The sequence below is a fragment of the Nelumbo lutea genome, chromosome 4, assembly GCF_056320005.1.
Source record: "Nelumbo lutea isolate HS-2025 chromosome 4, American lotus-T2T, whole genome shotgun sequence".
Classification (NCBI taxonomy): Eukaryota; Viridiplantae; Streptophyta; class Magnoliopsida; order Proteales; family Nelumbonaceae; genus Nelumbo; species Nelumbo lutea.
The window spans coordinates 99426865-99498953 of NC_142687.1; the positions used below are offsets into that span (position 1 = coordinate 99426865).

Consider the following 72089-nt stretch of genomic DNA (forward strand, 5'->3'; position numbering starts at 1 on the left):
TGACCTAGCCCTGGCACGAGCTGGCAGCCTAGTACAAGTGCGACTTGGCGGCTTGGCATAGGCACCGACCTGACGACCTACGAGACGTGCTCACCGATAAATCTGGCATGCATATCCTAACACTCTCACGATCCTTGGAAGTTGGCCCATGTGCCGAATGATTCGGAGGGTGGTCAACGTGCATGGTGGTTGCCTCCGGGAATCTCAGACCACTTTGGTGACTTCTCAAAAATCTTGGATATGGTGTGTGAAGCCCATGCCAAACAATGCCTATATAAAGGCACCAACCCCAATGACATGAGGGGGGAAGTAAGCATATTTTAGCTCTTATACTTTGTGATTTTTAGCTCGCAGTCTACTATGAGAGTACTGACTTAAGCATCAGAGCGACCTCGCCAAGTTAGCCACCTCGGGTCCTCTGACATTGATTCCTTGCAGGTCTCTAGAGAACGACGAAGCTCAACAGTCAATCCAGCTCACCACTAGGGAGCTCGACACTCTGGTCTATTCGTCACCTAACCTGCCTAGCTCGGCCTAGTCAGCTCGTAACCTAACCTGCCCAGCTCGGCCCAGTTAACTCGGCACCTAATCTACCCCCAGCTTGACATCCAGGTCCTCATCCAGCAAAAGTTCACTTCTGCCTCTGAGTCATCTGCCACTTGGAAGTAGACCAAATGACGAGGTACTTAGTACAAAAAATTGATACATGACCAAAAATTGATTCATCAGAATCCATTGAAAACACTATTAATGGCCCATTATGTGTTTTAGGGGACTTTAACACCATTAGAAATGGTGATGAGAAAAATGAGGGTCAAAAGGTTTCCCTCTTCTAAACAAAGACTTTTAATAATTTAATTAATAGTTGTAATTTGATCAAAACTAACAGCAAAGGAGTAGATTTACCTAGAGATAAAAAAATTATTCAAGAAAAAATAGATTGAGTTCTATTGAACAATGATTAGTGTATGAGATATCCAAACACCTAGATCGAGATTCTCAACTTGGAAAATTATCAAAATTTTGGGTCCTAGCCATTTTGATTTGAGGCAATGTGGAGTGATAGAGAGGATCTAAAAGATGTAATCATGAGGGCATAGGGCATCTCTATCAAGGAATCGAAAGGGATTCAGTTCATTAAAAAAAGAATTGTTACAACCAATGAAATTAAAAAATGGAATAAAACAATTTTGAAAATATTGGAAATATCCATGATAAGAAGAAAAGGTAGATTAGGTTATTATCTGAAGTTCAACAAGAACTCTTGGATAATCTAAGAAGAATGGACTTAAGAATAAAGGAGTAATTCAAAAACAATTAAATAAGATTCTCTTAAAGAGAAAGCACAGTGGGCACAAAAATCCAGAATAACTTGGATTCATCTTAGGAATAGAAATAATAAATTCTTTCACACTAATGATTAGAAGAAACCATAATAGAATTCCCAAAATCAAAGATGATAGAGGGAGTTGGATTCAAGATGTAGAAGGAATGAGGGAGTATTTTTAGTATGAATGGTACTAAGGCCATGGATGAGGTAGTCAACTTCATCATCTCATGCATTACAGAGGACCAAAATAATGAGATCGGTAAGGATGTTATTGGTGTTGAGATTTGGGAGGCCTTGAATTCGATGCAAGAACTAAAATCCCCTAGCCCGAATAGTTTAAATGTTTTATTTTAAAAAATACTAGGATATCATTGGAAACTCAATTGAAGAGACTATTAAGGCATTTTTTTTTTCACTCTAAAATAACGATTAAGGAAATCAATAGGACTTTTGTTGCTCTTATCTCAAAATCTAATAGTGTAGTTTAGGTGGAGAAATTTAGGCATATTAGTATGTGCAATATCTTATACAAAATATTAGTAAATAGAGTCAAACCATGCCTTGGTAAGATAATTTTTTCTCTCCAAAGTTCTTGTGTTCCTAGAAGACAAATTATAGACAACATTCTTATAGTTCACAAATTATTTAACACAATGAAAAAGAAGAAGGTAAAGGTGGTACTCTTTCTTGTAAAATAGATATGGAAAAAGCATATGATAGATTGGTATGAGATTTTTTAGAGAAAGTGTTAGAAGATATGGGTTCAACAATAAACAAATTAACTGAGTAATACAATGTGTATCCACTGTTTCTTTTCCAAGTTCTTGTAAATGGATCCCCAACCAGAGAGTTTAAACCTACTAGCTAGGGGCATCAAACAGGGGAATCCCCAATCTTCATACTTTTTGTCTTATGTGGTGAAGCCCTAACTTGAATGATTTGCTCATAAAAGAAGGATGCTAACCTAGGATTTGTTGCATCAAGGAAAGGACCAAGGGTTCCCATTCTATATTTGCCTATGACTGCATTTTCTTTATTAGGACAGCTGTCAATAATGTTTTTAGAATTAAAATTTTTTTTTGAAAAAGTCTGCTAAGGCTTCGGGCCAATTCCCAAACTTGTTAGGATGGAATTTGCTATGTAAATCAAAATCCAATGGTGGGTGGGGCATCAAAAAGATTGAATGGATGTATGCTACTTGCTAAGCTAAGCTAGGATGGAAAATCTTAACGGATCCTTCAAACTTATGGGTACAAATCATGAGGGAAAAAAAATACTTGAGGAATATTGATTTTGGGAAACCAAGGAAGACAAGGGAGTTCATGGGTTTGGAAAGGAATTTTAAGCCATCATAACATCCTTAAGAAAGGAATTCATTGGATTGTATAGGAAATGATAAGGGAATTAACATTTGGAGAGATAACTATATTGAGGGACATCTTATCATGAATGCAGTTGGTGGAAATACAATCTCAATGAGGAATGTTAGCGATCTAATGGATGGTTCTAGGGAAAAGTGGGATGAATCTAAGATATGTGGCCTTTTAGGGACATGGTATTGGAATAATAAGAGACATTATTATCCCTTTCTGGAGAGAAAGATGATTTGGTGGTGTGGTATCCTAATCCCAATGGAAATTTTAGGATAAAATTGGCCTACAATATGTTAGCAAATAATGACTCAAATACTAACACTAATGGGAACAATGGTTTGAAAGTTTGGACTCTAAATTGCCCTTCAAAACTAAAATTCTTCATGTTCTTGCTTCTTGCTAACAAACTTCCCTCTAAAAGTGTCTTAAGGAGAAGAGGGGTAGATTTAGAAGAGGAGTGCAGCCCTTATTGGAAACTGGAGGACTACAACCACATTTTATATTGTGATTATGCTAGGCAGGTTTGGAGCCTTCTGCAATGGGTGGATTTGAGACCCATGCGGGGGAGATAATGCAAAATCTTGGTGGGAAGAAGGATGCAAAATGCCTAATTACAAGAATACAAGTATGATGGAGTTTCTACTTTTTCTGTGGAGATTATGGAAAAACAAAAATGGGAAGGTGTTTAAGAATAGTACCATCCCTCTGGCTATCCTCTTTAGTAGAGCTAGGGGTGATTGGGAAGAGTTCACTAAGCTCTTTAATCCTGACAAAAAAGTGAAAGAATCCTAGAACATAAGGGTGAGATGGACAATTCCGAATGAATCTTTTATAAAAGTAAATTTTGAAGCATCATGGAAAAAAGATGAATCGGTAGTGATTAGGTGTGTTGTGAGGAATGAGAAAGGAGAGATATTGGTTAGTAGAAATAAACATGTGGGCTAGTGTTCCATAATATACTGTGGAGGCGTGGGCTGCTTTCGAAGCCCATGACATTGCTAAATATTTCAAGAGGAATAATATCATCATGGGGTTGGTAAGGGATTCAAATTTGGTGATAAATTGTCTCAGGGATCGGAACACTACATCATGGAGCATAAAAGCCATCATTGAGGAATGCTTTTCTGTTTGTGAGACAGAGGTTAAACGTCCAATACTCACGTATCTTTAGGGAAGTGAACCAAGTTGTTGACTTCCTGCGAACGAAATAGAGAAATAGTATCCCATGTGTTGCGAGCTTCAGCGTTTTGTCTTCTATTTGTGTAGTTGATGTTTAGGGGAGGGATCAACCCACGGGTTGTATAGTCTGAGTCATGTGTTAGTTTGTCTTTATTTTTCTTTCTTTTGCTTTGTATTATTTCCTCATTATCCAAAAAAAAATAAGAAAATCAACATGGGCTGATTGGCTGACCCCAAGTCCATATATCAAATTTCAGGTTGGGCCTTATCCCATGCTTGGGCTAGGATTGACCATACACAAGGCCCAACCCACCCAACTTACGCCCGTTTGAAGAAATTGAAGACTTCACTACTTCAAGCTTGAAGCTTATTTCTAATTAGACCTTTTATGGGCTGGGCCAGGGCGGGTTCAGGCCGGGCTTTGTCTCTGTATTAACAAAATATACCCAGGCCCGATCTGAGCCCGGCCCAATCAGTGGGCCTAGGTCTTGAGCCCGAACCTAGCCCTTTATATAAAACTTGAAGCCTAGGCCCAAGTCCCAATCCAACTAGAAAATTGGAAAAGATATTTTTTGTTAAGTAAAAAATTGTTTTATTTATATTAAAACATTATCAAGTCGTGTCAGGAGCCCGGCCAAAAAAATCAGACCCAATGTTTTACACCTGAGCCCATGCCTGCTGTCCAAACTTGACTTAAATCGGATCGACCCGTCGGGCTACTCGGCCCATGAACGGTATATTTCCGGTTAATGGACGGTCAACCTGCAAAGGCCGGTTCCTTCCGAAGTAATAAAACTATAAATAACGAAGAAGCCGGTTTAGAAATTGAACCCTAGGTTTCGTTGCTAGATCCAGTTCTATCATCAATTTATCATTGAAGGGGAATCGGACTCTCCTCCACAGGGTCTGAAGCTCAGCAACAAGTCGCAACTCGTTTTTGTTTCATAGGGTTAGGGTTTTTACTCGGCCCGCCAACCTCTCGCCACAGGTACGAGACCCGCCATGGTTTTGCCGTTTCTTCTCTTCAAGCTTTTCTTTTTCTTAGCATTATAGGGTTAGGGTTTCTCTTGGGCTTTGGTTTAAGTGAGTATGTATTTCTTCTTAGGGCATTTCGTCATCCTCGTTTTTCTTATTCAGGAATCTGTAGCAGTTGTTTGCTACTTCATCTTCTCGGGACTGTTCTTTTAATGTTTCTGAACGTGTCTTCCTTTTCTTTTACCGTTTCTTCTTTATATTTCCTTCATCTTGATTGATTCTGTTGGGAGAAAACTGGTATTGGGAACTTATAAAAAAATCTGTTCTTGGGAGTTTTTGTCTCCTGTTTCAATTTATTCTGAAATTCTTTTAGATTTTGGTCGATGCATTTTAAGGTGAAAATCTGTCATTTGCTGTTTGAATTCAGTTTTAGGTTGTTTTGTGAAGGATTCTTCGCCGTTATGGTTCCTTTTTTCCCACTTAATGCTGTTACTATTCTTTTTAATCTTTTTTTATATGCTTTGTTTTTATTATCTGTTGCATAAAGCCGTTTGGAATTTCTAAGGTGATTGAAGGTTGGGTTCATTCAGTATTGGTGTAAGGTTTTTCTCACTGAAAAGATGGTGTTTTGAACTGATTAATTCATGTTGATGAATTAGTGGGTCCGTGTAGCTCCTGGCTTTTTAGGGTTTTAGCAGTTTGATATAGTATCTCTCTGTTTAGTACGCTCTTATGTTTGCGATAATCTTTTTTCTATTTTACGTTTTTGGGGTTGAGTTTTTAGTATACTGAAGTCTCAAGTCCCTATCCTCTGAGAATGTTTGCGGGTGTTCCAATATTTTGTTCACATATTCTTTTGTAGGACTTCAATTAAATGTGTATTTAATTGCATTTTGTCTTACAGGAAGCAATTCTACCATCAAAGATATAGTTGCTTTGGTCCGATATGGGTGAGAGTGGAAAGCGATCCCGCTCACAGAAGGATCATGATGTGGATGGCAAGAACCAGAAAAGGCGGTCTAGCAACAAAGAAGACGCAGGGGATGATGAGTTGGTTGTTTATCGCATACTTTGCCCAGATAATGTTATTGGTAGTGTAATTGGTAAGAGCGGGAAAGTGATAAATTCATTAAGGCAGGAGACACGTGCAAAGATTAAGGTTGTGGATCCCTTTCCTGGTGCCAAGGAGAGGGTTATGACAATATATTGCTATGTTAAGGAGAAGAAAGATGTGGAGGTTGATGATGACAATGATGATATGGAGCCTCTCTGTGCTGCCCAGGATGCACTTCTCAAAGTACATGCAGCCATTGCCAATGCAGTGGCTACTGCTGGGGATTCTGACAAGAAACGGAAGGACAAGGAGGAGGCTCATATTCTTGCCCCTACTAGCCAGTCAGCTAATGTTATTGGTAAAGCTGGTGCCACAATCAAGAAATTAAGAAGTAAAACAAAGGCAAACATCAAAGTTTTCCCCAAGGACACAAATGACCCCACCCATTCATGTGCTATGGATTTTGACAACTTTATTCTGGTAAATGGATTCTCTTTGCCTACTAGCTTATTTTTAAGACTAGCTAGTGGACTCTTGCAATGCATGAGTAATGTTGGAAAAAAGATTTTATGATTTTATGTGCGTATCAATTAATAAAAAGTGTTTGAGGATATGGAAGATTTTAAGAAAAAAGCTGTAATTTAACATTCAATAATCGTTTTATACTGTTCAAGTAATTATTGAAATATAAGAAGCTGATAAATGATGATATATGACAAATTTATTATGATCCTTTATATATTTTTAATTTAGAAAGTGAGTAAACCACATCTGTGAGAAAAGAGAGGGCTCCTGGCCTCTCTCTTTCCTCTATATAATATAATATAGATATAGATTTCAGCAACAGAACAAGCCTCTCAAAGGAGAGGGCTTGTGGGCTTGTAGGCTTGTAGCTTGGTGAAACGGTGAAATCTTGGGCTGACAACCGCCAAGCATGTGGCCACTTCATGCAAGAAAATGCTGAAGGTTAGGTCTGCATCTAGTCTACCCCTTCCAAGACCCTGGATATCTGGGACCAACTTTAGGTAATGGCCCTATCAAGCCTTTGTTTATGTTTGGTTCATTCATTGTATGAGAGGATCCCATATAAATTGGATATGCTATAAAAATGGTAACTCGGGTGTGCCTAGGCTAAAAGGTCAGCCGTCACTATAACTGATGGGAAAAATTGTGAGGCATCATTATGTGCACTGAATTTCATCTGAACCCAAGCGTGCCTCATTGGGCTTCTTGTTGTTTAAATGAATTATCATTGAATTTGATGTTTGAATATGTAAATTACCATTTGTAGTTTGTAGCAATGATGTTTAGAGTTTTGGCTGTTTGACCTATATTGTAGTTACAGTTAATAAGATACAACTTTATGTTTTAACTTTTAATGTTTAACTTACCACATGGTACTTTGACCTCTAACTAATTGAACCAGTAGGCTTTTTGGAATATTTTATTTCCCCTACAATTTAGATTTGCATTTCTTAAAATTCTTGAAAAGTGGACTCTTGACTTTATTTATTAGTATGAGATTTAGCTTAGGTTTAACCAAAAATAAGCTGGATAGAATTTAAGAGAGCTTACATAATCCATAAAACTCACTGGAATCAGGCCACAGAACTCCTAGTTTATTAGTATGAGATTTAGCTTGGGTTTATCCAACAAAATAGGCTGGATAGAACCAATCAAAATTTTGCAATGTAGCCAGCCCGTATTGGTCAATACATATTGTATGGGTAGGTCACTGATACACTGAATATGGGCTTTTTGGGGTTTTAACCCATTTGAGGGGTTAGGCAGGCCTTAGATCGACCCCCTCAGACCAATTTTTGGAAAAAATACCCTAAAGAAAAAACGTAAAGAATGTGGTTGAAACACCCAATATGCCCCGTCCGGTGTATCTGGGTGTATAAGTACTCTGAACCTTGGATAGAACTTAAGAGAGTTTACATAATCTATAAAATTCACTGGATGATGCAATGAAAAAACAGGGTTTCATAGGGTTAATATGTTCTAGGCATAGTTGTCAAGGTGACAAGGTGCTCTTGGAGGCTTGCTTGCCTAATCGCCTTCAGTTTTCCATAGTGTGTTAGAAAAAAACTTTTATATTCTTAATTTTTTGAGGTTATGATTTTAAAATAGACATTTTTAAACTAAAATATTCATTATACTAATTTCTTTTTTGTTATTTTCATTTTTGTTATGGATTAATCAACACAAACATTGCTAAATGCTGTATTGAAATTTCCGTTCTTTCTTCTTTTCCTATAACAGAAATAGGGGTTCAGCCCCTATATTTTTTTGAAAATTCTTTTCGTTCTTCTTTTTTTATTCTCATGAATATGTTGGGATATGTTGATTTTCTATACTTAAACATGAAGTTTATACTTATTAAAATTATGGATAATTATTAATGATATATAATTATGGAACCTAAGGAACCACCCTAGGATACGTATTTTTTACTTGAAAAGGATCTTTTGTCCCAATTGCATAAGTTGAAAAATCTAGCCTATTGGTTGGGGGTGCTATGGGAATTTTCACCATGTACATATACTTTCTTAATATATAATCAAATCAATAATTATATTTGTTAGCAATAGAAAAATATGTAGAGTAAATAAAGAGAAGAACCATTAAGTTGGTAAAAGTGGTTTTAAACAGGGTTTGGAAGATGGTTAAATGAAACAAAAGTCTGGCTAGAGATTTAGGAGCGTCATCTGTAGGGGTTTCGAACATTAAAGATGTTGTTCATAATGTTCAAAGAGGAGTGCAACAACCTAGAAGCAGAAGACATAAAGAAAAGAAAGGGAAACACAATGAGTAAATCATGGAGAGATAAATAGAACTAGAGGGATAAACCTGCAATGGAGAATAGCATTGATGAATAACAAGGATATACTAGTAAAATTCAGAAAATGGATAGTGTACACGTTGTAGAATATAGATAGATCCTAATGAATCATTATATTTTTCATGGAATTAGCACCTAGAGATGTAATCAGTGCTTTCATACATTTGAAGTCAGCACTAAACGAATCAATGGAGAAAACTTTTCATCTATTCCTTCATTCACTCAATGCTCAAATGATTTAAAAAGGTATTATATGGAGGATTTAAAATCTCTTTTTAAGATCTAAAATATATTTATTTTCCTAAACAATGAAACTAAAAGAATAAATGTTTGCAAGATAATGAATCTTTTAAGTCTCCAAGTACTTTGCAAATTTTAAGGTTCCAATGGAATCTTAAGAAGATTTTGAGAAGGTTTGATTGGATTTAATTGCATATCACGTGGGGCCTGCATGAGTTGCAGCCATAGGCTTATTTTTGTGGCCGGTGCTCCATTTGACCGATACAGCAATTTATTGGGCCCAGGATTACTGAGTATTTTCACACCACTGGCATTGAGTCAGTTTCACATCATATTTATGAAAATATAATTAATGGCCCATTAGTAGAGCTACTAGAAGGTCCAAACAGTTCCAAAGGAAAACTTTTCTTTTGCATTTCTTTGTTTTGTTTTTTCAGCTAATATTTAGTATTTATATGATTGTAATCATATGACATTTTGAAATATGACTTTTAAAATAGAAATACCGATTGTTTTGGAAAGTCATTATGTATGGCAAGTTTTTTAAGGTTTATTTTATGTCATTGTCCATTACACCTTCTGGTTTCCAATAGGATATTGTGCAATAGTTGATCCTTTTGATTACATGTTTGATAGAGGCTCGGAGCAACATTTGAGATTTATTGGCACATGGACTTATGTTGGTTATTTTGTCAGAATGTAATTGAACTGGTCTTTTGTTGGGATCCCATTTAGTGTATGATTGGGGGCATTTTCTAAAAATAATGTTCAAGTTACTACCTTTTTTATTGTAAAAAATAACCCTTTAAGTTGTAGGCAAAAGCCTGGCCTGAGCCTGGGCTCTATCCCCTACCATAGGTGCTAAGTTTTGGCCCATGATCACCCCCAGGGGGTGCTCCAAGTTCTTCCATTAAAGTTTGCATTTTCTTACCAAGCAACCCCATTCATGATGTTTTTGTTATCTAAACTCGAAAACCAAGGTTGAGGAAGCACACACAGGGGGAGAAAACTAAGGTCTTCTTTCATTTAATTCTAATAATGGCCCAGCCTTGTGGTATGGGCCCAATTCAGTGTAAGTTCAAGCTGGGTACCCAACTAGCACACCTACTCCCATGTTATCCTTCTCTCTCTCTCTCTTAAAGTAGAAATTGCTTGTTTAAAATTTTGCAAAGTGAATGTATTATATTGATATCTATTTTCCTCTGGTTTCTTTTGAAATGTTGAATTTCTCTGATATTTGAGTCATTGTTTGTTAATTATTTTTGAGTAGATAACTGGTGATGCAGAAGCTGTAAAGAAGGCACTATATGCAGTCTCTTCTATCATGTACAAGTTCTCTCCAAAAGAAGTAATTCCTCTTGAGGCAACAGTACCAGAAGCTCCTCCAAGCATCATTATCCCATCAGATATTCCTATTTATCCAGCTGGAGGCTTCTACCCAAGCACAGATCCTCTTATTCCCCCATCTAGATCTATTCCTCCTGTGATTGGTGCTACACCACATATGCCTGATCTCCATGGATATATGGATACAGGCAGTGCCTGGCCTGTCTATTCTTCATCTTCCCTTCCTGTAATTTCTGGTTATGGTGGTTCCTCTCGATCTGAAGAACTGGTAATAAGATTGCTTTGCCCTTTTGATAAGATAGGGCGTGTTATTGGGAAGGGAGGGAGTTCCATTAAGAGTGTGAGGCAGGCGAGTGGTGCTCGTGTTGAGGTTGATGATACAAAGGGTGATCGTGATGAGTGCCTGATAACTGTCACATCAACAGAGGTTAGGGCTTTCTACTTTTGTATTTTTTTCTGAGAAGTGGGAAATAAATTATTCTTCGAGTCTTCTTCACTTTACATGCATGTCCATGAGGCTGTGCATTCATGTATGTTTTTGATAATTCTTCCCAAGAGGAGCTTCCAGTAATAATATGGGAGGCCAATTTGCGAAGTTTTTTCTCACACAATATGTAACATAATCCTCCTGACTCTTTGATGGAATTGATCAATTGATCAGGCTTGTTTGCTTGATCTTTTATCCTATTATCCTTGGTCAGTAGAATGTGGTTGAAAACCACCCCCATCAGTTATTCGTGGTTTTTGCCTTTAAGTTTTTCGTTTTTTGCTTTTTTTTTTTTTATCTTACGTAGTTTTTGCTTTTAAGTTTTTTGTTTTTTGCTTGTTTTTTTAACTTAATTGTTAATTTGTGTTTTTTCTGTTGGTTGTTAGGCTTCAGATGATGTGAAGTCGATGGCAGTTGAAGCTATTCTACTACTCCAAGGGAAGATAAATGATGAAGATGACGACACTGTTAGCATCCGTCTCCTTGTTCCATCTAAAATTATAGGTTGCATTATTGGAAAGAGTGGCTCAATTATAAATGAAATGCGAAAGAGAACCAAAGCTGATGTGCGCATCTCCAAAAGCGATAAGCCTAAATGTGCAGAGGACAATGATGAACTTGTTGAGGTCCTTGGAATTTTCTTTCTTCCTTTGCTATATATTATTTGTTTACCTCTTGGCAACTCCATATACTTGGGACCAAATTTTAATTTGAATACAGTTGAACTTACCCCACCCTCCCTGTTGCACATATAGGTTGTTGGAGAGGTTAGTAGTGTGAGAGATGCACTTGTTCAGATCGTTTTGAGGCTTCGAGATGATGTTTTGAAGGATAGGGACGGTGGTCGCAACCCCCCTCCAGTTTCTGATTCTCTATACTCAGGTGGAAGTGGTCTTTCAGTCCCTTCAGTCCTGCCTAGTGTTCCACCAGTTGCTCCTTTGGGGGGTTATGATAGGGTTGAAAGTGGAAGCAGCTTGGGCATGCTATCTTCAAGCAGCCTTTATGGATATGGATCATTGTCGGTAAGCTTCTTTCAACTGGCTAAACAGTCGATTTCTTTTCTTTGCTCTTCTCTGTGTACACAGTCATGAATACCTCTAACTTGCTTTGGGGTCCAGATGAACAAGAACCTTTTAAATATGGGTCAATAGCTTTGTTAGTGACTCAGCACTGGCTGTTATGTTTGCCTTTTAGTTTAGATTGACATGTTTCTGGTTAAACTTTTATTCCTTGCTTGATCATAAAAAAATTATCTAAAATACTTAAGTCACTGTTTGTTTGTGTTCAAGAGACTGGAGAGGCGGAATAAAACATTCTTCCTTTATTTCTTTGTTGTACATGTGGAATAAAACATTTTTCTCTATTTTTTATTGTATAATATTGATACTTCTCTACTTTAGTTCTTCAATTGATAATTTGATAAGCTCTTGGGGATGGCATCCCTGCCATCATTTTGTACTGCTACAGCTTTCTTTAATTCTAATAACTAATTTTTTCTGATGATAAAAAAAATGATTCACATTCTTATTAAATCTGATATTCTTTTGAAAGATCTTGTAAATAGAATTCTTCTTGAAAACATGCCTTATTTTTTTTTTTGTTCAAAAGAAACTAAATTTTCATATCAAACAGAAGTAGGGGAAGCAATATAGTTGGTAAAATGTTTTTGATTCCACTATATGAGTAGTTCAGCATTGCCGAGTCATCTCTTTTTGTCCCGACTTTCGCATAGGATTTGGTTTTGTCAATTCCACTAACCTTTCATTTCTTTGTTCTTTGCTTTCTTAAAGGGTGGAGAGAATGGTTATGGATCACTTTCTTCATCATATTCATCAAAACCATATGGAGGGTTTGTTTCCACACCTGATTTCGCATCTTGAATTTAGATTCCTTTCTTTTTATTTGTTGTTTTACTTGACTGTACTTCAGTTATGCCATTTTTGTTGCAGAATGCCTCCGCCTTCCGCTCTTGAGATGGTAATTCCTGCAAATGCAGTGGGTAAAGTTATGGGAAAAGGTGGAGCAAACATGGGCAACATCCGAAAGGTGGGTTTTGGTTTTCCTTATATGGGATGCACTGCATTCTGTTTAATCGGATCAGTTAAACTTCTCGCTTGTCAGCTTGCTTTTAAAGACATTGGTAACATTACATCATCTTTGTCCCGTTACTCCATTAGAACATAACAATGGTGGAGTGTTCCATGAATTGTTAGTGGAGGGATGGGTGTTATTTTAAGTTAATCATTCTAATGACGTGTTCACTTTCTTATGAAGCAAATGCTATGCGATTGCCTGAATTTGAATTCGATCCCATTAAGGGTGATCCAAATTTGATCTTTTTATAATTGGTTTGAATAGTGATCCACCCCTATCAAACCCAAATATCTTTGATTTGAATTGGTTAAATATATATGCCCATATATACTTAGAAAGTTATATTGTATGCTAAAGTTGGTTTGAATGTTGTTCTTTACTGAAGTGTTATAGGTTCAAGTTTCATGCAAGTAGTTATCAATTCATTTTGTTCATGGAATACAATATCAAAACCATTTTTAGTTTATTATGATAATAATAAAAAATATTTTTGGATCATTTTTAGTTTAATTTAGTTATACTGTTCAATATCCAATTGTAATACGAATTGAATTGCATATCATATAAATCTGATGGTTAAGATTCTATTTATATGCTCATATAAACAAAGCAAATTCTGTGTTCTACATATTATCAGATTCAATTTGATCTGTTCGCAACCCTACTTATGTATCCTTTGTTATCTTTAACCTGCTACATAGGGGGGTGTTTCCCAACATGGAAGATTGCAATTTCAATGATTTTTGGGGCTTGAGTCATTCAAGATCAGCCCATTCTCCAATCATTGATTTCTGGAGTTGAATTGAAATCCCCATTGATTTCAAATTACAAATATTCCTCCTGTTAAGATAGTGAATTTTTTATGGTTTTAAAATGCTAAGTGTGTTTCACCTTGGTGGGTCTTGCTTTCAATTTTGTGCTTACATTGGACCCATAATAATATGGAAAGTGCATGCATCCCTTCCTTTGAAAACAAGAATTGTTTCATGTTAAAGAAAACCCATGTTTTTTTTCATGACTAGAAATCACTTAAGTAGGTTTCTCTTTATGAGGAATAAGATCAAGTTATTTGATTACTGGCACATGAGGTCTTGGTGGGGTACATCTACTATGGTCCATTTTGGTATATATTGGTCAACCAGCACTTTCTGTGCTCTCTGTTTCTGTGTGGAATTATATCCCAAAATAGGGGTTGACTTCGTAGACTTATTGTGTGTGTGTGTATGTGTGAATTGCTTAAGGTTCTATATCTTTCAGTTCTAAGCCTCCAATATTTAACTGTCATCATTATGTTACCTCTGGTAAGATCTGCATGGTTCCTCTAGATCCTTCAGTTGATTATGAGGATATTTGGCATATTTTGTACTTAATGCAGCATAATCCTTAGTTTTTTGTTTTGGTTGAAAATCTAATCATGCTTACAGAATTACTTCTTTTATTGGGCCAGATCTCAGGTGCAACTATAGAGTTTGTTGAGTCAAAATCATCCCGCGGTGATCGTGTTGTCCACATATCTGGCACACCGGAGCAAAAACGTTCAGCTGAGAACTTGATCCAGGCATTCATAATGGCCACCTGATCTTGTTGGATGTTATCCAGTACATTGAAGGTGAAACCTAGTTTAAATTCAGGGTTTTCTATATCGGAGGATTCTTCTCTGTAGTTCTTTTAGGTTTTGGTTCCAGAGAGGAACTTAAAATCCTTGGGATTCCGTTACTGGAATTCCTTCTATTTCCTCCTTAACAGAGCCCATTCTAGATTTTGTTGGACTTGAATCTAACTATTATTGGGAGCTGGGCTTCTGTCTGATGCTGAATCTGATCTTCTTACCAGTTTCCTAGAACTTATAGGATCTTTCCTTTATTGGTGTTTTATCATGCCCTATCTTTGACCAGCGTGGATCCCATCATGTTTCCGTTGTTGCTCTATGATCTTTAAATTGATTTTCACACCATGGCGTATTCTGTGTTGATCTCACTGCTGCTCGTAGTATATAATTATGTTTTATATTTCATGCCAATCAATCCTTGCCCTCAGCTTTTCTGAGTAGGATTATGTCTCAATCAAACAACATATGGTACAATGTAGCTGCTGGTTATCTTTTTTTTTTTCACGCTATTCTCCATACCTGCTTTACATATAGAGTGTGGCTTGATCTCAGAAAAACTATGCCAGAAACTTAGGAAACACCTCCAAGAAATATTGAATTCCTGGCATTCTTGCTTCTTTGCTCTCAGCTTTCCTGAGTAGGATCACTCTATGGACTATACACTGACTGCAATGTGTTTGGTGGTTACCTTCTTTCACTGCATTCTTCTGACCTGGTAAGTCAACATTATATGTTGATATTTGAAAACCATGCTACAAAGTTAGGAAACATCACCAAGACATTGGATTGCTGAAATCTTTGCTTCTCAATACGCCACTCTATCAACCAACCAAAAAAGTGTGCCTTTCTGTCCTCTCTATCTACTTAGTATCATGCCTAGCAACAATATGACAGTGAAATGTGTTTGGTGGTTGTCTTTTTTTTTTGTGGTATTCTTTTGATCTAGGTGGGGCAGAGTGTATAGGAGCCATGGAAAGAAAAAAAACATGCCACTGTGTGGCTTGAGTTTTGACCTGGGTGGCATGCAGATTGTAGCTTGATTTCAGAAAATTCATGCTTGTACAAACTTAGGGAACATCACCAAGAAACTTTGAATTCCTTGCATAATGCATGTCAATAAGCTATTTGATCCTTGTTCTCGACTTTTGCGAGTAGGATCATCTCTTTCAACAGTATACTGTTTAATGTAGCTCGTGTATTTTTTGCATTATTCTTTTCTAGGGCTGCAACTTGGGTTTGGTTGGGGATCTGTTAAATTTGCAATGGGCTTCAACCTGGAGCAAGGTTTGGCTGAACACGTTGGCTGTTCAGCAGGCTGTGGAACCAATGATGAGGTTCCACGGCAGTAATAAATTCATGGACCCCACTGTAAAGGTGCGGGCCCCACGTATTTTATTACTGGCGTGGAACCTCATCATTGGTTCCACAGCCAGCTGAACAGCCAACACGTTCAGCTAATCCGAATTCTTCAATCTGAACCAGATGTTGCTGAAAATTCCTTGCATCATTGCTTTGCAATGTGCTATTTGATTCCTGGCCTCAGCTTTTTTGAGTAGGGTCGTCTCTGTTGACAACATAATGTTTAATATACTTGTGGTTGTCATTTTTTGCGTTATTCTTTTCTAGGGGTGCAACTTGGGTTGGGGATCTGTTAAATATGCTAATAGGCACTGATCCTGATGTAGCTGAAATTCTTCAAATTGGGCAACCTAATAGGCACCTCTTCATCTGCTTAGCATTCATTGCAGGTTCTCAGAAAAACATGTTACAAAATCAGGCAAGAAATCCAAGAATATTGAATTTGTCATGATGTCTACTCAATATATGCCATTCGATCCTTTCCTTCAGCTTTGAATTTCTGAGAAGGTTCATGTCTATTTACAGTTTACAGTGCAATGTGGCTAGTAATTGCCATTTTTTCCATGGCACTTTTCTGAGTTCTCACCTGATTGACACGTACAATAGCCTGATCTCAGAAAAACCATACTACAAAGTAGGGGAGCATCCTTTATTCCTCATCCTTAGATCCGTTGCTCTTGGCATTTCGGAGTATGGTCATGTCTATTATTGACAATAGAGTGCAATCATCATAGTTTTGGTGGTGTCCATCTGAACTGGTTGACTTAACTCAGAAAACCATGCTAAAAAAAGTTACGGAACAATCCAAAGAAACATTTAATTCCACAAATTCTTGCTTCTCTATATAATATTCGGGTCTTCATTGCAGCCAGCAGGGATTAAATTCCTAACATACTTATGCTTCCCAGGCATTTTCCCATCTGTTTGGTCAATGCTATTTCTCTGCTCCCATTACTTTATTTCATTTTCATGCTTGATTATTCTTAAAACGATCCTTTCACGTTCAACTTTCATATATTTCTAGACAGATGCTTTTGGACTATAATCCGTTGGAAGTTTTCATGATCCTTAATCATCTATACATTGCCATTTTCTTTACCCTATTTTCATGGCTTCCCTAAAGTCAAAGCTAACAATTCTATCTAGAAACAACGATTCCCACTTTCAACTTCAAGAGTAGTGGTATCTTCTTACTGAATGACCAATTCAGCCCTTTCCTTACAGAATGACCAAATTCATGAACTATTAATTTTGTGAAGCACTGGAATGGTATGTGCTTGGTTTCTGGTGCATGTATCCACCAAAGTAACTGTTGTGGCAGAGGTTGTATTTTGATTTGTTTGACAATATGAAACCAGGACCCTTGTTATTGGTGACTTGTAAACAAAAGGGTGAATGAGCTGCAGTTCTAGCCGATCACCATATCATGATGCATACAATCCGTTTTAATTTTCTGGTTATGGTTTAACAAGTGGACACATGTTTAAAATTTCAATTTGTTTACTTGACTATGTAACACGTTTAATACAACACGAAAGGTTTCTTTCACGTTATTAAATTATCCGAAGTAGCAAGTACTATTTCCTAAAGTTGGTAAAAGTACCACATGGTTTCAACCTTGGTCATTAGTTTGAAAGGCCTCTAGTTCAGCAGCATGGTTCGAAGCATCAATGCATTTGAATTCTGTGTATAGCTTTAAAAATCCTTTTAACTTTCAGATACCTTTAAGACAAAAGAAAGGGATTCCGTCGTGTCAATTACATACGATTTCTATCATGTCACATGGTCTGTAATTCTTGTAGTTTGAAAGGCTCAAGGTGCAGCAGCATGGTTTCTTATCAAACAAAACATGAGCTTCGACAAGGTTTGTGTGGTTACGGTGTACAAATTTGTTTTTTATGGTTAATTTTTTTTCTGGGTTATATTGCAATTAAATATCTTCCCGTTAGTATTTTCCTCTAAACCTGTTATTACAATCTTCTAATAAACATTAAAGTTAAACAGCCTATCAGTGACCCTGGAAATCGACAAGTTGTGATATTTTAAACCGTCTCATATTTCATACCGTAACTGCTTGTTATAGGTGCATGCAATTTGAGTCTTAGCTTTAAAATTTCTCTTTAAAACTGTTATAAACTTATAACTGTTTATAAAAACTCGTAAATCTATCATTATCAATAGTTTGACCCATGACAATCAATAAAACAAAAATCATATAAATTAAATAAGTACTATCGTAATAAAATAAAATTTGTATAATGACATAAAATATACAACTACTTTGAAAAGGCTTGGTGTGTCAAAATATTCATCATGTTAAGAACACATAGTCGTGGGCATTTCTCAAAGAAATATAAAAGACTCGATGTCTCTAGACAAAAGAAGTCAGTAATGAAAGAATTCTTTTCTGAAAGTAGATGGTAAAATATACATAAAATATAAAGTTTTTGAACATTTACTTGCCTAGCTGGCTATCTTCTAGCAAGGTTCAGGGGGTGGAGGACCCCTGTGATACGCCTATATACTGTGTGTATCGGGTGTCTGACTGGTTCAGGGGGTGGAGACCTAAACTGTTCCCCTGAACCAGTTTTGAAAAAAATAAAGTTAAAAAAGGTACTGATTCTTCCGATACACCCTTATTGGTGTATAGGGTGTGTCGATATTTTGAACCTTGTCTTCTATTTTAACTGTCATGGAAAATATTGTGGTAATCTTTGTCTACTTGGTTCCAAGGTTCAAAGTATCAATATGTATCAACTGATATGTATCATGCCGATGGCTTCTCGATACGCCCCTCTAGGGTTGTATCGGGTCAGACTTGTTCAGAGGGTTGCTGGGATACAGGTGAATCATATTAAATAAAACCTAAAAAAAGTACTGATACAGTCCGATACTTCCTACCAATACTTTGAACTTTGCTTGATTCGGGCATTATTTACATTGCCACTTTTTAAATTTGGGCCAACCGAGGGCTGGCTCTGGTGTGCTAGCTGGTTTATTTCAGTGTTGGCACAGAATTAAATCATGCAACCAGCACCTCGGAAAAAAGGGGTACGAAAAATTGAAGAGCAGTCGAGGTGAGGTTGGTGTTAAACCATTAAAATTGTTGAAGACTTTGGTGATAAGTACACCCTGAAACGTGAAACCTGTGTAATGTGTACTCATGAACATGATTGGCAGAAAAATTGATTTAACGTGCAGCAAATATTCTATCATAGTTTGACTTGAGGATATCACATTTTTCAAGTTTTTCTTGTTTTTTTTATTTACAGAAAGTGTCGTGGATTTTGCGAAAGTGAATCATAGATAGTTCCTAGGCCATATTAAATAGGGGTGAGCATAGATTGGTTTGGTTCGATTTCAAGGCAAAACTTTGGAGCTATCCTGTAAGGGTTGGTTCTAGGTTGTTAGGACCAAAACCTACCCTATCAAGATTGGTTCTAGGACCAATTCTGGAACATGCTCTTTCTTTATATAGTTATATATGTTGTAGATTATCGTAATATATTAAGGATTTGTTTGGTTGTCAGCCGAAATTGAAAGTGATTGAAATTTTTACAGTTCTAATTGAAATGATTTATTCCCCCACCTGTTTGGTTCGAACTAGAATTGGAATTGGTTGGAATGGATTCTCCTTCCCAATGGTGGGGAAGGGAATGGCCAGTCCTTCATATGAGGGAGTGTTATTCCTTCATATGAGGGAATGGTCGATTCTAATCTTGATTCCAGATCCTTATTCCCACAAAACAAATGGATCCTAATATATAGTTCAGAATTTATCATTATACTTTAATGGGTAAAATACAAAAAAACCTCCCCTGAAGTTGCTGACAATCATAAAAACCTCCCCTTTACTTTCATTTTAGCAAAAACTTTCTCTCTATTTTTGAAAAATTTAACAAATACCTCCCTTCCTTCAATGACCAAGACTAGACCTGTTCATGGGCCAAGTGGCCCGGCCCGGCCTCCCGACGGGCTTGAACAGGTATATAGGCCCACAAGCTTAACCTCGGTTCAAAAAACCCGATCTGCAATAAATTCAAGCTGGGCTCGGGATTTTCCAAAATAGCCCGGCCCGGCCCGACCTATAACTAAACCTAAGTAAAAACCCTAGTCAGTTCAAGTACCCCTCTTTTTTTCACTTCTTTGTCTCTTTTCCTTCTTTTTTCCAACCGAACCTTTCTTCTTCAATCTCCACATCTTCCACACTCCACAGTTCTCATCATCACACTCTCAGGCAGCCACAACCGACGAGGCGGCGAACATTCATCGGCGCAACAACTTCGGCGGCGGTGGTGAGATCTCTCTCTCTCTCTCAGACATGAATTGATCATTGTCAAAATCGCAGGTCAGGCTCGCAACTCATAGACCATAGTCACCGACTCATCGCAAACTCTCCGATGAATACAATCATTGGCAGCGACGGTGAGTTCTATTTACCACTTTATTCTATTACAATGTTTAGTCGGTGGCAACAAAAAATCTGACGGTAAGCATGTTTGTCTTCTTCCTCTTCTTCTTCCACTTGTTAAACGAGAAAGACAAAGAAACAACACTAATAAGTTATCAGAAAAGCAAGCCAATCTGCTCTATTGAAGCAAGAAACATGTAAAATCGTAGGTCAGGCTTCGGGTTTGGGCTCGGGCTTCGGGCTTTTTATCAAGGCCGGGCTCGGGCCCAAGTTGTAGGCCCGTTGGTTGGGCCGGGCTTAGACTCGGACCTAACATTTTTTCGTTAATGAAGAGTAAAAGCCCAGCTCGAGCCTGGTCCGACCAGGCCCATGAACAAGTCTAATCAAGACAGAACATTAAAGAGATGATTTTTTTTCAAAATAACTATTTTACCCTTCTACGAATTAATGTACATCTGTTTTTACTAAAATAGCCATGTTCTACCAACTCTATCCTCTTCCTCACGACGCACAACAGCAAAATGGCAGTGCATTCTGCCCTCCAAACACATCACATCTTTCATTACCCGGACCATCAAATTCGCACCGGATATCCTCTAGTACAGCATCTCGCTCTGCAACACCAGATCAATGGTGGGCACGAACGGACTAGTTCACGTGATATCCACGCCTTCCGAGCTCAAGTTCCTCGGCTGATTTGTTTTTGTCGAGGACAGAAGGGGAAGAAATTCGCTCTGGATTTCCGGATTTCAGTGAAGTCCGAAGACGATGGAAGCAATGGCTGGCCGGAAGTCATAAATAATCCTCCAACAGACGCATTAGAGAAGGTCAAAAGGAAACTCTAAAACCTCTAAACACCATAACCAGAAATTAGTGGTTCAGAGCAAATTTCTTCCCCTTCTGTCCTCGACCAAAACAAATCAGCCGGAGGAACTTGAGCTTGGAAGGCATGTTGTTTTCTTCAAACATGTTATCTCCTATGGCGGGTCCTTGGCCATAGAAGTTCTCCTCCGGTTGAACTTTGGGCTGCGGCTCAGAATTCTGACCATCCATGGCAGCAACATTTCCAGGATTAGAGCACTTATTCCTCTGAAGATGCTATCATAAAATTACATAGTCGTTTGTCCATATTCTCGCAGCCCAACTCCTGAGAGGCTGAAAGTCGATTGGGTTGGGTTCAGTGGTGGAGCAACTGGTTTGGGTTGTCCGAATGGCAGAGAGAAAACTGCTGGTTTATCTTCAGTAATCTCAAAGTTTGAGATTCCAAACCCTGTACGGACGTTTTCATAGGGGCTATTTGCCTGCTGATTGTTCCTTGAACTCCTGTCAGGTTTATCGAGGCGATAATCACTGTAAGGACACCTAAGATACTCACGGTTGTATATCTTGTGATCCGCCGTTGCCACGGGTTCATCAGTTGGCTTCCTCTTCCTGCCGAACTCTGTGTTGCTAATTTCACCCTTTATTGAGCAGGCAGGGGAACCATAAGTCTGTCCTTGGCTGACCCCATACCCAGATTGAACGCTGCAATCAAACCTGACTTTCTCCTTCCACTAGGCGCGAAGATTGTCGGAGGCTCCGCTCACAGGCTTCTCCTTCTCAGGAATGATGCCATAAACGAAGCCTTGAACTTTACAGACTTCCATCATCTTCAGCATGTACTTCAGAATCCCATCTTGAGCACGCGACATGTTCTTCCTCCGCGCCTGCTCTTTGGGACTGGCGCTGCTTTGCAATATTGACACCATCCTCTCTTGTTCTATTCTTTAAGCTTCCTCAGAAGCATCCGGTCCCTCCATATCCTTCTCTCCAGCTCGTCTACATCCATCTCTTCGTCAGTATAATCTTCCTCCATTCGTTACCGACGGGGCAAGGAAATCGAGATTCCCACAAATACCCGTTTCTTCAAATATCCCCATCATCTTCAAGGAGAACTAAATTCAAGTCGAGAATAAATACTGATCTCCACCCTGAAAATAAAAAAAAATGAACAGATTCGTAAACAAAAAAAAAAAAAAAAAATCAGAAAAGATCCCACCTTTTCCAAACCAAATCGTCACAAACAGAATCAACTAAGGAACTCATACGGAAAAACGAAATTTGTACAAGGGTAAAATAAGTATTTGAAGGGAGGTATTTGTTAATTCTTTTAAAAATTAAAGGAAGATTTTTACAGGAGAGGTTTTTATGATTATCAAAAACTTCAAAAAAAAGTTTTTGTATCTTACCCTAATTTAATTTTTATAAATATTACTTTTTACAGAACATATTACAACACATAAAAAACATTCCAGTATTACAACACAAGTTCACCCTGTAGAAAACTTACTACAACACATAAGAAGCATTCCAAGCAAGTTCACTTGGGACATCGCAGCATAAGATAGGCTCGAAACATCCATTGTCTTTATTCTTTTCTTGCACCCAAGGGATCCAATACCTCATTCCAAAAGAAATGGTTAACTAATAGAGCAATTTGGGGGTGAACAATTGATTACTTTGGGTATTAATTTTTAGAAAATATTTCCTGAACCGCTAAGTAAGTTGCAAACTACACCGATCTTTCATGGCTCGAAAATCCCTGTTTCTGAAAGAAATGATTCGGTCTCATATCTGTGATAAACCCTTGCTCAAGTCATATGTTTTAGGCACTTGGATGACACAAATCTCCTCTAGATTTATTACTTGTACTGCTAATAGCTAAGATTCGCGATCAGTCGCAGGAAACAAAGAAGGTCACCGGTTGGTGGTGCTTTGTAGATCGCGGAAGAAAAAAATGATGTTGTCGCAGTCCCTTGAGTGACCGATTCGGTTGAATTGATTGGAAACACTCGAACATGACTCAAACTGGGGCGTCAGAGGAAGATGATGGCGGGGCGTAGCCCCTTCTACCGTGGTTGACCATCGGCGACAGTAGTGGTTGCCGGGGCAAGAACCGATTGGTCATGCTTTGTACATCTCCTCTGATGTATATCACAGATTGGAAAAAAAAAAACAAAAAAACTGCGTAAGTGGGCAAGAACTTGAGTGACCGATTCGGAGAAAAAACCCTCCATCTCCGTCGCTCTCTCTCTCTACTTGAAGCTCTCGTCTCTTGAGCAAACGAGTAACTGCTTGGTGAAAAAACCCTCTCTCTGATTGGAAACACTCGAACATGACTCGAAATAGGGCTTCACTAGAATGAAAGCAGTTGGAGAAAAAACCCTCCATCTCCGTTGCGCTCTCTCTCTCTTTGCTTGAAACTCTCGTCTCTCAAGCAAACGAGAAATTGCTTGGTGCTACTTCTCATTCCCCATTCGAACCTTCGTAAAAAACCTAGGGTCGAAAAACTTTTGTATTCGTGCGGAAAAAAAATTGGATTCCCTGCGGCTATGTGATTTTATTCGACCGGTTTAATTTGAAAACTGCCGCATCTATTTACGAAGGCAATGTAGGCTCTTTAGATATTACTATAGTGGCGGTCAATAAGACCGCCGGGTCTAAACCGTCGACTTAGACCATTTTTCTCGTAGTGCAAAATGCTTATTAAGCCAATTATAAACCATCTTATCTTAAGACAAGTGTGAAATCAAATTCAGAACAGTCCCTATTCTTTGCTCTTGTGATTTTCAGGTTTTGTCCAAAGGGAGTACAAGGTTGCATGCTGCTATATCCCCAAGTCATACTTAAAGAAAAATTGAGTTATTTTTTCAGCTCAATGAGACAAAAGCCTAAGTCAACGGAATAACAAACTACAAAGGTAATTTTTTTATCAATTATTCAAGGTTTAGATATGAACTTATGAGAAACGATTAAAACAGCAGAGCTCTGAAATCATGTTTATTATTATTCCTTTTTTCCTTTTTTCTCTTTTTTATTATTTATTATATATATTTTTTAAGAAGTAAGCTGAAACATTATGAATGGGACAGACTGTAGCTCGAGACCCTAAGCCGAAACGAATAACACCGAAAATCTAAGTTGGGCCGAGTTCGACTAAAGTTGCTTGGTGCAAGCTGATAACCACATGAAAATTGGCTAAAAAGTTTGGAGTTACGCCTAGACAGTGCCACTGCATTACCCTGAGGTGTTTTGAGTTGACAAGTGGTTTGGAGGATAAACCGGCCTTAAACTGATCCCTCTGAATCAGTTTCGAAAAAATTAAAAAAAATTAGAACCCACCCTGCATCTATATTTTGAACCTTGTAAACTTCCCTATTGGCCAAGAAATGAACATATTCTTTTTAGAGCCACCTTCTCTAACATTCAGGTCTGCTATCATTCAAAGTGGCTATGGCACAGAATATGTCAGATTTCATCAAATCATTAATAAAAATAACCTTACCCCAGTGAAGTGAAGTTCCAAATACATTGTTGATCATGGATTCAAATAAAGACATCTGAAATTCAAATTTCCCATTATCCAAAAAGCACATTTTCCCAATTTACACGATGTTCATATTTGATAGTGCGCAATCCGGTCGGTCTTATCTGTCAACGAACTCGCCTCTGAACTGGAGCGTCAGGGAGCCTGAAACGGGAAAAATGAGAGAACTCTAGGGGGAACCCGGTGTGATAACTCCGAAGCTCAAGTCAGTAATCTCTCAAAGGCAAAGTGTAGACTAGATGGCGCAAAGTTCACATACCTTGTACATTGGGGGCAGGGGGCTCTTATAATCACTTCGCACACTCGCTCTGAGGCCCTTGTCAGGTCGGGTATGATTACCCTTATGTCTGTCAATTCGGCTGTCGTCCTTTCTGCTGGGACAGAACCGTCACTGCCTAACCGTCTCTCTAACTGGAGATGGCGGTGTCAGGTGGCGGTGGCAGGTGGCCGTTTAGAGTGCGACCGTCAAGCGTCAGATTCCAAGCTAGTCAGGTGCAGCGCCCTTGGGAACGAACTTCCTCCGTGTCAGGCATAGTACGGTTTGTTTGATTTTGGTGCCCTGAAGGTGTGGAGTGGTGAGCGAGGCGAAGTCTTGAGTTCAGAGGTATGTATAGGGCAGGTTAGTTCGGCGAGGGGTATCCCGGGCTGTTACAAGGCAGGCCAGTTCGGCGAGGTGTATCCCGAGCTGTTACCAGGTAGGTCAGTTCGGCGAGCTATATCTCGAACTGTTGCAAGGCAGGCCAATGGATTACTTTCCGGTTTGGGGCCAAGGGCGAGTTCGGGCCCCTAGTAGGGAGTTCGGTCCGCTGGTTTCTCCTCTTGGTGAAAACGCCTTAGGCTTGCTTTTGTTCCGAGCTGTTGCTTTTGCCACGTGTCGCATAACTTTGAGGTCGGGCCAAATCATCCTTCATCAATTGCCCCCCACTCCTCGCACCAAGGGTCTTGCCCTGGTGCGAGGAGTTTTGCAAGGTGGTAAGTGGATTTGTCCCGTCCTTCGAATCTGGACTGCGCGAGTTGCATTTGCCAGGGTTCTTCGGTTCCGAGAAGGCGGGAAACGTGCCTACTGCTCATGAATGTTGATGGTCGTGACAGCGCGCATTTTAAATTTCAAAAATTCGCGCCGCTGGGACGTGACAATGGGTCATTTAAATTTGAAGAAAGCGCGCCTCTGTTGTTCTGAAGGGACGTGCGCTAGCAGTTTTTGTCAGCTGCAGGGGGACATGCGGCGCGATTAGTTTCAGAAAGGCGTGCGCTGGTGCGACGTCGGTTTCAAAAGACGTGCGCTGACGTTTCACTCTTTTCAGAAAGACGTGCACCAATCACGTCTCGACCTCAAGGGACGTGCTGTCAGCGCGAATGTGGGCCCCAGTCGATTTGTCACTTCTGCGGTTTGCCTATTGAGCTCGCATCCAACTTTTCAGCTCGCGTCCAAGTTTTTTTTCAGCTCACGTCTAGGTTGGTTACTTAGCCTCCAAGGTTTTTTGGCTTGTTCCCGTCTCCGAAGCCTTCAAAACTTTCTTCCGGTGAGTTCCTTCCTGAATCCACCTATTTTCCTCAATGTCTAGCTTTGATAGCTCAGACGACTCTTCAAGTAGGACTGATGTAGGTTCTACAAACCGAGCCGTATCCCCCGACTGCCTTAGTGATCCCAAGGTGGAACTTGAGGATGACTATGAACCCGTAGGCCGAGCAGCTTTGGGCAGTTTGGCGTCTACCTCTCGCCAGATCGGATGCTAGATAGGTTTGGTCCCTCAACCATGACACCCGAGGGGCTCCAATCTATACTCATATCTTACAATATGCCTAGGGGGTATACATATTTCATTCCCTCGGGTAGTTTTCCTTGGGAACACGGTCCTGAGGAGATCGTGATTTTTCGAGAGCAGCTCGCTGCGGGGCTGCCACTGCCTTTCCACCCCCTTTTAGTCGAAGTCATAAACCACTTTGGCGTTACCATTGGCCAGCTTCACCCGAACTCTATTCGGAACCTAGTGGGGACGGTCTCCCTTTTTTGCGAGCAGAATTTCCCTTTAGACTTGGAGATATTCTCCTCCATCTTGATGCTTAAGAGACAAGCAGGTTCTCTTCCTGGGGAAAGACGGGCGTATTACCTTTCTCCTCGCCGGGGCTTTAAGCTTCTGCACGATCTTCCTAATAAGGTCCCGGCATGGAAGCGGGACTACTTCGGCGTGCGAAGTGCGCAAGGATGGCCCTTTCAGACTGGGTGGGGTGAGGCCGCTCCTGATTCTGGTGTCACTATCGACAAAGAGATGGTGAAGGGCCTCCGGCAATGGGCACGGCAAGGTTTAAAGTGTCATGAGTACTTGACGGAGGCCAAGCTTATTGCGGCCTGCCTGAGGTCGGGTAGGCTTCTAGTTCTGCGATTTTTTGCTTGTTTTTTTCCTTCATTCTTTTTGATGTCGAACTCGTTTCTACAGTTGTGATGGATGCGGAGAGAACTCATGGGGTGGTGCCTGTTCTAGGGCATGAAGAGGAGGAAGCGGGTCGCCAAGCGAACTCGTACCGAGCTGCCCCCGGATGAGGAGCCTCAAGTTCCAGGCCACACGCCGGAGGATCTGCTGAGGGAGCCCGAGGTGACTCCGCCGATGTATGAAACTACCGGGGCGCCTTACGCTGAGACTACTCATACGGGTGCTCCTGCATACTCCAGTGCTCCTGCTCACTTTGGGTCCGCTCATACGCGAGCTGGGCCCTCGGGCTCGGGAGCTCAAGGGGAATTCAGGAGCGTGTTGATGCCGAACTATGCTCTTCAAAAGAGTAGGGAGGCTACTTTCCTCGAGGAGATCGCGACGTGAACCGATCTTCCTTTGAATCAGGTCGCCTGCCGCGCTGTAACACACGCTATGGTGGTAAGTCAGATTTCGTCTGCCTTCACTTTCTATCGCTTTTGCTGTTGTTGCTCACTTGTTTCTTTTGGTAAGTGAATTCTTCAATTCACGCATTAGCGGCCCAAGTGGAGAGGAGCTCGCGACAGGCGCGAGCTGCTGAGGCTTTCCGTGCCGCCGAGGCGAATACCCGAGCCGCTGAGGCGGCCGCTTATGCTGTCGAAGAAGCTGCTCGCGTTGCCATGACCAGGCAGGCGATGTCTCAGCGTGATGCCGAGGCCATGGGGGTAGTTGTCAAACACATAGCGGATTTGAAGTTGGACTTGCAACATCAAGTCGAATATCTTCAGGAGGACATCAGGGAGAAGACGCAGATTTTTTCCCAAGGTATTGAAGACGCCAAGAAGAAGGCTGTTGAAGACTATATTGCCTCTCCTCGTTTTGACGATCTAATGGTGGATTCTTACAGAAGGGGGTTCAAGCTGAGCCGGTGGATGATCCGGAACACGTACCTCGACCTCGATGTTAGTGCCATATCCACTTCGCATATAACTCAGGAGATGGCCAATGCTGCCGATGGCGAGCTGGACTCTGAAGGAGAGGCAGGGCCTTCGGGTGTTGTTGAAGTGCCTTCTGATGGAGAAGAAGTAGCTCCGGGCATGTAAAGATAATCTTTTTTTTTTTTTTGAAGTGCCTTCTGATGGCCAATGTACTCCTGTTTCTTGCAACAAAATAGATAAATCTTTTTGCCCATGTTCCTTTTTCCCGAACTGATTCTTTGTCGAACTAATAATATGCCACTTGTCCGGGTTATTGTACTTCCGCGACCTATTTTGCCGTGAAGGCTTTTGCAGCGAACTGATTTTTTGCCGAGCTAATAGTATGCCTGACTTTTCTTTGCTTGTTTACGCCGAGGTTCCTCTTGGCTCCGCATTGTGGCCTATAGGACCTTATAGCGATTTCGTCCACTTCGCTTGGCGGTTTATAGGTAGTATCGCCTTAAGTTCACGATGTTCCATGCTCGAGGTACTAGTTTGCCTTCCAAGGTTTCGAGCTTGTATGCGCCCCCGAGCGCTTTCTTTACTTTATAGGGCCCTTCCCAGTTTGGTCCAAGTTTGCCCACGCCGGGTTCGGGCACCATAATCTTACGAAGGACCGGGTCGCCGACTCGGAAGCTTCATCGCTTTACTCTAGCATTGTAGTAGCGAGCTACCTGCTGCTAGTAGGCCGCTATCCGGATGTGCGCGAGGTCCCTTACCTCGTCGAGTAGGTCAAGGTTGGTACGTAACTCATCTCCGTTTGTTCGATCACCATATGTTTCTAGTCACAATGTTGGTACTTTGATTTCCGCCGGGATAACTGCTTCAGAGTCGTAGGTGAGGTTGAAGGGGGTTTCTCCTGTGGCGGTTTTTTCTGTAGTTCAGTGAGCCCACAAGACACTTGGTAGCTCTTCGGCCCACAGTCCCTTAGCACGATCCAGACGTGCTTTCAGTCCACGTAGGATGACTCTGTTCATTACTTCCATTTGACCATTTGCCTGCGGGTGCACGACTGATGTGAAGTTTTGCCAAATCCCCATGTTCTGACACCACTCTTGGAACTTGATATCCTTGAACTGCTTGCCGTATGTTTCGGGCTGTAATAGTTGCTAGAGGTTCGGCTTCTAATTACTTCGTAAAGTAATCTACTGCAACAACTAAGAATTTTCTTCCACCTGTTGCTGGCGGGAATGGCCCCAAGAGGTTGATGCCCCATTGTGCAAAGGGCCACGGGCTGGCGAGGTATTTGAGGTCGGAAGCAGGCTGATGGTGGATATTGGCGTGTTTCTAACACTTGTCGCATTTCTGACGAGCTCGACAGCTTCTGCCTTCATCGTTGGCTAGTAGTATCCTTGTTGAAGTGCTTTTTGGGTGAGTGCTCTGCCCCCCAAGTGTCCGCCGCACAGGCCTTCATGAGTGGCGGAGTACGAACTCGGCTTTGGCAGGTCGCAGGCAACGCAAGTAGGGGAGCATGTAGGACCGTCGGTATAACTGTTCATCTATTATGTCGTATTTGGCTGCCTGGCGCTGCACCCTCTTGGCTGCATTGCGTTCTGCATGGAGGGTTCCGTCTATCAAGATGCTCGCGAGTGGGTCGATCCAGTTCGGCTCTGCTTCGAGGATGGGAGCGACCTCCTCTGCCCCCCGTCCCCCCGAGAATACTAGGCCGAGGTAAATCCTCTATGTACACGGTTCCCATGTTGTTGTGACTTGTGCTGGCTAACCGGGAGAGAGCGTCGGCCTCAGTGTTCTCTGACCTCGGGATTTGCCTAATGAAGTGTGACTAGAAGTTGAGCAGGGCCTCTTTTACTTTCGCCAAATATGCGATCATGGAGAGCTCGCGTGCTTCATACTCGCTCGTAACTTGGTTGACCACGAGCAGGAAATCGCTGCAGATGACCAAGTGCTTTGCCTTTACCTTCCGCACTAGGTTCAACCCGGCTATCAGTGCTTCGTACTCTGCCTCGTTGTTGGATGCCGCAAACTCAAAGTGTAGTGCGTATTATAATTTTGTGCTGCCCGGGCCACATAAGACTATTCCAGCCCCGCTGCCTTGTTGGTTCGAGGAACCATCCACGTGAAGGATCCAAGGCTCCTCATCCTAGTTCGCGTTTCGCCTAACCAGGAGAGATGCCACACTGGCTGCTACTTCACGGGGTTCAGACTTTATTGGCTTGGGAGCTCCGGGTTCACCCGAACTGGGGACCTCGGACTCAACCTGTAGGGCTTCGTGGCTAAAAGTGCAATCGGCGATAAAATCTACCAAAGCTTGGGCCTTAATTGCGGTCCGGGGTTTGTATTGGAGATCATACTCGCTGTGTTCGATGGCCCATTTCGTCATTCTACCAGAGACCTCGGGCTTCAGCAAAACTTGTCTTAGGGGTTTGTCGGTTAAGACAACGACGGTGTGAGCTTGGAAGTACGGGCGGAGTTTCCAAGCTGATATCACCAGTGCGTAGGCAATTTTTTCTATCTGCGGGTACCTTGTTTCTACTCCCTACAGAATTTTACTAACATATAGACGGGCCACTGGACCCGATCTACTTGTTTTACTAATACCGAACTGACCACTTTGTCGCTCGTCGAGAGGTACAGTTCTAAGACCTCTTCCTCCTTGGGTCTGGCTAAGGTTGGTATGGTGGCGAGGTAAGTCTTTAGCTCGTCGAATGTGAGCTGCCAATCTCGGGTCCATTCGAACCCTTTGCCTTTGATTGCCTTAAAGAAAGGCAGGCAGCGGTCTGCCGACTTGGACATGAAGCGGCTCAGAGCGGCTATGCGGCCGTTTAGCCTTTGAACTTCTTTTACTTTCCGAGGTGGTCTCATATCAAGGATGGCCTTTATTTTGTTCGGGTTGGCCTCAATGCCGCGCCGGTTGACAATGTACCATAGGAACTTACCCGAGGTGACACCGAAGACACACTTGTTTGGGTTTAGTCTCATGTTATACTGACGCAGAATTTGGAAGACAGAATCCAAGTCTTTTATTAATTCTCGCGAAAACTGTGTTTTGACAACCATGTCGTCTACATAGCATTCAATTTTTGTGCCAATTAAAGGCCGAAAAAGTTTATTTACAAGTCTTTGAAAGGTCGCACCAGCATTCTTTAGCCCGAAGGGCATGACCTTGTAACAATACAGGCTGAAATCGGTAATGAAGCTGGTTTTTTCTTGGTCGGACTGGTCCATCTTAATCTGGTTGTAGCCTGAGTAGGCGTCCAGGAAGCTTAGCAGCTCGTGTCCCGAGGTCGCATCCACCAGGCGGTCAATTCGGGGCAGGGGGAAGCAGTATTTTGGGCAAGCTCGGTTCAGGTCGGTGTAGTCGATGCACATGCGCCACTTGCCGTTGGCTTTTTTCACCAGCACTGGGTTGGTTACCCAGCTCGGGTAATGAACTTCCCTTATGAAGTCCACTGCGAGGAGCTTTTTGACTTTTTCGTCGACCGCCCTCCAGCGCTCCGGGGCTAAGTTGAGTTTCTTCTGTCTAATGGGTCTGACTACAGGGTCAGTGTTAAGCTTGTGAGTTATAAGGTTGGGGTCAATACCGGGCATATCTGCCGCGGACCATGCAAAAGTGTCTAAATTTTGGAGTAAGAAACTCACCAGTTCAGTTCGCAAAGGCTCGTTGACGGAGGCACTGATCTATAGTGTTCGTGTCGGATCTGTAGCCGAGGCCGGGACTGCGACTGTTTACTCAGTGGGCGAAGCTCGTTCCTCGCCCCGCGCTACCCCCACACCGAATTCCGTGGGGAACTTCATTGCCAGATAATAGGTGGAGACCACTACATGCAAAATATGCGTAATTGGTCGCCCTATTATGGCATTGTATGGGGAGGGGGTCGCAACCACCAGGAAATCGTGGTTGAGTCTTACCGCGCACGGCCATGTGCCGACTTCCACAGGTACTGTTATTTTTCCCAAGGGCCTGACTTCCTCTCCACTGAAGCCTACCAGAGGAGTGTGAGCGGGTTTCAAATCGCTTTTCTGCAACTGCAACTGGTCGAAAGCCAATTTGAATAGTATGTCCGCCGAACTGCCTGAGTTTACCAATACGCGCCAGACTTCGAAGTCGCTAATCCTTAGCTTTATGACGAGCGCGTCGTCGTGGGGGTAATGAACACCTCGCACGTCGTCTTCTGTAAAAAAGATCGGTTCTTCCTTCTTCGGCCTCTTGGGAGGGTTCTGCTCCTCTCGGGCTGCTTCGCGAACTGACATCCTTGCTGCCGCCAAAGTGCATCCTGCCACCACCGAACCGCCCACTATCACGTGGATGGTTCCCCGGACTGGCCTTTCTTCTGGGGGAGGTCGCTGCAAGGTTTCGGCCGGTCTGTTGCTCGGCTCGGGGACATCCTTCCCGTGTTCCCCTTTCCGACCTACTTTAGTACTATTGTCATAATGTACAAAATTTCTTAAGTACCCGCGACGGATGAGTCCTTCTATCTCGTCGCGGAGATTATTACATTGCTCAGTGCTATGACCGTGATCTTTATGAAAACTATAATATAAATTTTTGTTCCTCTCATTGGGGTTGCTCTTCAGGTGAGGTGGCTACTTTACGTAAGGGGCGTCCTTGATCGTCATCAGGATCTCGGTCCGCCTTGTGTTCAATGGCATGTAATCCATTCGAACTGCTAAGGGAGCTCGGGACGGCTGGCTTGGCTTCGCCTCTCGGTTATGGCCTCTTCTATCGCCGAGGTTGGAGGGCTCGCCTTCTCTTTTTCTTTTTTCAACTCCGCCTTCGTTTCTCTGGTTGCTAGCTGGCTGGCTACCATGTGCCATTTGAACTCTTTATGAGTCACTCCTCTTTTGGTCGCGACGAGCTGTACCGCAGGGTCTAACCGAGGGATCTGCAAACATGCTTCATTAAACCGTTTGATGTAGCTCCGGATGGGTTCTCCCTCTCTTTGGATCACCCCGAAGATACTTTTCTCGGTTTTCGGACACCTTTTGCTAGTAACAAAGTGCGCAGTGAAGATCTGCATGAACTGGGGCCAACTTTTTATTGACCTAGAAGCTAGGTTCCGGTACCTAGTGTGGACCACCCCTCTAAAGGTGGTGGTGAAGGCCATGCACATGCACGACTCGCTTGCCCTGGCAAGGTGCATTTGCGATTGAAACGCGTCGACGTGGTCATTGGGGTCAAAGGACCAATCATACTTGTCCAGAGAAGGGAGTTTGAAATCTCTAGGCAAGGGGACTGCCAAAAGTTCTGCTAAAAGGGGGGAAGGAACTGAGAGAATGGGGATGGTTTTTACCTCGCCCGAGCTCGTTTCTTCCTTGCCTCTGAGCTCGGGTAGCACGCGGGTAGCAGTTCGGCGACTTCGCCAGCGCCTTCTTTGATTGGGCCTGGTGCTGGCGCTGCTTGCCTCTGTGTTGCCGAGCTTGATGGGCCCGGATTGCTGGCCTGCTGCTAAGGCGCTGAAGTGGTTCTCCGTGAGTGGGAACTCGGGCTTGGAGCGCTGAGGTGACTTTGTTGGCGAGGTTCTTGACCCACCTGCGGGCTGTGAGGCGGGGGTGATCTTTCTTTGCTTTTGGCCCGGGGATGAGGCCTGACTGTTAGGGGGGTTCTGCGGTCGGGAAGCCTCTCCTTGGTGAGGTCGTCCACCTTGGGGGGAGGCCTTGACCGGCTTTGAAACAGGGTGCCGGGGGGGGGGGAGCGGCTGGTTCAAGGGTAGCTGAGGGAATTGTTGTTGATAATGGTGTTGGGAGAGGTGGTGCAACACCTGGTGTTGCTGGAGTTAGTGCTGCTGGAATTGCTACATTTGGGCCTGCATTTCCCGCATGCATTGCATCAGATCATCTATCTGGTTTTGGCGAGCTGCCAGTGGGACAGCAGTTGGTTCCGCGAAGTTCATTTCGATGGGGAGTGGGAGAGGGATGTTCAGCGAGGGAGTGTTCAGAGGTGCCACCGTATGTGGCACATTCAAACTTGGGATCCCATCCACTGAAAGGGGGATGGTGAACTGCCCAATGCACACCGTCGGAGCATGAAGTTGCTCTCCGGTAGTGGCTATTTCGGTTCCACGTCTGACACTGCTGGAGGAGGCCATTTCGGTGTTGGATTGGGTGTTGGAGTTTTTGAAAGAAGGGTAGGTAGAAGAAATTTAGAGGAAGGCTTTTAGAAGCGTTCTCACAGACAATGCCAATTGATGCAGTGCAATCCGATCGGTCTTAGCTGTCAACGAACTCGCCTCTGAGCTGGAGCGTCGGGGAGCCTGAAACGGGAAAAATGAGAGAACTCCGGGGGGAACCTGGTGTGATAACTCTGAAGCTCAAGTTAGTAATCTCTAAAAGGCAAAGTGTAGACCAGATGGCGCAAAGTTCACATACCTTGTTTGTTGGGGGCAAGGGGCTCTTATAATCACTTCGTGCACTCGCTTCGAGGCCCTTGTCAGGTCGGGTATGATTACCCTTACTTCTGTCAATTCGGCCGTCGTCCTTTCTGATAGGACAGAACCGTCACTGCCTAACCGTCTCTCTAACTAGAGATGACAGTGTGAGGTGGCAGGTAGCCGTTTAGAGTGCGGCCATCAAGCGTCAGATCCCAAGCCAGTCAGGTGCGGCGCCCTTGGGAACGGACTTCCTCAGTGTCAGGCATAGTACGGTTTGTTTGGTTTCGGTGCCCTGAAGGTGTGGAGTGGTGAGTGAGGCGAAGTTTTGAGTTCGGAGGCATGTATAGGGCAGGTCAGTTCGGCAAGGGGTATCCCGGGCTGTTACAAGGCAGGCCAGTTTAGCGAGGTGTATCCCGAGCTGTTACCAAGTAGGTCAGTTCGGCGAGGTATGTCCCGAACTGTTGCAAGGCAGGTCAGTTTGGCGAGGTGTATCCCGAGCTGTTACCAGGTAGGTCAGTTTGGCGAGGTATGTCCCAAACTGTTGCAAGGCAGGTAAGTTTGGGGAGGTATGTCCCGAACTATTGCAAAGCAGGCCAGTGGATTACTTTCCGGTTTGGGGCCAAGGGTGAGTTCGGGCCCCTAGTAGGGAGTTCGGTCCACTGGTTTCTCCTCTTGGTAAAAACGCATTAGGCTTGCTTTTGCGCCGAGCTGTTGCTTTTTCCACGTATCGCATAACTGTGAGGTCAGGCCAAATCATCCTTCATAGGCTTCTAGAATGATGAAAGGTGCTCAAATTAACTACAGTAAATAATCAAAAAAGAAAACAAAAGAAAAAAAAATTATCACACACTACCGATCAAACAAGTGTTCAGAAATTCAAATGCAATCCAAGTTGAGCTATAACCTCAGTCATGGAATGTAGATTCCCAACTATTGCAATCTCAACAATAAAGACAAAGTTACGAGTCCCTATGTCACTAAGCTTCTAACAATAAGGCATAAATCGGCCAAACAACAAAGAGATTAACGGGACTTCTAGAGTTCTTGTGTCCAATGCAGGAAGGTTATATCAGAACAATAAACATCAAGTCAAGAAGATAATTTTAATTTTACTGAGAATTAAGAACAGAAAGACAATAGTACTCTATTGTTCGAATCTAAGCTCATTAAATTTATGCACTGACTATGCAAAACCCCAAATATAATTGTGAAAAAAAATTAAAATGAGATTCTAAAGAGAAAGGCTAAGTAGAAATAGTGTCAAACTCTTGGAAATGATTCATGAAGGTTTAATTTTTGCAGCCTTCACTTCCTTGGTTAAAGATTGATGAGACAGTGCTGGACAACAAATTTGATCATTAACATGGCATTCTTGTAAAACCAAAGTTCAGCATGCACAATAAAACATGTATTATGATCTCATGCATTCTATACATTCAATCCTAAAAGGAAGTCATCCACATGTTGTATACATGAGAGTCAAGCAATCCACTTAAATGGAGATCAGACCACTTTCTTACAAATACCGCACCTTTTTGGTACTTTCACAAGTATTATGAGAAAGTATTTTAAGCTAGGACTTTGTTAGTTATCATCATCAGATTAATGGAGGGCGAGAGAGGTTTCAGAGCAGTAGGAAGATGGAGGTCTGAGGTGTCGATCGAAGCTAAGATGTTCAAGTTCGAAGAGGAAAGGACCAAAGGTAAGGTTGTTCTGAAAATCAGAGAGAATAACAGGGCGACAGTGATGGTGTCAAAGGAGGTTATAGCATGGATGAAAGGTTTCGTAGATGGGGCTATCAACTTTGGTAAGGTGAATGGTTGGAAAAACTCCATGTCAGTTCCAGGCAAGAGATATGTAACAGAACTGAATAGAAACAAGAAGGGGTGGTTTGTCTCTGTGGTGGAGTTTTTTGGAACAAAGGGGAAATAGATGCTTTGTGTGCCCGAAGGGAGATTGCAGAAAGGGTGGATGGCTTTTGTACAGGTGCTGTAGTCTTACCTTGTAGCTTCGGAAGAGAAGGGAGTGGATGGAGGGAAGGCAACTGGCCAAAAGCTTGAAGACCAGAGTCAAAAAACTCAGGAGGAGGCAGCATCGATTGGTACCTCTGGAAGTGTAGAAGTGCAAGGTCATTTAAGTCCTGAAATGGTGGTTGCTTGCTCTTCTATTCATCGAAGAATATCGGTAGGAGTGGGGAAGGAGGAATGGAAGAAAAGAATGGTGTTAGTGGCTGATAATGGGGTGACAGATTGGAAGAAGGTTCTGAGTACAGTTGCAGGAGAGTTAGGTGCTGGGAATGAAGCAATGCTGTTCCCTTTTGCAGAGACAAAAGCCGTGCTTGATGTAGGCAACTAGGAACCAAGCTTCAAAGCAGTTGTGGTGGATGGAGGTCTGATACAGGTTCAGAACTGGAGCCCAATCTGCAATGAAGTCGAAGTTCAAGACGGGTGTATCTGGCTGAAGCTAATAGGCCTTCCATTTCACCTATGGTGGGACCCTGTTCTTGAGTATATAGTGCAGAGCCTGGGAGGTGTTTTAGTGAAGGCTGATAGACGTAACCTGAGTGCAGTGGAGTTATAGGTTGCTGGTGTTAGACATGAGAACTTGCCGAGGTTTTTGATATCTGTTCAGATGAAGCCTGGTACAAGGTGTGGGTGGCTTCAGAAGTTGAACGGTCGTGGTGGGAAGGAGGTCCTAAGGTTGAAGATGATGAGATGGCAGGGTGGTGGACACGTGGAGGGAAGAGGGAGAGCGGTGAAAAGGTGGAGCAGATGAAGGTTAAATCTGGGGTTACTGTGTCAGCTGGGGAAAACCAAACGATAGGCAACCTATTTAAGGAAATTAATTCAAATGGGTTTGAATTGAACAAAATTAGGGAGGCTCTTCATCTTATGCTGATGTGACAAAGAAGCAGATTGCTTCTGGGAGCAAAATGGCTTGGTCCGAGCCGGTGAAGGTGGTGGGTGGGTCGGGCGGATTGAAGTTTAAACCGGGACAAATTTGGAAAGAGCCACGTGACAACTCAGAAAGTCATGTGGGTGGGTTGGAAAGTGAACCGGGCCACTCTTTTAAGGGCCCACGTGACAACTTAAGTGGTCATGCAGGCGGGTCGGGTGGGCCTAATACCGAACACAGGTCTTTATCGAATGACCCACGTGATAACTTAAGTTGTCATGTGGGTCGGGGTAAAAGACACAACATAGACCACTACTAGACAGTGAAGTTGGTCTATCTTCGTCCCAAATGGCGAGAATGGATGGGGGACATTCGCAGCAGCGGAAGTTGGAGAAGGGGAATTTTCAGTGGGTCCCCCGCCAGGACTGTGAGGAGGTTAGCTCCCTACGATGCTCCTCAGACAAGCCAAATCCAAGATATGCAAGGGAAGAGCAGAAGAGAGGGAAGAGGCGGATGAAGGCTGGGTGCAATGCAGTGAGGAAGATGAAGATTTGGACGAAAGCTCAGATGATGGTACCAGCATGGGTAGTGTAAATGACGAAGGTGGCTATGCTGGAGGTGACATGGATGGGTGGAATATTGCAAGCTTATTTTAGGGTGAAGGTTGTAACCAAACTAATTCATCTCCAAGACTTCAGAGTGTGCAAGGTACAACAGAAGGGGCAAATCGAGAGAACCTGAAGCAGAGTAGGAACACACCTCCTAGGAGTGATTCAGGGGTAGAGAGGAGAGATCACCAGAGTGACCAAAGGATAGAAGTTCTTTCCCACCAACTCAGGGAGTCTGACATTTACCAACCTTTGGAATAAGAGAGGTAGGCCGGGAATAGTCCTTTTCCAACCTTTCTATCAATCCCAGGTAACAAAGTGAATTCGTTTTGTGCTACTAATGTGTCTCCTGTGTCTTTGGTTCTAGATTTTGTCCCGGCGCCATGTAATGTAGCCCATGAATATGCAGCCAAGCTAGATGGTGGGTTGTCCGAGGTAGTGGAGAAGGAAGTGAAGGACTGTGGGAAGAGCTGGAAGGGGGGTATAGAAACGAAAAAGTGTGGGAAATCATTGAAAGAGTTTTTAGTGAAGTTGAATGAATTCTGACTTGGAAGAGGGGTGGGGAGGAAGGAAGAGGGGAGGGGCCAGTGGAGAGGAAGGAAAGGAGGGAGGGTAGAGTGGGAGAGGAATGTTGGGAGAGAACATGGCTGGAGGCAGGTAACGGGAGAGGGGGGATGGTTGGAGAGGAGAGAAGAGGGGTGGGACCAGAGGCAAGGAAGAAAGGGTAGGGGGGTAGAGTTGGAGGGGAAAGTGTAAAAAGGATAGGGGTAGAGGATTCAATGAAAGAGGACAAGATAGCAGAATTTGTGGGAAAGAAGGGGTGTAGGCTAGAAGATCTGAATGTGCTGAAAGAAGGTCTACAAAAGAGGAAGAAGGAGATTAAAACAAAGAAGAGGAAGTTGAGTGAAGTAAAGAGACTGAAAAGAGATGTAGAAGGGGATAAGAAGTTCGAGGCAATATGAGATAGAAGAAAAGGGGGAAAGTAGTGGGTAGGTAGAGAGGGAGTCAAGAAAGAAGTGGAAATGAAGATGCTTAGTTGAAACGTAAGGGGAATAGGGAGTGCAAGAAAAAGAGCAACAATAAAAGAGGTGATAAGGAGGTATGCCCCAAATATTGTTCTGTTACAGGAGTCCAAGAGAATGGAGTTTAATAATAGTTGGGCGATGAGTGTTTGGAAAGCCAAGAGGATTAGTTGGGTGGTTGCTCCTTCATGGGGTGCTTCGGGGGGGGGGATTGTAACAATCTAGAAGAGGGATGCAGTTGAAGGCCTGGAGGAGCTGATTGGGAAGTATTTGGTTTCCATGATGTTTAAGCAGCAAGAGGATGGTTATGTATGGGTGCTCACAAATGTATATGGACCAAATGACTACAGAGAGAGAAAGGAGTTGTGGGAGGAATTGGCTGATGTTAGAGGACTGTGGGATGGGCCATGGTGTGTGGGTGGGGACTTTAATGTGATTAGATACTCAGAGGAAACCAATAAGATTAATCAAAGGGTGACAAAAAGCATGCAAAAGTTTAACAAGTTTATAGATGCCTTTGAGCTTAAAGAGATTCATTTAGCCCACAAAACATTTACATGGTCAAATCTCCAATCTAGTTCCATCTGTTCTAAGTTAGATAGATTCTTGTCATCTTTGGATTGGGAAGAACATTGGGGAAATTTGGCTTTGAGAGCTATCCCAAGGGTGACCTCGGACCATTGGCCCATAGTGCTTTGTAAGGAAGAAAGAAGGAGCGAAGGACCCACCCCATTTAGATTTGAAAACATGTGGTTACTCCACCCTGGATTTACCAATAAAGTAAGGGAGTGGTGGTATGACTGTAACCCAATGGTGGATTAGGAGGGGATAAGATTCCATAAGAAACTACAATTTGTGAAAGCAGAGGTCAATGAGTGGAATCTTTTGGAGTTTGGAAGGTTAGAAGAAAGAAAGAAAGCGTTGTTAGACAAACTTGAAAACATTGACTCTAAAAGAGAAATGGGAGAATTTGGAGAGGAAGATAAGGAACTCAGGAGAGGCTTGAGAATACAGTTAGAGGATTGCTTACATAAGGAGAAAATAAGCTAAAGACAAAAATCTTGGTGTAAATGGTTGCAGGAGGGAGACAGAAACACTAGGTATTTTCACTCTTTGGTGGATGGAAGGAGGGGGAACTTTATCTCCAAATTGGTAGTAGGCGGAGTTGAGTTAACACAACAAGATGATGTGTGGAGCACTTTAAATCCATTCTAAGAAGGCCGGTAAGTAGAAGGGTGTGGGTAGAAGGTTTGGATTGGCCAGATGTAGGGATGGAGAACAGGAGAAGGTTGGAAAGAAGATTTGATTTGGAAGAGATTAAGGAGGTTGTGTTTTCTATGGATAGAACAAAAGTTTCAGGGCTGGATGGATTCATAATGGCTTTTTATCAAGACTGTTGGGATATTTTGAAAGATGATCTTTTGTTGGTGTTTGAGGAGTTTTTCAGGAGGGGAATTATCAATCCTGGTGTGAACTCAACATTTATAGCTCTGATTCCAAAAAAAGAAAGATGCCTCCCACCCGAAGGACTTTAGGCCAATTAGCTTGGTTAATAGCCTGTACAAGATCATTGCAAATGTGTTGTCATTGAGATTGAAGGAGGTTTTGCCAGACATCATCGCACAAAATCAAGGAGCTTTTGTGAGTAGAAGACAAATCACTGATCAAATCTTAATTGCTAATGAGAGTGTGGAGAACTTTAAGAATGTTAAAAAGAAGGGAGTGGTCTGTAAGTTGGATGTGGAAAAGGCTTATGACTTGGTGGAGTGGTAGATGGTGGAATTGGATCATGGGTTGTGTCCAGAATTGTCATTATTTAGTTCTAGTGAATGGAACAATAGTAGAGTTCTTTTCAGCCAGTAGGGGTATAAGACAAGGAGACCCTTTCTCTCATTTCTTGTTTATACTAATTGCAGAGGTCCTGGGGAAATTGATTCACAGAGCAGACTCGAGGGGTCACATTAGAGGTTGGAGAGTCGGGAGGACGGAAACCCCCCTCACTCACTTACAGTTTGCTGATGACACAATTCTATTCTGTGAAGGTGGCAATGTGAGCTTTCTTAGGAACTTGAAGTTGGTGATACAACTGTTTGAGCAAATGTCTAACTTGAAAGTGAACTTTGGGAAAAGTTGTGTAGCAGGGGTGAATATGGAGAAGGGAGAGATCAGGGAGAGTGCATAAGTGTTGGGGTGTGAAGTGTTAGGGTGGCCATTGAATTACTTAGGGTTACCATTAGGTGACAACCCTACGAGGGAGAGCTTTTGGAACCCGATGGTGGAAAGGTTTGAATTACCTCTCTCTTGGTGGAAGAGTTATGCTGATTAAGGTCACGCTTGCTAATTTACCCATTTACTTCTTGTCTGTGTTCAAAATCCTAGTGAAGGTAACTAACAGGTTGGAGAAGTTGATGAGAGACTTCTTGTGGGAGCTGGGAGAGGAGAAGAGGAATCATAGAGTCAGTTGGGAGGTAGTGTCCAGGAGTAAACTTTGTGGTGGTTTGGGGCTCGGGAATGTTAGGAGAAGGAATATGGCTCTTCTAGGGAAGTGGTTGTGGGGGTTCCCCTTGGAGAAAAAGGTATTGGCTAGAATAGTGGCAAGTATACATGGGCTGGAGCACAGTGGTTGGGATGCCGAAATCAAAGCTAGGACTACAAGCTTTTCTCCCTTGAAAGCCATTCACGATTTGCTTCCAGTATTCTCCCCCAATATCAGGTATGATCTGAATTCCGGTAACTCCATAAAATTCTGGGAACAAACTTGGGTGGGGAATGCCCCTCTAAAGGATCAGTTTCCTTCTTTGTATGCTCTATCTAATCTTAAAAATGAGCCAGTTTCATCCTTCATTACCCCATCATCTTCCAATTTTGGGCTTAGGTGAAATTTGGGTCTCAAAAGGGCCTTGAGGTATTTAGATTTTGCTAATATTTCGAGCCTTCTTGAACTTCTTGATAATGTTGTCTTAGACCCCACAAGGGCGGACTCTAGAATTTGGACCCCTACCCCCACTGGCTTCTTTTCTTGTGCTTCATTTTTCAAAGTCCTAAGCCAGTCCATTAGTCCTGTAACCCCCCTTTCCCTGTTGATGAGGTCTAGTGTAGAGCAATTCCTCCTAGGGTTGGTAGTTTTTGTTGGGAAGCCTATCTGAAAAGATTCAACACTGATGATCTACTCCAAAAGAAGCGACCCATTACTTGCTTGTCACCCCATTGGTGTGTTCTATGTAAAGTGAATGGGGAGACTAGTTTTCACCTATTGGTGTCTTGCCATTTTGTGAGGTCAATTTGAGAATGGCTTTTTCCCTCTTTGGGTGTAGATGGAACCCTCTATCAGATCTACAAGGCCTTTTTTTCCCTTTTGTCTTCAGGTAGCATAGGAAAAGGGGAAGGACTATGTGGAGAGGTTTGAAGGCTGCAGTATATTGGACAATATGGGAAAAAAGAAACTTCAGGATATTCTCAGTGGCTGAGAGAGGGGTGGAAGAACTAAAGGCTATCATTCATTTCAGGGTTGTACAGTGGTTGAAATCTTTGGAACTATTCACAGGTTACACAATGGATGACATGTTGAGGAAGTGGGGTGAAATAGCAAAATGCACACAGACCAATTTAGTAATGAGTGTGTCTTGGACACCTCCACCTGCTGGGGTCATGAAATTAAATTTTGATGGGAGTAGTAGGAGAACCCTGGACAATCAGGGATTGGGGGTGTCTTTAGGGATGAGAATGGGGTCATTTTTGCCTTGTTTTCAGGCCCGATTGGAATGGGTGACTCCCTTAGAGCTGAGATCTTTGTCGTTATGGAAGGAGTCCAAAAAGTCAAGGAGACGAACATCAGAAAACTCTTAATTGAAGGGGACTTGGAGGTGGTGATATGGTGGCTGAATGCAGATAGCAATGGTTTATGGAGGTACAGTAATCAGATGAGGAAATTTGCGTGGCTGGTGTAGGAAATGGAAGTTAAAATGTGTTGGGTCAAAAGATCAGCCGATTCTCTAGCTGATGGTTTAGCTAAACAAGGGGTAGAAAGGGATTCAATGTTTAGGGATAAGTTGTAATTTTTGTCTCTACCTATTCTTTTGTTTTCTTGATTGTACTTGAAGATAAGTGTGTTTGTCTTCCTTATGTAACCTCTTTGGTGAATTAATGAAATTGTTATTGATAAAAAAAAAAAAAGTATACCATGAAATTTTTAGAGGGAGATTAAACAAAAAAAACTGAATTCAAGGTTCAATCCCAAAGCAATCTGGAATGTCCAGTGGTTGAAATAAAAGGAAAATAATCTCGCTCTTTTTTAGTGAAATAAATAAATGAAGGAAAAAATAGAAAACAGAAGGAAGGGAAGTGGCACCTACATAGTCCTTACCCCATGATTGAACTATTGAATGCTTTTAGGACCTTGGTAAACTTCCATAATGTGCAAGATTATAATAGCTCACTCTCATTGTTGATAGATTGAGTCCGAGAAGCATTTTTAGACTTTGATAATAGTCTATTCATAGACAAACTTCCGAATAAGGCACATATTGACCTGATTCCTACAGTGAGTAGGATTGCATTTGGTACTTTTGTTGTTTTTACCTGAAACGTTTTAAAATGATCAAGACAAATTGGTGAGAAATGTGTTTTCTCATGCCACATATGAGAGTCAATTCAACTAGAAAAATGCATGTGGGAATGTTGATCATTTGACATTTATAGTTGAAACATCAAATTTGACATTTATACTCAATTTGAAAAGAATACCAAATGTAAATATGTACAGTGCAAATACATATAAAATATAAGGTTTTGCGCTCTATATATTTACATTTGTACTCCTTTCAAACTGAACCTTAAGGTAAAAACAACAATTTGTATTGATCAATCCAAAACATTTGAAATAGAAACAACAATGGTAGCAAACACAACCAAAGAGTATTATTCATTATCATGGCATTTATCTTACTTTAGCCTCTTACGTTTGAGGCATGATAAATAGCACAGTGTACGACTATGTTCCATGCTAACTATGTATTAAATTATTCTATTATCATCATCATCTAAGCCTTATCCCGAATATATGGGGTTGGGGTTGGATACTTAATGTTGTTTTTCCATTAATATTCCATTCTATATAGTGCCATATCCATTGTTACATCCTTCTCAAGAAGTACTTTTATTAAAATGTTATTACAATAAAACAAATAAAAAAGTAAACTACATTTTTATTTCCCAATTAATACCTCATGTAAAAAAACCAATTCTACAATTCTACATGAATTTTATCCATTTATGCAAAAATGCTGATGTAGCGATTTGTTTCAATGCAATGGAAGATAAACACTTTGATAGAAAACATTTATGACTTGAATTTTTTTCCAACTTTTACTTTTTGAAAAGTTGTTTTCTCATTTGTCTGCAGAACTTTGTAGGGTCATTGTCTTCTTGGTTGGTGCTCAAAATTATCTTCATTGGTACTTATCCAAAAGGGATGCATGCCTCTCATACATTCTTTGATTAAGGGCATGAGCTCAAAAGTATTAATACGATACATTTGCTTAAGGGGTGAAAGTTGGTAGTCGAATTGAAGAATTTACACTACGGGTTGAGTTTTCAGGCTAATCCCATTGAAATTTTGAGAATTTCTCAACCCAAGCCCGCCCAAGTTGCACCCATTTGGTGGCATAAATAAAACCTCACAGCCAGCTAACATTCAGAGAACAAGGCAAATATAAGTAAGACCATCCAAAGAAGGATTCGTAGAAGTGAAGAGTTCGATTCCATAAAATAATCTTGCAATAGTTGTTCAATAATATTTTGATCAGAAATCCATTCCCCATGAGCTATCTTCAGCAATGTAATGCTATTTTTACGACATCGATGAGAAGCAAAAGAATGAAAAAACTTATTGTTTTGATCCCTAGAAAGAAGCCAATTGCATGCAACAGGATCTTTGATGCCCTCCAAATCCAATAGGTGCTCCAACTCCATTTGTAGAGGCCATTCAATTCTTTGCCAAGATTATCAGTGGCTTGAGAGAGGAAGATTAGAGTGCAGCATTGTCTCTGATTAGCCAATTCCGAAGGGATTCTTTACAGTTAGAACAATTATTTAAAAAAAATTATTTCTTGGAATCCAATTTGCATGAACTTGATCATGAAATCCAATCATATGAGACCAATAGGATTCCAAGCAAGGAGGAGGGTGCTGCCAAGAAGAGCAAGTAGTATGTAGCACAATAGGACAATGATCGCTTCTAATTGCTAGTAAATGCCATACCCAAACTTGTTGAAAAAATTCCAGCCAAGTCTGAGTCATCAATACTCTATCAACCCTTTCTCGAATAAGATCTTTGGCGATTATTTGACTATGTAAAACGAGATCCTTTAAACCCAATATCAATGAGATGGAAATCTTTAATTAAATCACATAAATCTGGAGAAGTAGAAGATGATGTAGAGCTGCCACCTTCTTTATCCGTATTAGGAGTAAGGTTGCCACATCATCAGAGGTTGCCACCTCATCAGATAGCAACCAAGACTCCATTGGAGCTGGATAATCTCACTTCTAGTCGATCTAGGATTACCTCTCTCTCTCTCTCTAGATCGATAATTGTTATCTTCTCTATCTCTTTATCTTCTTCTTGTTGTAATCTATACAAGATAGTGTTGTACTTGGACTCTACTTTATAATGTTATATATATTGAACAAGGTTCTGGTGATCAACACCACCAAATCATTCTTCCAATTTATTATTCTTTTGCTATTTTATTTCAAACTTGGCATCAGAGCCAATACAACCATGTCGTCGATCAATAGTTCAGCCGAAGAGGAGCCCAATAACCTTGGATCATTAGTTTCTGTTGTGACCGCAGGAGCTGCAACGTTGATGTCAAACATTACACACTACTTACCTAACAAGTTGAACAATGACAACTATATCTTGTGGCGTGCACAACTTCTTCCCATTCTTAGAACCTACAAGCTGATGGGAATGGTTGAAGGAAAAACTCCAACTCCTCCTGAAGAGATCAATGACCCAGAAGATCCATCAAAGATCTTCAACCCATCATATGATCACTAGTATCAGTTGGATCAATTGGTAATAAACTGGATAGTCTCATCACTAACTGAAGGTGTACTCGGCCAGGTTGTACGCATGTCTTCCTCAGTCAAAGTTTGGGGTGCATTGGAAGATTCCTTTGCTTCACATTTCAGATCCAGAGTTCTCCAACTGTGGAGACAACTTCAGAGTCTCAAGAAAGGTACACTTTCCATTTCTAAGTATGTTCAAAAGGCCAAGAGTATTGTTGATAATATCTCAACTATTGCTAAACCTGCTTCAAAATAAGATCTTGTTTTGTATATTTTAGCCAGACATGGCTCTAAGTATGATTGGATTATTACTGCTGTTACAAATTGATCTAATCTTTGATAAATTGAGAATTTTTTATATTATTGGCCAATTGCTCAATCACGAGTCTTGGCTTCGAGATAACAATCAATACACTAAAGCTGATGACCATGCCTCTGCTAATATTGCTTCCTTCGGCAACAAGAACAATTCCCAACAGCCGCACAACAATTCCCATCATGGCAAAGGAAGAGGTGGTCATGGTGGTTACACTAATGATTTGAGTTGTGGTAGAGGATGCAACACCATGTTTGTTAGCTGTGCAACATCCCTGACCATGGCATATGAAAGTGTTGTCATCGATTTGATCTCTTATTCCCTGATGGTGATTGCCAAATTACTCTGAATCCCACCACTCCTGAACTGACTCGAGAGCGAAACATCACATCTAAGCTCGACAATCTCCAATTTCGATCAGACTATGGTGGGACTGATCAGGTGAAAGTTGGTAATGACACAAGTTTGCAAATGAAAAATATTGGTTCTTCTGTAATTTCTCATGGTGATCATCAGTTTCAGTTGCAAGATATTTATAATGTTCCATCTATTACAAAAAATCTATTGTTAATCAATAAATTTACCAAAGATAATAATGTTATTTTTGAATTTCATCCCCCCCCCCCCTTTTTTTTTTCTCTTGAACAACCATATGGGAAGAGTTTTGCTCTGAGGACCTAGTAAAAGTGGACTTTATCAATTTTCTACTTCAGCAAGGATTGAACCGTCCTCACAATTGTTTACTAGTAATGTAGTTGCGTACATTGGAGAAAAAGCCACAGTCTGAGTCTGGCATCATCGACTTGGATATGCTTTTACCAAAATTGTTCAACATGTTCTTTCACGTTTTGGTCTTCCATACAATGGTTCATTTGATTCAACAGTGTGTGGTTTGTGTCAGCTATGCAAAAGTCATCATTTACATCTTTCAACATCTTCTACTTGTTATAGTCATCCATTAGAGATAGTTTATTCTAATGTATGAGGAACTTCTCTCGTAGCTTCTACTAGTGGATTTAGATATTATGTTTAATCTATAAATGCTTTTCCAAATTCTTTTGGTTACGCCTACTATCTGTTCGTGTGAGCCATATAATCGTCATAAAATGGACTTCGGTCCTCTCTTTGCATTTTCTTGGGGTACAACTCCTCACACAAAGGATATTGATGTTATGGTGTTAAAACTGGTTAAATATATGTACGTCACAATTTTGTTTTTGACGAGTGGTTCTTTTTGGGTCTTCCATCTATAGCAGTGCCTTTTCCCTCTCCTCCTATGGGTCCCTACCCATAGAGAGCAAAACTACAAATATACTCAACTTCCCCTCCCTTCCCAAGCAATGTAAGATAATGAGTCTTCCCATGCACTCAAGGGTGGGAAGATAAAAGACAAGACAAGAGAGGGAGGAGAGAGAATCTTGAAAATTTGAATCTCCTTCCAACATATACTAAGGTTTAAGAACACCATTTGAAATTTCTATAATGCCTGGGGAGAGAATTTTGCTATGTCTGGTTTGAAAGCAAATAAATGAACTTGAGAACTTTCGCTCAACTTTCTGTTTCTCTCTAATTATTTTTTGTTAAACCAAACACATCCTAAATAAACATCTAATCAGCACATGTCTACCCGGTAGAATGTTGCATAATTGAAAAGGGATGCTGTTTTGCCGATTATTCTCAAATCCAATGGTTAAAAAAAAAAAATTGCCAAATACCATCTACATTGTGTTTTATGAATCACCCGAACAGTATAGAATGATCAGTTGTGTGAACCATTGGCAATCTAATTAAGGCAACCACTAGATACAGAAGAAGGGGCTTCGATTTCCATCTATAAGTCAGACCTAAAATAGCACACCAGATTAAAATAAAATACCATTAAATTGTGAAGTAGTGGCTGGTAACAAGTGAAGAGAGATGGCAAACAAGAAACAAAATGTCGAAACCAAGAAAAGAAGCTCATTGAAATGATTTGATAAACTGAGAGATGTTTAATGTTATATCTCAATGAAACACACAATACTCAAATGCATGTAAATTACCAAATATATATATGTATATATACCAGAGCAAGCTGAAAGGACTTAAAAATGGATGAATACAAATATTAATAATTTTAAGAACATAATAATATTATCTTTTGCCTCAGGTAGGGAAGTTAACGCATTCACCACGGCCCGCCACACTTGTTCATTTACCTGCATCAGTTGCAATACAAATTACGAAACATTTTAATACGATGGTATCTTAAAAACCTGAAATGGATTGAACGTTTTACATTATTTTTTGTTGATGCATTGCTTTCTTTTGGTATGTATATGAAAATAAAGATAGAATACAGTTTGTAATAAGGATTAACTATTTTTTATGTTTATTATAGAACATAAAGAATTAGAGACATAAAGGTTCAGTTTGGAAAGAGTATAAATATAAATATGTAAAGTGTAAATGCATACAAAATACATGATTTTGCACTCTACATATTTGTATTTGTACTCTTTTCAAATTGAGTGAAAGGTTCATTTGCAAAGTTAAAATCCTGAAATCTCAATGCCATCTTGTTTTCTATATCAGAGACTGGGTTTGAGTGGACAAATAAGGACTAGAAACCAGACAACAAATTAATAATTTTTATTACGTAGATTCCTGGTTGCCTACTTTAGCATGATCATTTTCTTGGCTCCAAAAGGATATGAATAAATAAGAACCTAGAGAAGGAAAAAGAAAAAAAGAACAATTTCATAATTCCATCACCAAGTTTGTGAAGCTTCAGAGAGGAAAAGCAAGTTTAGCTCAAAATGTATAAAAAAGGACCTTGAGAGTTACCGAGACTTAATGCCCCAATTTGGGCTATATACTGACTTCGAATTTTGCAAAATAGGTCATGCACCTGTGTCGAAGAGGAATTTGATGGATTAAACAGATTGTTGAATTCTAGCATTTATTATATGCCACAAATTATTTACATGTACACAAATGTATATACACATGTATGGAACGATATGCAATTATGCTCCTGATTCCTGAAAATACATCCATGGAAATGATGTTCACAAGCATGATAACCATATGCATGTATACAACTATGCATATGATGTAAATACTAGTTGAAACTTACTTTCTCCAGGTTTTCAGTAATACATGTACTGACCAAATACAGCGATGACACTAGATCGCCCTGCTTTAAAAATGTTCAAACAATAACTGGAAAACTGAGAGGATGTTTTTCAAAGTGAATTGCTTTTGTGAGATTCAAAAACAAATTAAAACAAACTAGCTTTGAAATGAATTGTTTCCAAAAAAACATGGAATGTTCTTTCGTTGTAAATGTGTTTTTTCTCAAGTTAAAATATAACATGTGTTCTTTAATTCTGGTTTGAAGCAAAAACAAGTTTATTTTGTTTCAAAAGCCCCTTGAGTCATGGATCTGCTGACCAACCCATTTTCTTAATCATGGACATGAATGCATATCAGATCTGAAGTTGGGCCACGTATTGGGTCTAATTATGGGCTACAGATTGGAACAAATTTGGGTTTCCAATAAACCTTCTGCTCAGCTTGAATGGATCCATGTTCAGGCAGCTTATTTTTCTTGAGAGTCATGTATAGTTGTTTGTGGGTAATATATACAGTTCATGAAATTTTTAGATTATTTGATTGCTAAGCAAATAATGATTCAAGATTGCTATCTTTTGTTTCTGAGTTACGTTTAGAAGAAAAATGATTGCAACAGAGTAGCAATATTGGCATAGCTCAGGTAGCAAGAAAGAAATAACTCAGGAATAAAATAAAAAGGAAATTCAATGCAACTTTTTACGGAAATATTGACTACATAGATTAACAGAATTTGGAGAATTCATCCAAGGGGTTGGGACCCATTCGTCCAAGTGAAAGGAGACTCACTCATCCAACTAAGGGCTCTTTCACTCTCAAATGAAAACTCTTTTTTTCTTTTAAAAAGAAAGACAATATCTGGATCCCCCATGCTTGGATAGAGAAAAAAATAACTTTTGGAAAATTCTAGGCAAAACTAGCTATTGAAAACCTTACCAAACTAGTTGCTGGAAGCCTACTAACAGACTAGGAGATTTGGGTGGATTTGGGTTGGGGTTTCATCAAAATTTCAATGGGCTTGGCCCAAAGCCCGAGACCGAAGTAGTATAAATGCTAAGTAGGGCCAATCCAAATTGCATAAGTCTTCATATCTTAAACATGTTCTTCATGTTACTGTCATTACTAGAAATTTATTTTTTGTATCTCGTTTTACTAAAGATAACAATGTGGCGTTTCTTGTTTGAGTTCCCCCCTCACTGTTTCTTTGTAAAGGGCAAATGGGGCAGACACTTCTTCAAGGCGAGAATAGGCAAGGTCTCTATCATTTAGCGTCCCTCCAATAAATCGTTCTGCGCTTGTTGGTGTACGAGCCTATCTGGACATTTGGCATAAGCGGTTGGGACACCCCTCTAATTTGACTACTTTTATTGTTTGTTCTTATGGTCTTCCTACTGGCAACACAGATATCTTTCTGTCAACCATGTATATTGGGCAAGAGTCACAGACAGCCCTTCTCATCTTCTTCTATTAACCTATCACACCCTTGGAATTGATTGCTTCTGATGTATGGGATCCTTCCCCAATCTCATCTACTCATGGCTATAATATTAGAATTTATTGATTATTTCTCTACATTATAAGAGTGAAATTATCTCTGTTTTTCTGAAATTTAAAACTATGGTGGAAAAACAATTGGGTACCTCTATCAAGTGCTTTCAATCAGATAATGGTAGAGAATATTTCAAAATGTACTGCTGTTTGGAGCAACATGGTATCACCTATCAACTTTTTTTGCCCTTACACCCAAGCGCAGAACGGAATTGTTAAGAGACCTCATTGCCTTACTTGCCCAAGCCTTGGCGCCGCTCTCCAAGTGGTGGGAAGCCTTTTGTACAGTTGTCTACTCGAGGAACAGGACACTATCAACTGTAAATAAATCTCCGTTGGAACTGCTATACAAGAAGACACCGGATTTCTTATTTCTTTGGGTATTTCATTGCTTGTGCTACCCTCATGTTCGGTCATACAATACTCACAAACCAAAGCCTTGCTCTCTCCCTTGTGTCTTCCTTGGCTACAATAATGTTCACAAGGGATGTTTGTGCCTCCACTTACCTATCAGAGAGATAGTACATATCAAACGATGTTTGTTCGACGAACCATTCTTCCCGTTCAACATATTAGATACTTTTTGTTGGAAAATGGGGTCATTGTAATTTTGGAGGAGAAGGTTTGAGGCGCATCTGAAGACACTGTCTTTAGAATGTTATTTGCCCCCACTTAGTTTCACCGAGTTTGCTGTTGGGTTGCAGGCAAATCCGTTCCCAAGATACAACAGAGCCTTGGGCGAAAATCTGCAACCAACAAAGTTGAAGAATCTCCGAAAAAACCTTCTGTAGAATGTACCAGACCGGACTAAGACAGAGAGAGAGAGAGAAAGAAAGTGGATTTCAAAATTGTGTGTTTTTGAATTCTAATTCATGCTCCTTAAATAGTTTATGAAGATGTATGAAGAAAATGTAGGTGTTGATTTAGATAAGGCACCTTGAACTGTCACAATTTTCAAATGTTGTGACTATTCAAAAAATGGTTAACAATTAATGACTATTAACTTTGAATTATACCTCTTGATCACACCCGATCGAATCATGGTAGTTGATCTCATCAATGGTGATCAACGGTCAGCATCGCACAAAAACCAAAGCTGCCCTTCGTGAATCGCGCTTAGTGCGAGCAAAGTGCGCCTCATTGCGTCGCACACGTAGGTGCAATTTCTAAGGAGTGTAAATGACCAATCAAGCTTATAATTTTCTAAGGAGTGTAAGTTAGCTCCTTTTAAAATATTGAAAACAAAGCTTATAATTTTCCAATGTGGGACAAGTTCAAAATTGGGTTTTGTAAGAGAAAAACTAATTTTTCAATCAAGTGTGCAGGTGCAATTTCTCATGTAATTGACCAATCAAACCCATTGGATTTAATCTCTTATGAGATTAAAATCTAACAATCTCCCACATTGATTGATTAATTATATAGTTCTCTCTCAATCCAAACTACTATGACACAGTTATGCATACAAAAGGTGTTTATCAACTTAAACCTTTTGTTAATATAGATATCTCAAATCCTTGTCAAAGTTATTGGTGGTAAGACCTTAAACCAATTACTCTCAAGACAGACCGGAGACACTCATACACACAAAAATGCACAGTCTCTGCAAGAGTTTCAAGTTTTGCTCAATACTGTTATGGCCATGTACTTCTTTCTTGGTTTCATGAACAATCCCGATAGCAAACCCAAACTCTCATGAGAAGCAACACCACATCTATGTTCACATAGGTGAAATTCCACTATGTGTTCCGTTAAACCCAATACTGATGGTTTTTCAGTTCAAGTTGTAACTTGTTGCCCATTAAACCCAATACTGATGGTTTTTCAGTTCAAGTTGGATAACCATTATGGGTGACTAAGTAAAGGGTCTTAATCCCATCTCTTTGGTTGTCATTCTTACTAATTCTCTAGCTAAGTACTTGGTAAGAGGATCAACCAAGTTTTCACTTGACCTCACATAGATTATAATGATGACTCCATCTTGAATCAGTTGCCTAACAATTCATGTTTCAGACTTATATGTATGGACTTACCATTGTAGTTACCACTGTAGGCTCTTGACAGAGTTGCCTCACTATCACAGTAAATGGAAATTGGAGGCATAAGACTAGGCCAAAGTTTTATATTCAATAATAAATTCCTAATCCATTCAGCTTCTTTTCCAGCAGCCGCTAAGGCTATGAATTCGGATTCCATGGTCGAGTGAGATATAAAAGTTTGTCTCTTGGATACCCAAGAGATCGCACCCCCACCAAGGATGAAAATCCATCTAGAGGTGGACTTGTTATCTCCATTACCGTTAATCAAACTTGTATCAGTGTACCCTTCTAATACAGCTGGATAAGCACAATAAAAAAAGCCAAGTTTCAAGGTTCTCTTGAGATACCCAATAACTCTCCAAATTACCTTCCAGTGCTCTGCACCGAGACTACTTGTAAACCGACTAAGTTTACTTATTGCAAATGCAATATCAGGTCTACTACAAAGCATAGCATACATCAAGCTTCCTACTACACTAGCATACTCAAGTTGTGCAATTGCTCTACTAGTATTTTCTACTAGTTTTATACTAGAATCATATGGTGTACTATATTCTTTAAACCCTAAATGCTTAAATTTCTCAAGTACTTTCTTAATATAATGTGATTGGCTTAATATATAACCCCTACTATGCTTTTTAACTTTTATTCCCAAGATGGTATATAGTTCTCCTAAATCTTTCATCTCGAAAATGGATGATAAGTAGTTTTTAATTTCATTTATGCCAACCATATTTGTACCCACAATAAGCATATCATCAACATAAAAACATACAATTACTCCATAATTTTCAGTGAATTTTGAGTAGATGCATCTATCAGCACTATTATGTTTAAAACCAAAAGTTATAATGCAATAATCAAATTTCTCATGCCACTATTTAGGTGCTTGTTTTAATCCATATAGTGATTTAACCAGTTTACAGACTTTCTTCTCATTTTCAAGAAGAACAAATCCTTTTAGTTGTTCCATATAAACATCTTCATTTAAATCATCATTTAAAAAAGCAATTTTAATAAATGGATGCTAATGCTACGAGTGTTCTAATAGAAGTTGTTCTAGCCACTAGTGCATAGGTGTCAAAGTAATCAATCCCTTTTTTTTGACTAAATCCTTTGGCTACCAATCTAGCCTTAAAAGTTTATATAGTTCCACTAGTGTTGTATTTTCTTTTAAACACCCATTTACATTTTATTGGTTTTGATCATGAAGACAGGTCTATTAGTACCCATGTGTTATTTGACATTATTGAATTCATTTCATCATTTATAGCTTCCTTTCAAAAAGCAACATTTCTAGAGGTCATGGCCTCACTGTAGATTTTTGGGTCATTTTCAATATTCAGGATAATGGGTATCTTATTTAAAATCTTCTCTCTATCAGCCTCAACCAAAAATATAATTGACTGAGTAGAGATAAAATCTGAACCCAAGTGTTTTGTTCTTTGTCTTTGACTTCTTTAGGTCCTATTGTAGGTGTTACAATTTTATAATTTCTTTTTTCAGTCCCATTATTATCAACAGGTATTGAGATCTAAGTTTCTCTTCCAGGTTCTCTATCATTTTCTATAGATTCAAAACATAGTTTATTTTCAAAAAATTAAATATCTCTAGTTTCAATTATTATGTTGGACTCTAAGTCTAAAACCTATAGGCCTTACTATATTCTGCATATCCAACAAACATACTTATCTTAGCTCTAAGTCGTAACTTGGTTCTTTTAAGATATGAAACTCTATAATATACTAAGCACCCCCACACTCTTAGATATGCTAAATTAGGCTTTCTTCCTATCCATAATTCATATAGGCATTTTTTATTAACTCTAGAAACCATTTTGTTATGTAAATGGCAAACTGTTAGGAGTGCTTCCCCCCACAGGTTTAAGGGTGCATTAGCTTTTAACAATATATAGTTTATCATTTCTATAAATATTATATTTTTCCTTTCGGCCAGACCATTCTGTTGAGGGGTATAGGGAAAAGAACACTGATGTATTATTCCAAATTCTTTTCTAGTTGATTTTCAACTTCAGTCTTGTACAATTTAAACATGTCAAATGTTTCATCCTTAGTTCTCATAAGGTAGACATAGGTGTACCTAGAAAAATCATATATAAATGTTATGAACTATCTCTTACCTCCTCTAGTTAATACACTATTGAGTTCACAGATGTCAGAATGAATTAGTTCTAGAAGTTGAGAATTTCTATCAACACTAGGGAAATGTTTCTTAACCATTTTAGATTTTACACATATCTCACATTTTTTACTTGATTCATTATTGTAAGCAATTATACCAAGTTTGCTCATGTTCTTTATGGATTTAAAATTCAAGTGTGTTAATCTATCATGCCATAAAGAGAAAGAATCAACAATATAAGGAGAAACTTTTCATTCATTAATACTTAATTTGAACATACCATTACAACCATATCCCTTTCCAACAAACATCTCATTCTTGGATATGATTAGCTTGTCGTATTCAAAGACAACTTTGAATCCCCTATTACAGACAAGATTTACTGAGACCAAGTTCTTTCTAATGTCAGGAATATGGAGAACATTCAGTAGAGTCAATATTTTTCCAGAGGTGAAGTTCAACTCTACGCTGCCTCCTCCAGCAACACATATTTAGTTTTCCATTTGTACATCCTGGCCATCAGTCATTTCTTCATATGTCTTGAACAAGGACTTGTCCTTGCAAACATGGACTGTGGCGCCTGAATCAAACCACCATCCAGAAGATGATTCTAACATGTTGACTTTAGTAATCATGGTCACTAGATTATCTTCTACCATATTTGCAGATTTGGTTTCGCATTTCTGATGTCGGCAAACTCGGGCATAATGCCCCTTCTTTCCACAAACATAGCAACATCCTTTCTTATTATTGCTCTTCTTGAAATTCCCATCATTCTTCTTTACTTGTAATGCAGGGTTAGTCATCTTCAATCCGTTTTCCATAAAATTGACCTTAGAGTTCAGTATACCGACTAGGGTCTTATCCTTAGTGTCTCTAATCCGAGACTCTTCTTCAATACAAAGGTGTTGCTGAATTTGCTCCAAGGTAAGTTCTTCAGCCTTGTGCAGAATCTTCTTCCTGTAATACTTCCAAGAGGGTGGAAATTTGGCAATGATTGCTCTCACTTGGAAAGATTCAAGAATGATGATGTCAAGGGATCGAATTTTGTTGACTATCACCTGTAGTTTATGAACTTGCTCCAGTATGGGTTTATGGTCATTCATGGTGAAGTCAAAGTATTCTACAATAAGATACTTATTCGTACCTGCTTCTTGTACCTTGTATTTGAATTCCAAGGCCTTCCAAATTTCTTTTGGAGATGTATGTTCCTTGTAGAAGTTATAGAGTTGGTCTGATAAGGCATTCAATATGTGTCATCGGCACAAAAGTACGTCATCTTCTCATTTTGCTCATTCCTTCTTTAGTTTTTCTGAGTCTTTGTCAGTGGGTTCAAGAAGTGATAGCAAATTCAGGTCCAATAGATAATATAGTTTTAGTGTGGTCAAAAAGAATATCATCTTGTCTTTCCATCGACTGAAGTTTGCTCCGTCAAACTGGTATAGTCGAACAAGATCTTAGTTCATCATTTTGATTGAAGTCATGATTGCTTCCGTCTCCATTATAGAATAATGTTATAAAATTGTTGAAGAATCTCTGAAAAAATCTTCTGCAAGACTATAGCAGACCGGACTGAGAGAGAGAGAGAGAGAGAGAAAGCAGATTTCAAAATTGTGTATTTTTTAAGTCTGGTTCATGCTCCTTAAATAGTTTATGAAGAAATATGAAGAAAATGTAGGTGCAAATTCTCATGTAATTGACCAATCAAACCCATTGGATTAAATCTCTTATGAGATTAAAAAGTCCAACACTTTTGATCATGCACACTCAACTATTCTACTGCCACTCCAACTGGGCTCCCCACCACCCCTCCGACTACCGCCTTGACCACTTTGCCTACACCATTGCCCTCCTCTATGTGTGATATTGCATTAAGCACTGAACCCTCACCACTTTCCCTATATCCCCCATCACCCCACCTTTCTCGGATCCACCCCCCCCCCCATCTCTCAATACACATCTGATGCGAACTCACCTCAAAGATGGCATTGTTTGACCCTGTACCAAGCTCTTAAACTCTCAAACCCCACTTGCTCATGTAGCCTCCAAATATTCTATCCTTTTCTCTCACTTTGAACCTTCAACCCTTTAACAAGCCCTCTCTGACCCCAAATGGCAGTCAGCTATGGAAGAGGAAATTGCTGCACTTAAGTGCAATAGTGATTGGGATCTCGTTCCCTGTCATAAAGCTTCTAACATCCATGGCTGTAAATGGGTATACAGTGTTAAACGATGAATTGACGGTAAAAAGGGATTTCATCAGCATTGCTAAGGGATTTCATAAAGCTTCTAAAGCTCATCTCATTGCTAAGAGATATCATCAGCAAGAAGGCATTAACTACAAATGAAACTTTCAGTCTCATAGCCAAGTCCTCTAAAGTGCAGGATGGGTGGTCGATAGAGCAATTTGAAGTGCAGAATGCATTCTTTCATGGTGAATTATCAGAATAGGTATTCATGCAACAACCTTCTGCCTTAAACAGGCCCCACAAACCTGATATTACAAGCTAAGTTCCTTTTTGCTCTCCATTGGCTTCAAAGGATCAGCCTCTGATTTCTCTCTATTCATTCATATCACCGTAACCATAGCTACATATGTTCTTATTTATGTTGATGACTCAAATAACCTAAAAGCTTAAACTGTTAAGTGAGGTCCTTGAGATTTTATTCTCTAACATGCCCCCTCACATGAAACCCCCTTGGGCTTGAAGCGTGGACAGCACAGGCCCACCCATACCTTGTGCTGAAACTTAATTTATTATAATGAGGGTGACAAGAATCAAACACTAGACCACTTGGTCAAAGTGGCTCTGATATCATTTCAAAGAACCATTCAACCTAAAAGCTTAAGCTGTTAAATGAGGTCCATGAATAGGTTTTATTCTCTAACAATGATATCATCATCACTAGTTCCTTTATTCACCAGTTTATTAAGGGCATGCATTGTCACTTTTCCGTCAAGGATCTTGGTGATTTACCTTATTATCTTGTTGTTGAATTTGTTCGCACTAAGACTGGTTTCTACTTATCTCAGAGCACGTACATTCTAAACCTATTGGCTAAAGTTGGCCTTAATGGCGCCACGCCCATAACCACTCCAGTTGCTAGTGATACTCTTAGTCAGCATTCTGGTGTGTCTCTCTCCGAGGCTTCCATGATCTCTTCCTCAATTAATCAAGTTTGTACGTTTAAGCGTATTCTTCACTATCTTAAGAGTACACTACATCATGGCCTTTGCATTGTCCCTTCTCCTCTTGTAGTCAACTCAATGCTTCACTAATGCCAATTGGGATGAAAATCCTAATGATCAGAAATCTCATACTGGTTTTGAATATATCTTGGATAAAACCTGATCTTGTGGTGTTCGAAGAAGAAAACAATTGTATATATCCAGGTCTAGCATTGAAGCTGAGTATCGAAGTGTGGCTGCCACAACAGCTAAAATTCTTTTGGCTCAAATCTCTTTTTCATGAACTTACTTTGTCCATGCATACGCCACCTTGGTGTGATAATGTAGGCGCTACATATCTCTCCTTGAATCCTGTTCTCCATGCTCGCTCCAAGCTATCAAAATTGACATGCATTTTCTATGTGATGAAGTCACGAAACACCAGTTGAGGGTTAAACACATTAGTTCTATAGATCAAATTGCTAATGTGCTGTAAGCCTTTTAGGGCTCTGTTTTGCAGTTTTGGACACAAGTTTTGTGTGACCTCTCCCACTACACAGTTTGAGGGGTGGGGGTGGTGGGGGGGAGATCAGACGAATCATCTTATCTCTCTATCTCTCTGACTGTTTTAACGTAGTGATAAACCCAGGAAACTTAAGAGTCCAAGCAAGTATACAGTTCTTATCTTTGTATATCACCACTTGTATTTATTCTCACAATTTCATTCATTTAATGCAATTTGAATTCCTTTCTGTCTTCATCGAGTTAGGATCAAAAAGTTAAACGCAAAATTAAGAGATTATAAAACAAATAGAAATAAAGCAGAATATATGTTAATGTAAATTTAATAATAAAAGGATGATAAATTAAGGCACACTTAGGACTGAAGATCAAGAGATAATTCATCGATAATTCACAATGAGAGGAGAGATTGAGGATGTCACTCATAGAATCAGACTAAGATGGACAAAATGGAAGGGTGCATCTAGAGTATTATGTTACATAGGCAATAAGGCAAATACCACTTAAATCAAATGGGAAATTTTATAAGACAGTTGTAAGACCAACTATACTATGCGAAACAAAGTATTGGACAGTTAAAAAACAATATATGAATATATCCAAAAAATGATGTGGCAAAAATGAGTATTACAACAGTGATAACTGTAATTAATATCAATGATTTTATTATAGAAAAACATCATGCTGCATACAAATACAGTCAGTAGGCCAATAATTATAACTCCGGACTCCATAAAAGAACCTTACAACATAAAATGAAAAGATACGGCAAAAAACACCATTTTGTATTTCTCTCAAGACCATATTAGTTGAAGATGGAGTTTTTCATCTTCCAAATCCATACATATGTAGTTAACCGATAAATAGGTTACGGTTTTTTATTTATATCATGACAGTTATATGTAGGACTATATTTAAGACTTCCTTTCGCAATTCCAGACGAATAAATCCAGAAAACATGACAATTCTTGACCTGCTTTGAAGACATGCAAAAACTACGCAACCATGCATATACAAATGCAATGCACCTGATAACCAGAATTCAAAATAAAAAATTTTGACATGGTACTGAATGGTACTAAACATTCTTTGAGGTCTTGCTAAATAGAGCATCATGCCATCATTAACTTCTTTCCTATGAAAAATCAAAACCATAAAAAAAAATCATGAAAGTAAATAATGATCATAAGAAGAGAAGACAAGATTTAACGTAGTTCAGCAATAGTTGCCTATGTCCACAGATGAACCCTTGCGATATTCCCTATAATCCAATTTCCAAATTGGAATTACAGCCAGCTTCCTTGCTAGTTTCTAAAGAACAAAGGTTTTTCTCTCAGGAACCCCAATTTGAACCTCTAAGACAAAGAGACATCGCCCAATGATGATCACCGCTACTTGGAGGCATGAAAGACGTTTTGGTATTTTTAGTAAACTCAGGGTCCGTTTGGTTTGCAGTTTGGAATCGGAATTAGAATTTTTTGAAATCAAAATCCGAATAATTTATTCCAGTAATTTGTTTGGTTTAGACAGAAATGAGAATAAAAATTGGAATCAGCAGAACTAAGAAAGGGGTAGGGAATGGCCATTTCATCAGAAATGAAAATGGGATTCCGGTTTTGTCCAATCAAACAATTAGAATCAAAATAGCCCATTCGAATTCTGATTTCAAACCTCTATTCCTGCAAACCAAACAGAGTTTATGTATTTATATATACGATACAGCCGATTTAGGCCAATATGTATCGTATTTTAAGGTTCCTAGAACGTTGCAGTGACAGTGCTGAACGGACAGAAAGGGGAGTCAGAATCCAAAACATGCCCAGTAATCCAACTCAGCAAAGATAAGAAAACTTGGATTTGTGGACACATCTATTAAAGATGCATACTATTAAAAATAGTTCATTTTACCAAAAAGAATAAAAAAAGTTCATACTATTTTGAATTCTAAAATGTTGAATTTGTTATCAAGCATAAATAATAACAATAATAATAGTAATAATAATAGTAATAATAATAATAATAATAATAATAATAATAATAAACAATGATATTGATCAATGATTTAAAGGCGTGCAAAGCATCGTCTGGAAGCATTACTCAAAGCAAGCATAAGCCTCCCATTCACAAGGAAGCGTAAGCCGGGAACACCTGATGTCACACTTGTACATGTTCAATAATGTAAAATAAGCTAAATATAGGAGATTTAAAAGATGTCATGTAGATGTTAAGAATTTGTGGTGTGCTGGACTCAACGCATGCATGTCAACATGCTCACCATCCAGATGGAAGAGTCCCATGTATGGATCATGGATGGCAATTTCTACTCTGCCCAGTATGTGCTCATCCTAACAGGATTTTTTTTTTTTTTTTTTTGAAAAAATAAAGGATTATAGGGTAGTAACAGGTTTTGAGATTTTATAACTTGAAAACTTTGATGTCTGTTCATATTAATTTCCACTCTACCCAGTATGTGCTTCCCCTAACAGGACTTTTTTTTTTTGAGAAAAAAGGATTATAGGGTGGTAGTAATAGGTTTTGAGATTTTATAACTTAAAAATGTTGATGTTTGTTTTGCTTGTTTATTGTTTATATATAATAGGAAATTTGATGTGGTTTCTGGACTTGGCTGCCAACCCAACCTGCCACCTTCAAGTGTGAAAAGAATAGGGCTGAGAAAGGTTTTTCATTTTCATATGCAGAAAACCCACTACCTGTTTTGAAGAAGGTATGAATAGGGAGGTTTGAGGAGACAGGAACGATTTAAAATTTACAAAAACCCTTCTCAAACTAGCACACTCGTTATCATCCATTATTCCATATGCAACACTGGGCGTGGGCAGATATGGCCTAGTTCCAATGCTTTTTCACCTGCATCAGGGTGAATTGATAGTACTAATAATTTATTGATAAGTATTAGCTAATACAAATCAATACTTTGTACGAACTAATAAACTAAAAGGAAAAAAAAGAAAAATAAAGACATGAAAAAGACTATTACCAACAATTTTAAGTAGTAATTAGATTCATATTGGTTTCGTAAACGTATCAGTGAATATTTTAATTATTCCACCAGTTTCCATCATTGTTCAAGTGTATCCTAGTAGTTTACTCTCTACATAAATTATTAAAATATGTATTTATAATGTATTCATATCTTAACTATAATCATTTGAGCCTTGGATTTATTTTGATTGATGCATTTCTGTGATTTGTATGTTCGGAAAGAGTATCTCAATGTGTAACTTAAAAAAGTGTTTATGTCTATGATGGGTAATTTCAAATTCAATATTTGGAAGAATTTTATTTTGCTAATTTTACTAAGATATTTGGAAAATCTAAAAAACATGAAAGTTTTTGAGAAATATGAAATTAGTTAATAAACCTTTAAGAGATCATTAAAAGAAATATAATTGCATATTTAAGGTTCAAAAAATGAAAGCAAGGAACTAGATAAATAGAAATATCAATAGGAAAAATTAAAAGACTATAATAGGTAGTTTTCTCTTTGTCTCCCTTTTGGTCTTTAGTCATCTTCTATTCTTTATATATGTCAATCATTTGCCATTATAACTTTTATCTGTATTATTAATAAATTTTTTGATTAGATTGAGAATACTCTTTTGTAGTTATATGCATTTTTCTTTTTCTTTTGAATTATAGCGATTTAGTAAGTAAATCATATCAAAGTAGTAAGCTAATTATCCAATAATAAACTTCGTATTAGTTCTTTTAGGAAAATATTTTTAAAAATCAAAATGATTTTAATGAAATATTGAAAAGTTTTTAATAATATTCTAAATTTTTAAACTGTAAACATATAGTCTTCCAATGAAGTCTGAAATGCTACCAATATATTAGCAAAATATCATGGATATTTGAAAAAAGAAGACTCCTGAATGATTTTGTATCGCCACCAAGCAAATAAAGATATTCCGGGGATATTTTGCCAAATATCATCGATATTGCAAACCCCTACTGTTCACTTGGTTGATTAAACCAGTGAATTGTTCAAACTGTTCTCATGGTTTAAATACAGTAAATATATTATAGCATGGTTTTAAAAGGCACTGAGGCATTTGAGGCAAAGACAAAACACCTTTTCTTGATGCATTTTGAATGAATTAGTGTATATGTGCTTTGTACATGACAATTTTTATTACTACTACTACTACTATTATGACATCAAGGGTTAGGGCTATAAATGGATTGGATTTGGTTTGGATTAATAAAAATTCAAATCCAATTGGATTTGAAGACCTTAGATTCAAAATGGACTCAGATTGGATTCAAATTTAATCCAAATCTGTTTTAATTTTTTAAAATACAAAAAATAAAAGTTAATTACTTTTCAACTTTTATATATATAATAAATTAATGTAAACATAAAATATTGAGTTTATTATATATATACATAAATTTATATATAACATAATATAAAAATATGTTTTTATAATTTAAATATAATTATATAGATTTTATATATTCAAAAAATAAATATTATAATATAATCGGATTAGATGGAGTCAAATCTAAATCTGCTCCAATTATGTAAACACATCATCCAAATACTGGATTATCAGATCGGAGGTCAAATTGGGCTATAGAGTTTCGGATATCATTGACAAGCCTATCAAGGGTTTACACATTTGTCCCAAAAAGGTTGGTTTTGTTGACTCGCCACAAAATAGAAAAACAACTCCATTTCTATGTTGGTTTTGAATTTATATATAATTTCTATCATTGATAAAACATAAAAGCAATTATTCTTTATCACACTTATTTTTCTTTAATATGGTTACTTAATATGGAATTCAATGAAAGAATGAAAGTTAATGCCATAATATGAGAAGGCACTAAATGAGAAGAAATGTAACACTCCAAATTACATTTTTTGCCCTCACAATTATAGAGGGATCAAATTCAAAAATAGGGATATTCTAGTCAAAATGGGAACAATGAATGTTAGTGAAAGTTATACCTTAAATATAAGACTTAGTGAAAGGGATTTGAAGAGGGGAAAAGTGGTTGTTCAAATTACAATTTTATCCTTACAATTATAGAATAACCAAATTCAAAAATTGAGGTATTTTAGTTAAACAAAAGTTTCACACTTTTAATAGTAGTATAGATATAGATAAAGAGGCTTAAACCTCATATTTGGTGAGGCATATGCTTTAATGCCTCATGTCTCAATTTGATGAGGTATGCGCCTCATTTAATCATCACTAAAATTCTGAAGAGAGCAAAAATAAAAATATTGATTTAATCATCTATATTGTTCAATAAAACTATATTTGGTGGATTATAATAAAAACATATTTCCACATTCTTGTATACATTTTTCTTGATAAAGTTTTACTTCAGCATTTTTAAAAATAAATTAAAAAGACAATTTAATTAAAAAACTCTCGTAATATCTTTTTTTACCCAAAAATATCCATTTGCTTTTCTCTTACTAAATATAATAATTGTATATGTCACTTTATATCCTAATGTACCATATGTGAGAATATTGTCTCCATTTATATATTCACCCATAACACATGGCAGTGGATCCACCAATGTACAAACAAAAAGAAAATGATAATGGAGATTTTTCTTTAAATTAAAAAAATAAGATAAAACTATGAAAAATAGCAGTAAAACTAAATAAAAATATTATTCTTTTAGTACCAGTATGATGTTCCATATTCATATATACAATATATAACATAAATTTTGAGGAATATGCCTTAACTCTCAAACACCCAACTACCTCACCTCCACCTTTAGCCTTTTAAAACCTTGTGTTATAGTTGTGTATGAAAATATTGCAGACATTTAAAAAAGAAAATCAGTGAGCATGATTCCATTGTAGCTGAGTTGGATGGAATTATTATGTGGTCCTCTTTGCATCAAAGCAAAGTTATGGGTCATTGCACATGTTCCTGAACCCATGGATTTTGAAATCCTTAATAACTGCTAAAAAGTAAATGGTTCTTGAGGCATTCCGTAGAAGACATATCCAATGGTAAAGGCAAATAGTCTATACTACCTATAAAAGAGTGAATGCCCCTTTTTTCTGCAATTTTCATTGGATGTTTTCTATCCCCTTGTCTAAGAATATAGTGGGCATAAAGAGGACATATATGTCCTATACTCTCACTTTAGAAATTGCCCACTTATAACTGCTCAGAAACTACCCACTTGTAATTGTTCAGAAACTGCCCATGAATTATAAATAGTTTTATCTTAGAGATATTGTCATGTGCAAATGCACGTACATATTTACTAGTAGAAGAAATAACCGCAAAAAGAGCCTCTGATGATATAGGTACAAAAGAAAAAAAAAAGAAAAAAAAAACATTTGATACATAATCCCTCATTCATGAATTGGAAAATTAAGAGATAACCTCAAATCCAACATGAAATTTAGAAATTATGTAAAAGGTAACTCAGCATTTGATCACTTGGAATTATGTCAACGGTTGGTGTTTGGCATGAAACTTTGACCAAAAAATATAATCAACAAGCATGTTTGCATTCCAAGGTTAGTCACTTCATCTAACCACTGGGTTTTCAAAGGAGGATTGTGATTCTTCTATTAACTAATGAAATTAGCCTAAGGGCTTAAAGAAGAATGTCATTGACACTCTTTGGAAAAAGTGAAATGAGAAAGAACACATCTATTGAGATTTTGAAATTATTTTATACGAGTATGTAATGTACTTACAAATATATTCATATGCCATGATTTCCAAATGTTGATGCAAGGGACACAACCAATGTTCAAAGTATTGAAAATGTAGAGTGTCAAAAAGACAATTTTAAGAAATATATCAGGATATATTGTTAATATGTATGGATACAATAAAAAAATGGATAACACCAGAGAATGTAAATTTAATAATAATAATAATAATACTAATAATACTAATAGTAATAATAATAATAATAATAATAATAATAATAATCACCATCATAGTGCAAATCAGGGTACATTTAGAATTGAAGACAAAGAGATAAAATCAATGTGATCTCATCCATTGGTTCAATAATCCAGAGTCATATGTGGCAGACAAATACCATGTCAAATAAAAGGAAAATTTTATAAAATAATTATAAGGCCGACTATGTTGTATGGAGCAGAGTGTTGGATGGTTAAGAAGCATGCCCAAAAACAAAAGTGGTAGAAATGTAAATGTTTAGATGGATGAGTAGTAAAACTAGAAAGGAAAAGGTTAGAATGAAGTTATACAAAAAAAAGAAAAAAAAAAAGAGAAGTGACTCCAATAGGTGATAAAATGAGAGAAAGTATTGAGATGGTTTGATCACGTAAATATAAGACCATCTACAGACACATGTTAGGAAAAGTGATCTACTACAAGTTAAAAGGGCTAGATGAGCTAAGAGATAGGCAAAAAAGGACTTGAGTGAAAGTAATAAGAAATTATTTAAGTACCCATAATTTAACGATGGATATGGCATTGGACAAAATCGAATGGTAAAATTAAAAAAAAAAAAACAATTGAAACAAGGCTTGTTCTAACTATTAGTTCCAACTCTTATTCCACAAAGTTGAAACAAGGCTTAAGTGATGATGATGAGAATGATGGATTTGCTAGGGAAAATTTTCAAAAAATACATCATATTAAATATATATACATAATAAATACATAATCCTATAGTTTATATAAAATATGGACTATTAGAACAAACTTGGGAAATGCTGAAAAATGATAGAACTAAAAATACCATTATTATCATTATCATCCAAAGCCTCATCCCAACCATGTGAAGTCGGCTGCATAAATTAAAAAATGTCTATTTAATTATTATGATACTATATAATTCTTGTTAAGATTCATAAATATAAACAATCAAATATTTCTTTCTAAATTTTCTTGATAGACTTGATCTAAGGAATGAAAATATCTATAAGTAAAAAATTCGGAGATCGTACAATCATAACAAAAGTGAAATATGATGTAGTGATGGAATTCTTGCCTTTCAACTTAGAGACCGATAAATCTCTCCACAAATTTTCTATATCTTACAATCTAGCACTCCCTATCATTTGTCAACCCACAAAATATATATTTATTAACAAATAATCATGAGACCCTAGTGGTTCCAAATACACCATCCCACTGACTTCCTCTTTAATAAATAAATAAAAAGTTTACAACATTAAGGGAAGGATGTTCTAAGACACATGGGGTGGGTGAGTTATGGGTATGGATAAGGATCCCCTTACGTTTTGTATTCCAAATATAACATCTCATGTTCATATGTTATTTATGTTATATTTTATATCATATAGATAAATATATTAGAATATGACATCCATCATATATATAAATTTTATACATGCATTATATGTATATGATATAAAATATTATATTTAATAAATTTTAAAAATTTATATACCCGAAATTAGGCCATGATCACCCCTAGCCCCTAGGTATGGAAGACGCCGGGACGGGCTACCTATATTGTGTAGCCCCATGAAACCCATATATTTAATGTATTTTATCACCTGACATAAAATGCAGACATTTTTTTATCTGCTTGATATTCTTTTTTTGGATATTTGTAATCTGCTTGCTATTCATATTTATCTAGATAATCCAATTAATATAAAGTTGCAAAACTTAAATTTGGAAATAGTTTTTTATTCTTTTAGGTATTTAATTTGGCGGTAGTTGATACCATTAATTGATTAGTAACTTGCAAATTTGAAGTGCTTTATGTAGACAAGCAGCTGGAGAATCCCCAGGTCAATATCTTTTCACATTCATTTTGATGCCGTTAGCCGTTAAATCAATACAATGATATGTTTTTCAATCAACAGTAATGAAAGTGTTCAAGTACTTCTGACAATAGGGAAATAGCAGCCATAAAGATCAGGGAAGAAACTATTGATTATTGAAACGCTAAGACCTACGAAGGTTTACCTAAAGAACAGTGCTGGACTTGACGAGGGAACATGTACTTGATTCACGGTCGATAAATGAAGATGAGTTTGACACGTCCGACAATAGGCTGAACATCTGCCTCGTATAGTGACAACTGGCAGCTCAACGGACATTTATGATATTATGTGTAGTTTTAGGTCGGACTCTAGAGTCTAGACAGGCAAATAGGGATTCAAAATTCATTAATGAACAGTGCTGGGAGAAGGTGTTAATTTCATCAAATTGCTCGACACCTGGACTGGCCATAGAAAAACTGGAAAAGATCATGCAAAAGGCACAAAAGCAGACATCTAGACGATCCCGACCAACGATCGCATGAATCGACGTGGGAATCACCATGACAATCCAGCAGATTGCAAATCTGCAATCAAAAGAAAACGACTAACAAATAACAATTGCCAGGTTTGAATTTGATGGTCTCAAAAAAGTTTAGCTAAAAAGCCTTCCAACTAACAATTCATGTGATGAAAGAAACCAGAAACGATTAAACGAAACAGTCACCAAGATAGTGAACGCAGTCATAATTTTCTTGATTAAACTAAAAACATATATCATCAATAACGGAGGGCGAGTAAGAAAAACAGGAGAAAAGCAAAAGAGAATGAAAAAACAGATTAGTTAGAAGAAAAAATGAGTTAACTCTTACCAGCAACGAAGATGACGGGCCGAGTGTGATCTGCTCTTCCAGATTATTAGTTCTTCCCTTTACCCTTCAGGTCTGAATGCCTGCACCCATCGCCATAGTAGAGTTGCAGGCGAGCATCAAACCCAGCTGGGAATTGATGATTCTCCACAGACGCAGCCCCTGGAGCTGCAGTTCCAATGAAGAATGGCACATTTGATCCGTCAACAGGAGAAGAAAACCTCTGAAGATGAGGCAACGGAGATGGTGAATTGGACTGAAGGGTCCCCCTATTCAAACCAGCAAGGCCGGAAGAGATTGTGAAATTAACATTATAATCATTCCCAGCCGCAGCAGCGGCCGGGATTAGATGATCGGACAAAAACGAAAACTGCTGCAGCTCCGGAGGATGATCGCCTGTCACACTGAAAGGCGATTGCATTGCCATTGAAAGCTGATGAGGGTTCCCAAAGTGGGTTTGACTGGAAAACCCAGATGAATTATGTGCTCTGGACGATGCCTGCCCAAAAAGCCCTGCGCCAAAGTAATCCATGGGACTAGAAGGCACGTGTCGTGGCTTCAGGACGAAGTTGGATAAACCAAGGTTTTGCTGAGCTGATGTAGTGGGGCTGGTGCCATTGTCATTAGCAGCAGCAGCAGCGAGGAGTTCCGTGAAAGAAGTGCTCTGGGAATTATGGTTCACATCCCGCTGATGAGCAGCATGAGTATCCTCTTTCTCTTTCTCCCTCTCCTTTTCCTTCGCAGCTCTCTCCCTAGCCCTCTCTCTGGCTTTAACTCGGGATTCAGACCGGGAAAGAGATAAAACGGAGCCCTTGCTGGTCTCGGAGGTGCTGCTGCAGGCAGATTTCGTCAAAGAAATATGCTGCTGCTGCTGTTGCTGCTGATAAGAAGGGTCGGTTTCTAATTCCACCTCGGCAGGGTTGAATCTGGGTTCGGACGCATTGGGCCTCTTTTCGTCGCTTGGTTGTTTGGGTGTATCGGGAAAGGTACTGTTAAGAGAAGGAAGCTCGGCAATGGCGTCTGCAGCAGCTTTAATCAGCCACTCTACAGCTTTACTTGGCTGATCATAACCCAGGCGGTCCTGAAGGTCGTAGAACTGGATAGCAGTGGAGACTGAAAGACGAACCCTACGGTCTCTGAGCCCTTTCGCCGTTAAGACCTTGCTGTGACGATCCTTCCCGCCAGATGCTCGAGAAACCCTGAAAATCCTCGACGCAGGCCACTGGCGAAGGCGACCAGTATCATTTCCACCTCCACCACTACCACACCCACCTCCTCTACCTTCTCCATCGTCGTCGTCCTCATCTTGGTACTGCTCTCCTGCTTTCTGCCCTATCTTGGTTGTATCGTTTCGACCGTTGCCAATCCTGGAAAGCTTACATGGTTGAATGTCGTCCACCTCCATACCACGTTCATGCCTTTCTCGAGAAAAAACTGGAACTAGACCCTTTTGGTTCTTCTCCTTCTTTCTTTTTTTTTCTCTTATGTCTCTTCTCTGCTTCTTCTTCGGAACCCGACAAGAGAGAAAGGGATAGAGAGAGAAGTGAGGGACTCTTCTTGCAAAGTCTAAGAAACTGAATTAGGGTTTTGAGTGCAGGTGGACACTGTCCTTTTGCATTGATGACGAGTCTCAGTACTTGGTTCTGTGATAAAGAGCCGTTTTCCACGCTCGATATATCGCGCTCGAGGGCCGGAAGTGTCAGCAGCTCCCTCTAGCTTTTTGCAGTCCTTACAAAAGCAAGAGTCTAAATAGATGAGCTGTGCCTGTGCAAGGTGGGTGCTTTTCACTCTTCGCTTATTAGCAGAACCGCTCAGTCGCCTGCGAAGGGCATCAGATGCTTTAGATGTCGTACAGTCACTTAAGAGTTATTAGGATTTAAGAGCCGTTTGAGCATTGAGATCCCCACTGTTTAGAGTCTAAACCAAGGATCTCTAATCCTATTCTACCTTTAAAGATGGTGTACAAAAGTTTAAAAATCGACGAGGATAAAAAGAAAAAAAAAAAAAGAAAAGAAAAGATAAAAAAGAGAAAAGCTTACCTCACCTAAAATTCCTCAGATTTCAACTCCTGATCTTTTCTGCCTCAGATTTAAGCTTCTTCGCGGAAAAAAAAAAAAGGAAAAACGGGCGGAAACGACAATCACTAAGGCGGAATTACACACTCGTCCCTTTTTATTTACAATTTAGATTTTAGACCGATCTGAGACTTTTTCGTTTCGTACTAAAGCTTCCTGCCAGAAAAAAAAAATGGCAGATGCCAGAAAACAGTAGTAAGTCTGGAGGTACTGAACAGCTTCAAATTAAACAAGAAAAACAAATGATAGAAGAAAAATATCACCTTGTTTCCACTTCTACAATTTAGGCTCCGATCTGAGCTTATGCTTCAGATTTCAAGCTTGCGATGATAAAAATGGCGGAATTGAACTGCTCCAACGTAAATTTTGAGGTTGTTTCTCCTCAATCGGAATCTTAAAACTAGAATTCGAAGATCCGGCAAGAATATGGTCAGTAAAACAACGCTTTAGACCTTGTGGATCTACGGTTTTAGTTCTTACCACTGTGCTTCTCACTCAGCAGATTGTTTCCTGAGTCACAAAATAAAGAAAATAGACGGTTTGTCACAGAAAACCTCAAACATATGCAGCTCTCAACATCGTCCAAGAAAGTTGAATTCGATACCAAGGCATTGAAGAATCGGAGATATAAAATGACGAAGGAATCGATTAATGTGATTTATAATACTGAATCTATTAGCAAAATTTCACCTCAGATGTCAATCGAAGACCGATTAAAGCGGCTTGGAACGACGAGAAGACCTCCTCCGAAGTATCTCTTCTCGCGAAACCGGATTTCCTGTGTCGTTGTTTCCTGCTCCGGTTTTCGAGCTTCGAATTCCAAAGCCCAAAGTCCTCCTTCCTGTTCAGCTCTTCCTTCTCCCTGAAAGCGTACGGCGAGCTCTTACCTCTCTATCGCAAGCTTCGCTACAAAGCCCTGCAACTTTGCTCGGGGCATCTGTGCATACGCCATTAACGGAGGTTAAATTTTGACTGAAATTGTAGGATTTCGAGCTGAATTTCCATGGATTTTGAGGTCACAAGAATCGCCTTGGTCTTTGAGTAAAAGTGAAGAGAGAAAGTGTGTGTGTGTTTGCGTTTAGGGTTCCTGTCTGAAAAATCGAACAAAAAAAAGGCGGTTTTTATCCGAAATCTGGACAGGAGCTCGAGCTTCAATGCCCTAAGCGTTCACCATCCGAGCAATCACCGGGCTTATCGGGAAAGGACAGACATAACGCCGTTTCACTTTAAATAATCTTTCTATTACATGATTGCCCTTATTTTATCACACATTAACAAATTGCCTTTTCTATGGTTGATCCTCTAAAAAATAAAGGAAGAAATAAGCTTTTTAACATAATTTACTACAACATGAAATATGCATTTTTAACATGATTTCTTGAACACATAACTTTTACCAAAAATTTAATTTCTTACAATACCATTTTTTAATAGCTAGGTTTCAATTAGAGGACTACAAACAAAGGGGATGAATTTTTAAAAGAAAATTTATTAGAATATAACTTGAAGCTTATTCAAAAAAAATCAATGATATATTGTATACTTTTTTAATTTTTTTGAAAAATGTAGATTTTTAAATTAG

At 39.3% G+C, this 72089-nt stretch overlaps 2 protein-coding genes and 1 pseudogene across 19 annotated transcripts; 1 reads left to right on the forward strand and 2 right to left on the reverse strand.

The window, feature by feature from the left end:
- The first annotated feature begins 4604 nt into the window (after positions 1–4604).
- On the forward strand, positions 4605–14873 carry LOC148862164 (KH domain-containing protein At4g18375-like). 2 transcript variants are annotated; one of them, XM_088983558.1, is made up of 8 exons: positions 4605–4870; positions 5762–6391; positions 10267–10770; positions 11217–11456; positions 11586–11852; positions 12621–12679; positions 12780–12876; positions 14372–14873. In XM_088983558.1, the coding sequence occupies exons 2-8, from the start codon at positions 5804–5806 to the stop codon at positions 14501–14503; spliced, it is 1887 nt and encodes a 628-aa protein (XP_088839684.1). In that variant the 5' UTR covers positions 4605–4870; positions 5762–5803; the 3' UTR covers positions 14504–14873. The 2 variants fall into 2 exon arrangements, 1 of the variants encoding a protein (XP_088839684.1); XR_016112719.1 differs by having other exon boundaries at positions 4704–4870; positions 12760–12876.
- Positions 14874–20687: 5814 nt separating this feature from the next.
- Positions 20688–22051, reverse strand: LOC148862165 (protein ETHYLENE-INSENSITIVE 3-like 1a; annotated as a pseudogene).
- Positions 22052–48235: 26184 nt separating this feature from the next.
- TCP2 (TEOSINTE BRANCHED 1, cycloidea and PCF transcription factor 2) lies at positions 48236–71788 on the reverse strand. 17 transcript variants are annotated; one of them, XR_016112921.1, is made up of 8 exons: positions 71198–71703; positions 70988–71017; positions 70771–70907; positions 70477–70663; positions 68436–70251; positions 66567–66615; positions 49125–49188; positions 48236–48496 (listed from the first exon to the last, which is right to left on the reverse strand). XR_016112921.1 is itself a non-coding variant. In XM_088984519.1 (6 exons), the coding sequence occupies exon 5, from the start codon at positions 69835–69837 to the stop codon at positions 68482–68484; it is 1356 nt and encodes a 451-aa protein (XP_088840645.1). In that variant the 5' UTR covers positions 69838–70251; positions 70477–70663; positions 70771–70907; positions 70988–71017; positions 71198–71707; the 3' UTR covers positions 48236–48496; positions 68436–68481. The 17 variants fall into 17 exon arrangements, 6 of the variants coding, with proteins under 6 accessions (XP_088840645.1, XP_088840644.1, XP_088840639.1 ...); XR_016112920.1 differs by lacking the exon at positions 66567–66615 and having other exon boundaries at positions 49113–49188; positions 71198–71706; XR_016112916.1 differs by having other exon boundaries at positions 70472–70663; positions 70771–71017; positions 71198–71706.
- Positions 71789–72089: the final 301 nt, after the last annotated feature.

What these genes read in the sequence shown, in the direction of transcription:
- TCP2 (XM_088984513.1), bottom strand. Translation starts at nt 69,837, where the DNA reads ATGGAGGTGGACGACATTCAACCATGTAAGCTTTCCAGGATTGGCAAC.
- LOC148862164 (XM_088983558.1), top strand. Translation starts at nt 5,804, where the DNA reads ATGGGTGAGAGTGGAAAGCGATCCCGCTCACAGAAGGATCATGATGTG. An exon ending in ATTTTGACAACTTTATTCTG is followed by an intron (nt 6,392 to 10,266) that starts GTAAATGGATTC and finishes ATTTTTGAGTAG; the next exon opens with ATAACTGGTGATGCAGAAGC. An exon ending in ACAATGATGAACTTGTTGAG is followed by an intron (nt 11,457 to 11,585) that starts GTCCTTGGAATT and finishes TTGCACATATAG; the next exon opens with GTTGTTGGAGAGGTTAGTAG.